Raw genomic sequence first — 72089 nt, 5'->3', positions numbered from 1 at the left:
ATCGCACTAGTCTCGCTCAACCAGACATTTTTTGGTGGAATCTTGGAGACAGATATATAGAACATACCTAATTATTACATAATGCGGTCACGACCAAGGTGCCTGATCATAAGTAAACTGGTTCCCAGACGTTTAACCAATCAGAGTCGAGCACATGCTTACGAAAAGGGTCAATTAGTAAACACAACGGATTGACTCCCCAGGCCTGGGCATACATCGTGTCCACAAAGTGGAACAATGGTGCGAAATATTTTGACAGATATTTAACAGTTAAATTAACTGGATGTAGTTGCATATTCTGCACTGTTATGCCAAGTGAGCTGGATTCCTACAGCTGTTTGATTTTTACACATCGTGTGATCAGCTGATCTTAACATCATGGCAGATTATTTAAGTGATGCTTCAGACAGTGAATTAAACAGCCGGAATTCGGAGGATGCCAGTTACAGTAACCTCTCTACTATTCCGGATAACCTGATCCCCCGTGCCAAAGAGATCCTCTCCCTCAAACTGAACCATAATGAGATTTTACTGCTCCCACCCTCCATATCTTTGTTTGTGAACTTGCTCTCTCTTGATCTCAGTAATAATCATCTAACTCATATACCTAAAGAGTTAATCAGTCTCAAGTGCTTAAGGACACTTCTAGTCAAAAGCAATGGATTATCTTGTGCCTCTATTCCTAAGGACTTTGGACTGCTGTCATCATTGGAGCTTCTGAACTTCAGTGGAAATTCTCTGGAAACGTTCCCACCCCAGTTTACAGAACTTCCAAATCTACGGTATCTGTACCTGGGTGGGAATTGTATAGCAGAAATGCCAAACTCTATCAAAAACTTACAAAGGTACAAAGTACAGTTTTGTTTTTGTCTTTTCTCATATGATTGATTGCCTGAGGCAGTGTGCTGATGACAACTGTCAAACTCAAAAACAAATTTCACCTTTTGTTACACCAAGAAATGATAAAGTGCTTCCAAAAGCAATGAATCATTAGGCCTAGTGTATAAAAATATATATGATGCTTTTAATTTCGAATATTTTGTCCCATTAAAGAATGATATAATTTTTTATAAATGTAATGATATTATTTATATTTATATTATTCAGAGAAAGTCGGTTATAACGAAGTCACTGGGACCTATAAAATTAATTTGCTATACCCATAATTTGTATATCCCTGTAAAGAATTTGTTAAAATATACAGAAGCTGGGGATCCTAGATAACTTTGCTATATCCATGAATTTGCAATACTTTCATCTGAAATTGGTATATATATTGCTTTAAAATTTACTGCTTTTTAACCATTTTTCCAACATAAAAAAAACTCATTTACATGCATATGCAAGTTTAACAATTTTCTTGTTTTTTTTTCAGGCTAGAGGTATTGTACCTCGGTGGAAATCGTCTAACGGAGGTCCCGGCAGAAATAGGACAGCTCTATTACCTCTCATGTTTAATTCTGTGTGATAATCAAATTCAAAGCATTCCACCAACACTGATCCACCTCCGAAATTTACAGTCACTAAGTCTGCACAACAACCAGATCTCAACCCTCCCTCCCGAGATTGTGAGACTCAACCTGTCAGAACTCAGTCTCAGGAATAACCCCCTTGTGAACAAATTTGTACAAGACATGACTTACGAACCCCCCACTCTACTGGAGCTATCAGGGAGAGTGATCAAAATAGAAAAAGTCAAGTACGCCAAAGACGATCTCCCTAGCAACCTACGGAAATATCTTGGGTCAGCCCAGAGGTGTGTGAACCCCAAATGCAAAGGTAAATAATGGTTAGAGATTAAAACCTAGCAGATGTGAATGTACACATATTTAGTCACTGAAAGTTGATTCCTTTTTTTTTTTACAGGTGTGTATTTTACATCCCGGATTGAACATGTGAAGTTTGTAGACTTTTGTGGGAAATACCGCCTCCCCCTGTTACAGTACCTGTGTTCCCCCCAATGTAGAACGTCACCGGCCGTGTATCACAGCAGCAGTGACACGGAAACAGACGAGGAGGAAGTGGCCAACGCAAAACTACGCCGTGTGCTGCTAGGGTAGCCGCAAAAATATGTCGCATGCTGCAGGGGTAGTCGCAAAACTACACTGCGTACTGCTGGGGTAGCCGCGAAACTATGCCGCATACTACTGGGATAGCCGCAAAACTACGCCGTGTACTGCTGGGGTAGCCACAAAACTACGCAGCGTACTGCTGGGGTAGCCACAAAACTACGCCACATGCTGCTAGAGTACCCATCTACTATGTGACAAAGCCCCCCGCACAAATGGCAGAATAGATTTTTCTTCAATGCAATCAGTCACATTCATAGAATTATGGAAATGTTTGTCATTGTGGGTTGAAATGAATTTTAATATTTTCAAATGTAAAATTTTAACATATTACGGGTATTTGTATTATATTTTTAAGTAATTAGTTAAGTATAGTCTGTGAAAAGTATATTTCTGTTGAATCTGTCTCCTCTGTGTTTAATATCCAATAATACTGCTATATTAGTGTTTAATTTAACAGTTATCTTCAAATGAAAATTATTGACACTTATAACTTATTTTGGAATTGTTTTACTTTGTTTTTTCTGCTCCTATTTTGTATGCTAGAATACTTTCATTATCTCCATATTTTTCACTTGAGAAAATTTGCAAAATAGTTGAAATGCAACCATTACATTGAGCATCAGTATTTAGATTTATTTTTTTTGTTTAATTTAGTTGAATATAAACATTTTTATTTTTAAATACAAGTCAGTAATGAGCATATATCTAATTTAAAGTTTGGGCATTGGTTTCACGAAAAACAGGTCACTAGGAGATGAAATGTCATTACGGCATACTGAAATATTTACTTCAGTGTCACAATTTTGTTCTTTCACGCATCTTGGAATACACAATTTTAAAATAAAAAAAAATATAAAATTTGGGGAGAGTATACTTTGATTCTTATCTTAGGCATTCATACTTTATTGACACTAAAGGTATGATTGTGTGAAAATGGGCTATTTACTTAGCAATCCGATGAACTTATAATTTTACGTATATTATTTATTTAAAATGGAAACTATGTACATGTACATTATACTTCCAGAAGAAGTCTGTTTTCTAAAAAGGTGCTTTGAAATTTAAATGAATAAATTATTCAATTTAAACTGTATGGGCTTGAGTTTTAGATTTAGTTATAAAAGTTCATTTAAATATACATTGTCACAGTTGTGCTTCAAGTAGTATGAACACGAGTTTGGCAAAAATATTTTTTGACATTAACCTGGGATTAGTTCTAAAACTGTTAGATAGCTTTGAAAATCTCAGTAACTTATTTGTTAAGATCAAATAATATATTTAAAATATAATGTCTTCTTTTTTTGGTCACTTGAAATCACAATTTACTTAAGGTAAAGATTAATATAGATTGCAAAAGTACCTTTTGATCTTATCCCCAAGTTATTTTGTCATACAGGCAGCTGAACTGACCTAACTTGTACATTTAACCTCAATCCAAGCATCATGCCTGGGGCCATTTTTCCTTACTTCAGTTTAAATAATGCAATAGTCTTGTTTCTATTAAAACTAAGTTGGCACATAAAAGTAGAAGCGTACTTGGTTCATCACAGATTGATATGGTAGGAGAGCAACTCATTTAATGAATGAGACACTATTATACACAATGTAAATAAAAATTTACTTCGTAACCATTTACCTCACTTTGTGAGTATATACATGTATTCCTTAAAAATTTCACAAAATAAAATCCCTTTTAAATTACCAAGCAGTTTGAATTAATGAAATTGTTTCAATTATATTTTCATCTATAATTTTTTCTTTACACAATTTCTATGATTTTTATGCGCCCGGATCGATAGATCAGAGGGCGCATATTGTTTTTGTCCCGACTGTCTGTAAACTTAAACCATCGCCATAACTTTTGAATCATGAGAGATGGAGACTTTATATTTAGTATGCATACTCAACAAATTAAGCTCTTTTAAATGATATCAAGGTCAATGACCTTGTGACCTTGACTGTGACCTAAATGCAAAAAAATAGCTTTTTCAATCCTGTGCCATAACTTTTGAACCATAGAGATAAAGACTTCATTTTTCGTATGCACACTCCACTAATTAAGCTCCTTCATATGACACCGAAGTCAATTACTTAGTGACCTTGACTGTGACCTATTTGCTAAAAATAGCCTTTTTGAAACTTCTCCATAATATTTGAACCATAGGAGATAGAGACTTCATATTTAGTGTGCATGCTCCACTAATTAAGTTCTTTCAAATGACACCAAGGTCAATGACCTTGTGACCTTGACTGTAACCTATATGCTAAAAATATCTTTTTCAAACTTTGTTGCCGCCGGGTACATATCACAAACACATCTTGTTTTTTTTTAAGTTATAAACCCTTTTTTAAAAAGCATGTGGTCAACTTTGAATACAGTAAAACTGTTTAGTACCAACACGAATATTGCAAATTCACGGATATAGCAAAGTTATATTGGATCCCCAACTATATTATTTTAAAGAATTCTTTATATGGATATAATGAATTACAGATATAGCGAAGTAATTTTATAAGGCCAAGTGACTTCCTTATAACCAAGTTTTACTGTATTTAACATGAAATATAAATATTCTCACTTGACCTTCTGACTTTGGTGAACTAGATACAGGATAACAATTCTCATAAGAAGTGTAGTGTCCGGCACAACAAGAATAGATAAGGGTAACATCATGTGCTGTCCTGGTTTTATTACTGATGCATGACATGAATTTATTTACATGATATGACACCTGTTTATGTACAAATGTGTTGCATTTAGCTATGCCATGAATAGTTTATCATTATCTCATGATCTAAAAAAAATTCTTGATAAATGGTAAAGCATGTACATGGACATTTTTGGATTGCTTTATAAAAAGAATTCTGATGGATTGAATTTCTACCTTTTTTAAGGCAAACACCATTACTGCCATAAAGTTATGACCTTTTATTGCACTTTGACTTTACCACCGTCCTGTTAGAAAATGTTTCAGCCTGCCTAAAGTCAAACTTGCTTTAAGTTGGTGACTTTCACATTAAAGCTCCTCCTACTCTTCTGACATGACCTGTCAATCATCCTCCATATCGCTGCCCTTATTGGATCCCTCGCTCTGAGCGCCACTCCCCTCTTGAGATGCCCCACCCCCTTCTTCTTCACTGTCACTCTCCACAATCCTTGCTTTCTTTTTCTTAGGACCTTTCTCTTCCTCCGAATCCTTCAACAAATTATCAAAACAGCATTACATTCAAGCAATGTAAGGCCAGCTTTTCTTAATATAATCTAATTTTTAAAAAAACATTGCAAAGACAAAGTTTAAATAAATTAAACTTTTTCAAGGGATCATACAATTATCTCAAATACCATGGACATCTCCAAGTTATTTGGATTGAATTCTCAACCACCCTTTTCAAAGAATTGTTTTTAACTTCAATATTTTGAACTTTTTTCATATGAATTTTTAATAAAATCTGTTGCATTATTAATTTTGAGACAACAAGATTTGACTATGTGTACATTGAAGTTGATCTGGACCGAATGAAATTCAAAGACTAGGACTGATTTACAAACTGTAAACATGGCACCTATGTAAAGACATTCAACACATTTACCATGCCTGAAGTTCATTGCAATGGACTCTGGTTATATTGTGTGGCCAGATTTGAGGAGGGAGGGGGGGGGGGAATCACATACATGTATTTTCATCTAGACAAATTTTCATGGTTCAAGGAAACATTCTTATACGGCTTTTTATTCTGTGGTTGACAAACTGTTTATCAAGTTGATATACATTTGAATTTTTTTTATTTGTTGGAGGGCATAAGTTGTAGGTCTATCCATACCAAGATAACAATGAAAATTTAACTTTCAAGAAAATTAGTTCATTTCACAGTAATAACCATGTAGTACATGTACCGGTAATTGTTAGCAGCTAATGCCAATACTTGTACAATCATATGGAAAACAGAAAAGACAGTATCCAGACTACAAAGAAGGGAAGTTATACTGCATTTTATTGCCCAATTTTCCTGTCCTTCACAATTCTTGTGAAATGAAATAACAGTAATGACAATTCATTTTTGGGGGAGGGGGGGTGTTCATGTTCATTTTGGATTCCCAAACCTTATTTATCTAACTGTGAAAAACATATTTTCAGTATACTTTCTTATCCTAAATCAGTATTGCATAACTGAGATGATTGAGCAATTCATTGAGAGGTTATGTTCTAGTTCATGATCCTTCAATGTAGACGTTTAAATTCCTATGAGACCGCTTTTATCTTGTCTCTGATATTATGTTCCATATCATACCAATATGGATTTTTTAAGTCTGGTTAAAATTTTAATTCAAGTTAAACATGTGTTTGTCCTAATTTATTTTCTATGATGATTCCTGATTTTTATTGAAGCAGTTTTCTTTGTCTCTCTTGGACTTGTTCTAAATTCTTACTCTGGAATTTAAAGAACATGTGTATTTCAATAAATGTGCAATTTTTAAATCTGAATAATTCCCTCTTGATTTAAGTTAAATAATCATTGACACTTTGTTCTAAATTCTAAACTTAAGACTATTATTTCTACCTCTTATATATAGTGATTATAAAAATAATATGCTTATTTAACATAAACCCTTGTTACACAAACATTACTTAATTTTGTGCATGCTGAGATGATTCATAACACCTGTGATTTATATAATATACAGAAACAGGGTACAATAAAAAGTCAGCAGAAAAGGTCCACAGGCCACAAGGCTCACCTGACAAATGAATTTTTTACAATGTATCTGAACTGCATCAAGAGATTGAGAGCTGATTCAAATGGGGCTACTTAAGACCAGTTACAGTAGCCAAACGGTTGTTGAAAGGAAGAATTTTAATCTACATACAGTCAAAACTTGATACTGTAAACCAACTTTTATTCACGTGTGAGAAATATTCATGAGTTCTGCAACCTACTTTTATTTGTGAATATTAATCACCCCGAAACTAATAATTTTGATAAGTAATTGTAGAGATTTTTTCCTCAGTTACAAAAATTTAATTGTCACAGATTGATTTCAAACTGACGAATTGTGAATAAAAGATGACCTGAATAATAGTTGGTTTAGAGTATATGAACTCAATGGGACAAAAAAAATTAGAGATATTCAGCTCTTTGAGATTCTGATTGTAAAATACATGAAGAAAAGTAGTTGTGACTTCCATTAAGCATGTTATAGTAAAAGTATATCAACCTAAACAATACATCATCAATACTAACTCTTATCAAACATCAACCTCTACATGGCAACAGGGAATACTAGCTGATGTTTTGAGTGTCCTAAAACAAGGTCAAAGGTTCATCTACCTTCTGTCTGAGAGAGAAATGTGTTATCAAGGAAGGACATTGCCTTTAGAGCACTGAGTTCTCCTCAGGTGATCTTATCTTGAAGGGTATCTGTACTCCACTTTTACTTTATATCGTATATCTTGTTGTACAATATAAATAGTGAAAGACATTATTCTGCCCCTCCCTGAATTATGATTCCATTTTTTTTAAGTATACAGTGTACCAGTAAAGTGCAAGGTAACATCAGAGAAAACCTGTCCCAAATATTTAGCACAATAACTTCAGAGTAAAATTGGATTGAAATTTCCATTCTATATCAAGGGAGAGAGAGAGAAAGAAAGAGCGAGAGTCTGAAAAAGAAATCTTCATCAAAATGACATTTTTTTATTATTTGTTTTTTTTTCATTTGAAATTCTGAATCATCCAGACTCTCATACTTCTATTGCCTAGCCTCCCTCCTCCCAACAGAGTATCTGTGTTTCTCTGAAATGATCACTTGTATGTCAGCTGTACCAAACTACCAACCTTTTTTGGGTCAGCAGAGTATTTGCTTAATTGATTAACAGTTAATTGGTTGACATTTACAGAATATTTACATGATGTATGATAATTGCTGTTTTTATACTTTTTGTTACACAGTCTAACCAGAAATATGTCAATAGGACAATTTAACCCACATCTACATTTGTAATGTGCAACTGTGCAGTGTGAACTTCAGAAGCTGAGGAAGGCAATTTTAAGTTTCATTTCTTTGTTAAAAAAGAATCTGTTTGTGAAACACTGATGCCCCTGTATGGCAACTTATGACAAAGATTAAAGTTTTTCAAAAGTAGGTAAATTCAAAGTTCAAGGTCAACATTTGTAAAATTTAAAGTCCTTTACTAACTGTTCAAAAGTTAAGGCCAAGGTTGAAGTTTTTTTTTTTAATAGGACAAACTGCAAGGTCAAGGTCAAAAATATTTACATCCATGGAAAGGACTTAATTATCATGATGAATACACATGTGAAAAATGTAAGCCCTAGCAATAACTGTTCAAAGTTATGGCCAAGGTTAAAGTTGGGTAAATTTTTGCAAAAGTGGATCAAACCCCAAAGGTCAAATTCAAAAGGTGACGTGAGGTGTGACAATTCTTGATGTCTCCCTCACGCACAGGGTGACAACTGTTGTCACCCTTCAGATGACAATGAGATAGCCTAAACGAGCACGCAGAGTTACAAGTGTGTTGCCGCCCTTTGAATGAAAATACAGTGGTTTAAGTGAGATAACTCTTCATAAATAATTATACATGCACAATTGCTAAATATGCGGGATCGGTAAACAATAAATTCTAACGATGACGTCAAAGTTGTCTGTTGACATATTTTGAAAGTATGTAGTCATAGCAAAGTAGGAGAAACAAGAGGTTTGATTAATTACTACTTCCCACTCTATATAATAGAATTATATTCTTCAGGATAATAAAACTATTATGGACTGTTTAGAGTTTAGAAGTGCCCTCTGGTGACAACCCTACTCAGACCTGAAAATTGGTGATGTCTCCCTTCTAAACAGTCCATATTAAATTGTATATTGCCCCCCTCCCCTTTATAAGAGCTATGAATAAACGAATTGTATTATTTTTTGTGTGTGCATCATAATTAATTAACTTAAAAAAGGTTTTTTTTTGATAAATAAATTTAGAACAAGAAATTAATTTCATTTGGCTCCATGTTAACTTTGTTACAAGCAATAAAACGTTAAAAAAAAATCAATGGTGGGGTTAATGAGGGCTTAACTAGTCTAAATAAAATTAACACACTTATATTTTTACATTTTTATATATATATACAAATTTACCTAGTACCCAGGTACTTGTTCAGAAAATCGTCTGAGTAACTAATTATCAAAAATTGACCAATTTGACATCCCTAGTAAAAATAAAATCTAAGTAGCATATGATGAAAAACAAAAGTTTGATAAAAATCAAGAATGATGCAACACAACACCTGTCCTATGAAAGACCTAGCTGGCACATTGCTCAGGATCAGCTATAGCACTAGATACAGCTACACAAAAAAATATATATTATCATTTATGCACATCCTGAACTTTAAATGTAAGGTTTAAAGTGAAAGTTATTCGTTATATCATTCATCAAGTTTACAATATAATCTTAAGTCATAGGGAATGAAAATCACTTTGATGTAAGTGTAAATTTGTTATAAGCATGTTTATGGCATGCCAAATTCAAAAAAATGAGCTAAACATAGTTTCATAGTCGATAAACTAGGTTTATCAGTTGTTAACTATAGTTTACAGACTGTTAACTATAGTTTACAATGTTAATCTATATTTCACATCTGTAAACCATAGTTAACACGATAATCTATGTTTCAGAACTGTAGACTATACATAGCACTGAAAAAATCATTTGCGATTGCAAAACATAGATTATCTGATAAATACAGTTTCACGATTTGTAAACTATGGTTTACAGCTCTTAACCATAGTTAACGATCTCATAAATATAGTTTCATGATTTGTAAACTATGATTTACAACTCTTAACTATAGTTCACGATTGTAAATTATAGTTTACAGATGTGAATCTATGTTTATCGACAAAATCTATCGTTAACTTTTATTACAGACAGATAAACTTAGATTAGCATTCGTAAACTATAGTTAACAATCGTTAAATATAGTTTTACAGATGAAAACTATAGTTAACGAATTGTTAACTATAGTTCATAGTTTACAGTCAATAAACCTAGTTTATCAACTGTGAAACTAAGTTTAGCTCATTTTTGTGAATTTGGCGTGCGTTACATGTTTGCTATAACCATGTTTTACTGTATTACAAGGAAGTCAAGGTCAGAGGACAGGACATAGTTCAAGGACTTCTCTATCTAATCACAGGAATAAATACATCAAACAATGAGTATTCTAAGGTATACATCAAACAAGAGGCCCATATGGGCACTTGAAATCAATACACATGAGCATGAATAAAATGATTTAATATATATGTATAAACACACAGAAACTAATGCTTTCAATAACCATAAATTGATTCTATACACATGTATATGGAAGATCTTTATTAATTTTGCAGATTAAACATAATAAATATTTCAGCTGCTCCTTCTCTGTTAATTTGTGCATGTTAATACATGTCATTTTAAGACTGAAGTGCTCTAATTATGAATGTGCAGATCAGTTGAGGAGGAATTCTGTGCTCAATGTTCAGCTGAAGGGGAAAACTGTGCTTAATGTTGAGTGTGCTCATCGTCCCCTGCTTTTGCGAAAGCAAAGGGACATTAAATCTCATTCGTCTGTCAGTCTGTGGGTCTGTCTGTCCATCACAAAAACGTTAACATTGGTCATATCTTTTGATAGGAAGAGATAGGACTTTCATACCACACATGTATATTACCTCTGATAAGACCTTTCCAAATACGCTATGATTTTTGACCCCATGACCTTGACCTTGAAGTTTGACCTATTTTAAATAAAATTAATCATTACTTTGAATTGGCCATAACTTTTGAATTAGAAAAGATAGGGTTTTCATATTAGAGATGTGTATTACCTGTGACATGAACTTACTTAATACACTAAGATTTTTGACTTTGTGACCTTGACCTCGAAGTTTGACCTAATTTTCATAAACTTTAACCTTGGACATATCTTTTGAATGAGAAACGATAGGACTTTTATGTTAAAATGTGTATTACCTGTGACAAGACCTTCCTAAAACACTATATTTTTTTTTACCTCTTGATCTTGACCTTGAAGTTTGACCTACTTTTCAAAAACTTAAACATTGTCATGAATTTTGAAGGAGAATAGATAGGGCTTTCATATTAAAACTGTGTATTGCTTGTGAAAGACCTTTCTAAATACCATATGATTTTTGATCTTGTGACCTTGACCTTGAAGTTTGACTTACTTTTCAAAATTGTTAATTTTTTCTTATAACTTTTGATTGAGAAGAGATAGGGCTTTCATATTTGACATGTGCATTACGATATTACCTGTGCAATATATTTTCTAACATGCTTTGATTTCTGACTCCTTGACCTTGACCTTCATGATTGACCTTACTTTAAAAAAAAATTCAACTTTGGTGATAATTTCTATATATTCACATTCAGTGTAATTTTCTTTATTAAATCCATTAGAAATCCACGACGTTCTAATTTCTATAACACACTCGAAACCTTGTCACAGTGCGGTAGAACACACAGTAGGAACTACATGCATTTTCAATATTTAGGAACACTAAAATGTATATTGTTTTGACACAATTTCATTTAAAAAAACTTCCCTTTAAAAAATTAACATAAAATACAACAAATGTGCATTAAAACTTAACTTGTCATTTTTTTTCCCTCGCAATGTTTATTTGCATTATTTAACTTTCCAACGTCACAAACGGCATTCCAACATTACGTACGGGCTATTATGTTTATTAAGCACACCAATACCGAAGGGCGCTAAATTCACATTACACATGAACGAAATAAACAATTATGATAAAGGAAAATTAGAGAATGTAAATGTAAGCATTGAATTCATATTTTGGGATGTCTTCGTTCCTGTAACACACCTGGCCATGCCGACAAATTATCATACCCCGCTAAACGCGCAGTTTTCAATTTGTTGGCACCGCCAGGTGTGTTACAGGACCGAAGACATCCCAAAATATGAACTCAATGCTTAAACGACATCTGATAGGGTGCTTATATTTGACACAATATGTCATAAAAAAATGACATCTCAGCCACAAAGACACCAAAAGCGAGGCACCACAATTATTTGAATATACTCATAATTCTACGTGTAGGTTAACAGCATAACTAAAATTTCATTTCACCAATAACTAAACATTGAACACAGAGAAAAGAGCATAATATGAGAGAAATTAAAGATGAATATCCAATCTGTTGCCTTCCACCTATTTTAAATACAGCACAAAGAAACATATTCAACTGATGATGTGCTATCTTTCGCATGGAGTGATACTGTCAGATCCCCATTAATCTTAAGTAACTTGATAATATTTTAGACTGCTACTACTATCACAGTTAAGTCTGCAACTACTGTCTTTACGCACCTAATAATGTTTTAAAATGTCTGTTAATGTTTTGTTTGTTCACAGTTTAACATCCCTCTCAATAATTTTCATTCATATGGAGACTCCGCCATCTGCTGGTGGAGAGCTGCAAATTTTGACCTATGATCGGCAGTCAGGGCTGGTTCTTTTCATGCCAGCATCGACTATGACACAGGACCTCTGTTTATAGTCTCATCCGAAGGACCGGTCACCATGTCCCACAGTGGGATTCAAACCCGCAATGTTAGGATAAGTCCTTACTCTAGAGCAGAAACTCTACCACTGTGCCACCTGTTAATGTGCTTAGAGAGCTATAAATACCAAACTCAGTGTATTTCCTACCTCATCACTTCCGCCTTTCTTGGCCCTCATCAGTCGCCCTGATTTCTCCCCATCTGAGTAAGAATCATCACTGTCTGAAGAGTATATTGTCTGGAACCGGTCAGCTACAAAAATAAAATTAAAATCTCTCTTCAAGACAAGCAATCTTAATGTTTTACTATCATCATTTTTTTCTCTATTCTATTCTGTTTATAGGCTAATACCTTTGGCACTTAACCCATTTTTGTTTATATGTTAACACCCTTGACACCTATCCTGTTTCTGTTTATAGGCTAACAAAGGCAACTTACCCCTTTTTCAGCTTATTAACATTTTGATGCTTACCCTGTTTCTGTTTATACTCCTTTTTCAGCTCCTTAGCCTTTGACACTTACCCTGTTTCTGTTTATACTCAATTAACCTAGCTTTGACACTTACCCGTTTCTGTTTAGACTCCTTTTTCAGCTTGTTGATCTTTTGACACTTACCCCATATACTGTAAAAGTACTTTTTTCCGTGTGGTGTTTACTTATGCTATGTACGCAATCACAAATTTTCCGCGGAAATTTGTCCAAGTGTACTTTTTATAAATGCAAGGCATATAGAGACAGTCTAAGAAATCCGCGTAATTTTCAACCCGCGGATTAAACGGAAATTGAGATTCCGCGGAATTATGACCCCGTGGAAAAAAGTACGTCTACAGTATGTTTATATGTATAAACACCTTTTGACACTTACCCCGTTTCCGTTTGTACTCCTTTTTCAGCTCGTTAACCTTTGACACTTACCCCGTTTCTGTTTATACTTCTTTTTCAGCTCATTAACCTTTGACACTTACCCCGTTTCTGTTTATATTTAGACCTTTCGACACTTACCTCGTTTCTGTTTATACTCCTTTTTCAGCTCGTTAACCTTTGACACTTACCCCGTTTCTGTTTATACTCCATTAACCTTTGACACGTACCCTGTTTCTGTTTATACTCTTTTTTCAGCCCCTGACACTTACCCCGTTTCTGTTTATATTCCTTTTTCAGCTCCTTACACCTACCCTTACTGTTTATACTCCTTTTTCAGCTCCTGACACTTACCCCGTTTCTGTTTATATTCCTTTTTCAGCTCCTTAAACTTACCCCGTTTCTGTTTATACTCTTTTTTCAGCTCGTTGAGCGACACGCCTCCCTCATCATCGTCCTCCCCATCCTCTAGATATCGAGCATTCAGACCGCGATGCTGACTTCTCTCTTTCATTCGCCTCCTTGTACTTTCCCTTCGTATGGAGGCTCGAAGCTTTTCTTCCTCTTTCTATAATAAAATTTACCATTTCTTTACATATCAGGAACAAAGGGCAGTAACTTCTAATCACTTAAATAGAGATTGATATTTGATTTCTTTCAGCCTTGATTTTAAACTCCATCAGAATTAAAGGGAGATATTTATTGTGTGATGTAGAGATACGAAATTGAGAAATTATCGGTAATGTACTTATATGTCCCTCCAATATAATGACTGAATAAACTAGAAAACTGACCAGTCAGCAAGGGCCCCGCCATGGGGTGGAATTAAAAGGGTGCAGCTTACAGAATGATTAATAAATGTACGAAGAATAAGCAACAGCAACTGTATTCTTAAAATTTAAAGATAATTCCTGAATATTCAAAAACTTGAAAATAATATTCTTTTATTTACATTAGGCAGTAAAAAACAACATTGAATGTATATTTAAACAATTATGAAGCTTTGTGTTCAATGAATGCAAATATCATGAAGGCTTGACCTTAACTTCAAACAAACAGCAGTTGCAGACAAAGGTTTTCATTAATTTTAAAGTGACAGATAAAGAAAAGCCTACTTAATTTTCTGCAGCAGGCTAGATAATTAATCCCAAGGGATTAATTGTACCTCTCTCATCACTTTCTTCTAAATTTACAATAAGAACTTTTTCAGTGTTAATGATAGAATTGGGTTTTTATACAACTACATTAAAAATTAATTATACATGTATTCTTGAACTAATTTTAAAATAAAAAAGTGAAAAAAGTGAAAAGAAGTAAATCAAAAAATCTTCTTTAATCTATTTCTTTTTTTTTTTAGAATTCAATGAAATCATAAATATCAAACAAAAATAAATTATAAAAATTTATATTAAAATCCACATTTCAGAGTGTTCATAGCATTCCAAATTGATTTAACTTCAAAACAAACTTCATTTGCAGACAGAGGTGGTAATTAATCTCAATGTGACAGATAAAGATAATGCTCTGGATTTTCTTCAGGAGGAAAGCTAATTAATCCCAAGGGACTCCTTGCATGATTTCAGTTTACAATGCGAACATCTTCAGCAATTATCTCTCTTTGCTGATGCATTCTTATTTAAAGTTAAGGAATCTACCCCACTACCCCAGCTCCAAACCATGGGACACAGAGAACCAAACTTTGCATCATAATATGTATTTCTGCCTACTGAACTACTGTACCAAATTAGCACTTGATTGGGCAACCATAAAAAAAGTTGCCCATTCATTCTTATGCATAATTAAGGAATCTACCCCACCACCCCAGCTCTTAACCAGAAAACACAGAGAACCAAACTTAGCATAAAAATATGTATTTCTGCCTACTGAGCTACCATACAAAATTTGAACTTGATTGGGCAACCATAAAAAAAGTTATTAGAAAAAAACAGAAAATTTGTGGACGGAAGAGTGACAGACGGACAGACAGACAGACAGACAGACAGACGGACGGACGGACGGACGGACAGACAGTGATTACTATAGGGCACCCGCAAATCCTTGCGGGGCCCTAATCAATATGGAGGACAAATTCCTTTTAGGAATCACGTTCCTCTTTAATCTGTACACAAGGAGTAAATCTGTATAAAGTTAAGCTGTGCACATGTAATCTGAATATATTCCAATATATGTCAATTCTGTAGAGTTTGGGAAATGTTATAATTATAGTACCTTGATCATTTCACTTCTGTGTGCATCAGGATCACGACCTGAAATGGGAAGGACCTTGACCTTCTGAGCTTTGGTTGACCTGTCTGCTAAAGACAAGGTCATCTTTCTGTGGGTAAAGGATTCTGTTGAATGTGGCCTATATAGAAAATACAAATTCAATATATATATATTGCATATTTTAAAAATGAAAATTGTAAGATCTGACTCATAGCTAAAATATATTCCATTATCATTCTTTTAATGCTAAGTTGAGATAACCTAAGTAATACATTTTTTGTACAAAAGACTTCAGAATAATACTGAGACATTTTAGTTAGACTCAGTTTCAAATACAACAGAAAACTGTCAGTATTATTAACTGCAGTGAGATCGTCACCTGAATGCCAGTTTGGTTTTAAAGATGTTCTGTCCCTGTAACCCCGTTCCTTGTCGTACAAACAAGTGATTGAAGTCTCCCTGTATTGGCATTGTGTGGACATCAAAGATTTCATCACCCAAGTGGAGGGACATGCTGCAAACAAAAGAAATTTACAATACAGTCATTCAGTCAAACTGAGTGTATCTCACAGTCAAATCTAAATACTCAACTTTCAAATGTCCCTCATTGTAACATATACAAAATTTATGTACATACAAAGAACAGTTTTAAAAGTTAATTTAGTCTATAAAGAAGAATACTATATGTTTTTTTCTCCATAGGGTAATAATTATGCATAGTCAGAATGCTGGCTTCATTTGTGGGCATAATGTTACACAGATTTCTTGTGTACTATTAAAGAGGATGGACTTAAATGCATTTATAGTAAGCACTGACCAAAAATAAATTTAGGTGTGTACTTTGCATACATTAATTCCTTGCAGAAACATGTTCATCTACAGTAACTAAGAGTCAGTCTTCATATATTTAGTTTAAACTTCTACTGAACAGGAAGACAGAGGAAATTCTGACCTGCCATCTGACCAGCGGACTACACGAGCGTTACTTTCCCGTACTGGGTTCCCCAGTTCATCTACAGCCTCTGTACCGTCTTCATTTAACTTCTTTCTCCAGCGAATTGTGTTCTCTACCTGTTCATCCGATTCAAAAAATCAAGAGAAAATTTGAGGTTTTTTTTAAAAAGAATTTCTACTCATCACAACAGATTGTTTCATCAAAAATATTGATATACAGTGTATCATTTTACAACAGACCTTAAGTTTAAGACGAGCTCTGCCTTCTTCATCTAAAACTTCATCTTCATCAATTTCGTCTTCATAAGTCTGGTTATCATAGGGTCTGAAAATAATAGCATGAAAAGTAACTCCTGAAAATGTAAAGGTTTCCCAGTGGTCTGAAATTCACTGTTGTCAGAGTTGTTGCCCTTACCTTGTTTCCACACTGAGGAAGTTTGGCAGTTTGACATAGTGTAGAATTTTCCCGAGGTTTGTCATGATTCGAGGAATTTCTACCTCAATCCTCGTCTCTGGAACCTCTTCTTCTGCCTGCTCCTCATCCTCATCATCTATAACAGGACCCTGGTAATAATACAAGTCATAGCATCAGAAACAGTACAAGAAATTAAATAGATTCTAGATGTCAATGCATCGGTGTCCATAAGAAGAAATTAAGTTCTAAATAAATGGATTCAACAAACTTGTTTTTGAAACAGGGACACCAAATAAATTATGCTTTACATGAAGTATATAACTCTTGACAGAAATATAAATTTTGACAAAATATGTTTTACAGTCATGTAACAGTTCACAGGTAACAGGTTATAAGGGGCACCTGTCTTTCTTGGTCAGATTTTTCCCCTTCCTCCTCGGCGTCTGATTTCTTGGCCTTGTCTTCCTCATCTGAGCTGATGTCATCAGCATCCCCAAACAGGTTCCCCACTGTGGCTGTAAACAAAGGCTAACATGTACACTGGATGTAAGACTAAAGCGATATTATTGTTGTATTAGGGCTTGAGTTTGTGATGTAAAATTATTTTAGAGAATTATGTGTATTCATTATGTGCATGTATGAACAGCAAATTGTAAAAGAAAAATTTCATAATTTTTTTCAACAACAAAATGTTCCATTATTACATATGACAAATAAATTTTAAAAATTCATGACTGTTTTCAAAATAAAAAAGTAATCAACTACAATATTTCAAAATAAATATATATTTTTGTTCGTTTCTATTTGTTTTTTTTTTTTAAATATTCTTGTACAATGTGTTAAATTCAATCAAGAACTAGAATTGTCCAATAGGGACAAATACCCCTGCTGGGTTTTTCAGAGTAGGTGCAAATTCACAAATATTTATGGATCTATTAAGAGGTGTTCACTATTTTCTTAGAAACAATTTGAGTGCTCATTATATATATTTTTTTAATTAATGAAATTGAGGTGCAACCAAATAAACCATCATACTAATACATTGTAACAGTTTTTTTTATTTCATTGAAAAAATGAATTGCAACTATTTGTCATGATACTCTGCAAATTGATTGTTGAAAAAACATTATACAGAATCATATTAATCTATATAAATTAATATCTAAATTCATTTTAAAAATAATAAAGTGCAGTCAGCCTCAGCATGATACTCCAATCAAATATTGTTCATTCAATTATTATAAACAGTTTAGAGTGCAAGAAAATCATGTCAACCTTTTTTTGCGTAATTTTTCCATTCATTATAATAATTGTTTAAACATCTCCTGTGTTGCAAGCTTTAATTGTAACAAATAATCATCAACTGGTTGCATTATAGCTTGACAAATGCCCCTCCTCCATAAACATACACATATGCACATCTTTCATGTGGGACATGATGATCTGAAATTGGTCACTTGATATTTTCAAAAAAATATATACATACCCCGGTATTTCAATTTAACTAATATGTCTTAAAAACTTGATCTATACCAAATTGATTTTAGAGATATATATTACTCTGATATTACCGTGCAATTTTAAAAAAAGTTAAATAAGAGACTGGCCATCAAATGACAAATGACTGACCAGCAGTTCTTCTGTCTAATTCCCAAAGGACACAGATAAGAGCTCCTTGGTCAGAGATATGCTCTAACAGAAATGATTGAGACAGCTTAAGCTTCCCTACAGAGAACTCATTAATTAATCTTTGACTGGATGTATGCCCACTAATTGCTATCAAGGGATGAATGGATCTTAACCTTCTCCTTTGTAGTGCAAACAAAATGCTGAAATTAAATCTGAAAACAAAGATTTTGTATAAATTTGTTACAAAGATTTATACTGAAAAAAAAATTGTGTAATCTTGATACATCATTTTGAATAAAGTTCCTGCATGATTCTCAAGATTTGTAGGGACTATCTACCAAAATTTATTTTTTTTAAATACTTGATTTATTTGGATTTTATATCATACTAAAAGTTTCAATCTGAAATTAATGTGGAGAATGAGCATGCTGACTCCAATCCCCCCACCCCACCCCCACATACACACACAATATAATTAGTTTTAATTATATTATACAATATCAATTAAGTTTTTTATACAATTTCAAATTAGTTTATTATACAATATCAAATTTGATTGAAGTTGCTTTTTCTCAAATTCGTTATATAAGTTAGGCTAGTCACTAAAACTATTTAAGGCTGATTCCTTAGCCCAGTTCCCAAGAGACAGATAACAAGTTCTTAATCAGAAACGTTCTACAAGTTAGCTCCTTACACTAAACTAATTAATTTCTCTCTAATTTGACATGCAATTTTCTGTTATCAAAATTCTCCTTGACCAGTGCTTCATAATTATACCCTTGGGAGAGGTAGATTTTCTCTTATAAAATAATATTTGTTATGGATTGCTGTAAAGTATATAATAAAATCAAAAGCCTGAAAGGCTTCAATGGCGTCGAACAAGAAAAACAATTTCAAAAGATCTGCAAATAGGTCAAGTGAGTGACTCCAGTAACATAATAAAATTAAAAAAAAATAGTCTTAACACATATACAGTATAGGGCCTGATAGCCTTGTGTCCTGGTCCGAATGAGTCAGGGTTCGAATTGACGAGACATCGTCAGAAATGTCCATCCTCTCTATATCAATCTAATTTCTTTTCAGTCAGTCGAAGACATATGAAGGGTTTCATAAATTATTTTAATTATTAATTGCCATTGTCAGAGTGTTGTTCTGTTGTATAGTGATTGCATCTTAACTACAACCATGACTCTAATGTTACAAGTACGATCGACTTACGATAAGGCGCGGTAAACAAATGGAGGAAATAGATAAATACAGTAATACTGGCATTACTGGTCAATATCGTAGGTTGTTCGGCTAAAACTGGATTGAAGATCCTGAAAGTAAAGCTAAGATTAAGAAATTCAATCTTTATAGTCTTGTTGTATTCGTGTTTATTTTGTAATTATTTTACCGTATTTAAGATTGTTTGTATTACAGTAATCGGTCCCAAATGTGATTCATGTCATTCGACACACCCTCTCAGTAGAAATTCATCCGCAACAACCATAACGTTTTTCATGCGTAAAAATTAAACATAATATTGTTGTTTTGTAGTAGTATTAATTGAAGATACAATTGATTTAATTTTATATTCAAGCTATTATTCATTGTGAACGTTTTAAAAGAAATTGGTTTACAGCTGTTGCTATTTTCTATTGCGGATGCATCCACTGACACGTGCGGTCGCGTAAACCTGACTGATCGCTAGATGACGATTGGGCAAGCCCGACGCCATAAAAAAATATTTTCTTAATTTAACATGTTTTAAATAGGGATATTGCAACATTCTTACATTTTTAGGGATTGTTTAATTCAATAGTAAAAGACAGCTATTTTTTTAAATTTCACTTTAATTAAAGGTCACAGTGACCTTGAAATAGGTCATGACACACCTTCTACCCAAGATGCATAAATTGGCCAAGTTTGATGATTGCTAGTCTAATAGTTTTCTAGTTATGAGCCAAACAAAACAACAAAATAAAAAAGAAAAAATGCCTGTAAAATGCAGAAAAATCATCCAATCATGATGAAAATACCAGGTGCACACCTTCATATGGTGAATAATGAGTGTACAAATTTTCAGACAAATCCATCCAATAGTTTCTGAGAAACGGTCCGGACAAAATCTTGTCTACAGACAGACAGACAGACGGACAGATGGACATGGTGATTCCAATATACCCCCCTAAACTTCGTTTGCGGGGGTATAAAAAAATTGATAGGCATATTTACCAAGACTAAAATTGTGAGTTAAAAATGGAGACGGGCAAATAAACATATTTTCAATTGATGCCTTCTCATACAACTTACCTCCCATATCATCATCTGAGTCTGACCCAGAGCCCACCTTCTTTTTTTTCTTCTTTCTTCCAATGTCTGACCCACTGTCACTTCCTGAGCCCCTCCCTGTCAAAAATTGGTCAAATTCCTCAATATTAAAAGTTTACGCCAGTATTTTGTGAATCATTAGTACAATAAAATTTAATTACAAACAAAATATTCAACACAACAGAGAAATTTTAACCATTATAAAATAAAGTCCAGTTTACCTGGACTCCGTGATCGGCTCCTGGATCTACTCCTAGCTGGACTGCCAGATCTGCTTCTGGCTGGAGATCCAGACCCACTTCTAGCTGGACTCCCCGACCTACTCCTTGGACTCCCTGACCTACTTCTTGGACTTCCTGACCTGCTTCTGGCAACTGGAGTGCCAGACCTGCTTCTTGCTGGGGAACCCGACCTACTTCTTGGACTCCCTGACCTACTTCTTGGACTCCCTGACCTACTTCTTGGACTACCTGACCTACTTCTTGCTGGTGAACCTGACCCGCTTCTTGCTGGGGACCTTGACCTACTTCTAGGACTTCCTGACCCACTTCTGGCTGGACTTCCTGACCCACTCCTTGCTGGTGATCCTGATCCACTTCTTGCTGGGGACACTGACCTGCTTCTAACAGGGCTTCCTGACCTACTTCTTGGGCTACCTGATTGAGCCGGTGAACCTGACCTAAAGCGTATTTGAGGACATTACATGTTAGTTACTGCTGTTTATGAATTGCAAAAAATTGCCAATTTTACACTAATTTAAATACAATAATGTTTACATATCATTAATTTGACAAACTGTTTATTGTTGAGATTCTACTAGTTTACTCCTTCTTTCTATGTGTAATGCTATACCTGTGTGTAATTCTATACCTGTGTGTGTGTAATGCTATACCTGTGTGATGCTGGTGAGCCTGCTGGAGTTACAGACTGACTCCTGTCTGGAGTTCCTGAGCGATGACTGGCTGGGGATCCAGGACTGTTAGGTGGGGATCCAGATCCACTTCTCTGTGGTGAGCCACTGTGAGCCGGACTTCCTGATCCTGCAGGACTGCCAGGAGGACTTCCTGATCCCGCAGGACTGCCAGGAGGACTTCCTGATCCCGCAGGACTGCCAGTTGGACTTCCTGAATGGTGACTCCCTGGGCTTCCACTACCAGATCTAGATCCATGACTTTCTGTGAATTCAATCAACAAAGATTACTCTTTTTTTTTAGTAGTAAATAAAAACAGAATATAAGAAAAATTTATTTTATGAAAACTAGATCCATTAAGTACTGCATTCTGATTGAATGAATTCTTGCAGTCAACCTTCTTTTTCATGTGTGTGATCTGTCAATAGCTCTTCAATTTAAAAGTAAAATACCAGAGCTGCCAACATTCTGAAATGAAAAATAGTAAGGCGGGGTCCAGGGACTGCCTAGACCCCTTGCCGCTGTTGATGTTATGTAAATGAACATGCAATCGGAGCAATTTGAGGCATATTTCCATTTTGTTCACTTTTAAACATTAACATGACTATGGTCAGCCTTCTAAAACGACAATACAAGCAAGCGTTGTAAGGATTATAAATATTTAATTATAATAGTAAAAACTGTAGACAGCCAGATATGAAAATTCCGATATCATAAAGTAATAAACTTTGATCAAGAAAAACTGAAATTGGAAGAGTATGAAGAGAAATCGTAAGGCATATGTTAGACGCTACTTTCATCAGCCTTACTCCAAAATCGTAAGGGTTGGCAGCTCTGAAATACATTTCGTATAATAAGAAACAATGTACTTTTTCACAAATTCTAGAAGAGTTCTGATTTAGTACTGGTAGTTAACGCAAAAGTCAATAACAGTAAAACAAGTGCACATCATCTGCTCTTTTCAGTCTATTTCAGAAATGATATCACCAAAAATACTAATCCGAGATTCCTCTGACTCTAATCCCTGCTTTTACATTGTGACTTGTGCAGGGGAGAGTCAGAGCGGAGACCATACTGAAAAGTGGGAATTCCGCGATACCAGTTGGTGTCGCAACTCTGCCTACCTTTTACAAATTTATTTCGCGGAGCTAACTCCCGAGACGCGAGAAATCAGTAAAACAATTATTCTCCTACTTGTTTATCGTCATTAATATGATGCTTTCGCTGTTTAAACGACCTTATCACTGACAAATGAAGCATCACTTGAATTATGTCGCCTCCTTGCCATTTGACTTCTTTGCGCATGACGTCACACACAAATACACAAACAAACTATTACGTGAAAATATCCTCATATTAGCATAAAAGTCGTTTTTGATAGTTGCTTTCCTTATCAATAAATAAATGAAACATTATGCTGTTTTATGTATTTTTTCACAACACTTTCATATTTTTCCGAAGGTCCACACAGGTTTTGAGCACGTGTTACATTCAAACCGATTGGAATTTTGTGTATTTGTGTGCTGACGTCATGTGCAAAGAAGTAGAATGGGGAGGAGGCGACCTAATTCAAGTGATGCTTCATTTGTCAGTGATAGGATCGTTTAAACGGCGAAAGCATCATATTAATGACGATTAACAAGTAGGAGAATAATTGTTTTACTGATTCCTCACGTCTTGGGAGTAAGCTCCGCGGAATAAAGTTGTAAAAGGTAGGCAGAGTTGCGACAAAAACTGGTATCGTGGAATTCCCACTTTTCAATATGGCCTCCGCTCTGACTCTCCCCTGCACAAGTCACAATATAAAAGCAGGGGTTAGAGTCAGAGGAATCTCGGATTACAAAAATACTAAGGTAAACAATGCTTAGGCACAAAGCATTCCATTATCCATTTGAATAATGTTCGATTTGAATTACTTTTTTCAATAGTCCACAGATGGTTTGTAGTACAATTTTTTTGTTTTTTCTAATAAGAATATAAATGAAAATTTCTACATGGTGTGTTGAAATTCTGAAGAGTTTAATAAAGTTATAAAGCTAAATAAAGCAATACAGTTAAACTGAGGGAATATATTCCACTTAATGAGAACTGAGTCACAGGGTCTCTTCACGATTTATCTGGACCACCCATACACTATGAAATACTCAGTGCAGGATTAGTCTATCAAATAGAAAGAAGACAATCGTGCCAATCACCTGTGTTTAAATACATAAATATTAGCGAGCGCAGCGAGCTCAATAGACTAACGTGTATGAACAGAGGAAATTCGGATTGAAATCTCTAATACGTCAGCCAAATTTCTCTGTGCAACATTCCCAGAATTCCTGCACTACCCAATGTCCTTTGCGCGAATAAATCAAAAATAGTAAAAAAAAATTAAAGGAACATTGTTTCTTACCGAAATCTTAACGAAATGATTTTGCCTTAAAAAAATACCCCCATGCCACAACACCGGCCTTCACCTTGCCCTTCGGAAATGATACAAATGACGTCATCGGAAACTTACGAATTTTGACGAAGTTATGTCGGTTGCTTCCGTGAAACTCCGAAAACATGTTGCGGTGCATAGCAACATGGTGGCTAAAACACAGCAACAACTTACTTGAAAGGAACGATTTAATGCAATCTCCATGCCATAAAACTATCGTTTGCGTCCAAAGTCAACAGGACTTTTTATCTGACGTCATACTTTCGTCACTTCAACGGTTCGGGTATTTCCGATTTCGTCGGAAACTTCCGAGAAGTTTGGAATCTCGATCCCGATGCTTGGGAAATGATTTCTTTTTATTGTTTTGTTTTATTCTTTTTGCGTTCTTTTTCTTGAATGATAGACAGTACATGTGTAGGTTTATGATAGTAAATAAACTGCGCTCGCCCCAACGGTCACACCGTAAAACATATTAAATATATAGTTATGGGTTCAGACAAGACGAATACCATTTAAAGAAAAACTACTATAATGCTTGCGTTAAGCAGGGACCTATATACTAAGTTAGTATATAGGTCCTGCGTTCAGTATCAGTATATAGAAATTAAATTTTCAGTTCGAATTTTCTCAGATTAGTAACAAAGACACATCTAATATTTATCGACATTGAAAACTTGATGACGATTATTATAGTTCTAAAATGTAGAACATGGATTATCAATAGCATAATCAAATATAAATCATATATCAACAACTTTTAAACAGCAAACCTTCATCACTTTCGGCTCCGCTACCGAAAATGTCGCCCGGATCTGCCATTTTTTTTTTAGCTATTACTTCTGTCGTACGTAGAATGACTCGTATCCATCACCGTATTCAGTGATGGAGATTCAAGGCGAGGACAATCGGATTATTCTTTTAAAAGAAAAATGAAATATATCAAACTTTGTTATTAATTATGTCCTCCCCCTTTTTATTATTTTTAATAGATGTGTTTTAAGCATCAACGGAACATATTTAGTGGAAAAATGGTTAAGAACAAAAAATATACCTGAGTAAAATTCTATTCGTCATCAACATTTAAATGAAAGTAAAGTTTTCAAAAAATGGAATCTTAGCATATGTCAGTTTGGAATATTTTTAATATTCCAAACAATAAAAACGAATTTGAATTACCATATCATTAGTCATTTGCAAAATTATTTTGTTAAAAACATTCTGATTATACACACAATTAAGTACTCTGAAGTTGACATCAAGAAGATGACTGAGTTTCTGATTGACAGCATCTGTGTGTGTTTTGTTTTTGTTTTTTTTGGGAGACGATGTCTTCCATCAATCTATTGAAATTCCCATGGGTACCAATCGTACCCCGTTATTTGCAGATCTAGCCCTATGAAGCAAATTTTGTCCAGAATCTTGTATGATGAAAAGAAGGAAACACTTGCCCTGGCCTTCAACTCGACATTTAGATATATCGACGACGTACTGTCAATTAACAATGGTTATTTCCATTCTTATGTCGATACGATATATCCCGGTGAGCTTGAGATGAAAGATATCCCAGAGTCTGACACATCTGTTCCATATTTAGATATTTTACCAGAAAAAGACATTAATGGTAATCTAACAACAAAGCTCAATGATTAACGTGACGACTTAGACTTTTCAATCGTCAACTTCCCTTATTTATGCAGCAACATACCTTCAGGTACAAAGACATAGGGCATAGAGCAGCACATGTCTATATATAGAGATGGCTGTCTTTGATGAAAACCTTAAATGCTTCATTAAATAGGATGTGTTTGTGAAACACTGATACCCCAGTATGGCAGCTTATGACGAGGATTAAAGTTTCTCAAATGCAAGTCAAACTCCAAGATCTAGGTCAAAAGGTAAAACAAAAATTATACGTATCCTAAGAAAGGTCTTGTCACAAGGGATACATCTGTGAAATATGAAAGCCATGGTACTAACTGTTAAAATGTTATGGTCAAGGTTAAAGGGTTTTTTTAAGTGGATATATCTCTAAGGTCAAGGTCATCAGGTCAAAAATATTTATATGTATGGCACGCCAAATTCACAAAAAATGATCTAAACATAGTTTCACAGTCGATAAACTAGGTTTATCGGTTGTAAACTATAGTTTACGGACTGTAAACTATAGTTAACAAAGTTAATCTATATATTTTACATCTGTAAACCATGGTTAACGCGATAATCTATGTTTCAGAACCGTAAACTATACTTAACACTTAAAACAATCATTTGCGATTGCAAAACATAGATTAATTATCTGCTAAATGCAGTTTCATAATTTGTAAACTATGGTTTATAACTCTTAACTATAGTTAACGATCTGATAAATAAAGTTTCACGATTTGTGAAACTATGATTAACAACTCTTAACTGTAGTTCACGATTGTAAATTATAGTTTACAGACGTGAATCTATGTTTATCAACAAAATCTATTGTTAAGTTTTATTACAAACAGATTAAATTAGATTAGCATTCGTAAACTATAGTTAACAACCGTTAAATATAGTTTTATACGGAAGCCCATTGGTGCCACGTACGAAAAATATTTTATCTGGCGGCCGCCACTTGTATATCTGGCGGCCGCCACATAATTATGTGGCGGTCGCCACTTATTATTTGGCGGCCGCCACTTAATATATGGCGGCCGCCACATAGTTTTTCTGGCGGCCGCCACATATTTTTCTGGCGGCCGCCACATATTTTTCTGGCGGCCGCTATATAATATCTGGCGGCCGCCAAAAAATTTATCTGGCGGCCGCTATATAACATCTGGCGGCCGCCACTTATTATTTGGCGGTCGCCACATGATTTATCTGGCGGCCGCCACTTATTTAACTGGCGGCCGCCAAATATTTATCTGGCGGCCGCCACTTATATATCTGGCGGCCGCTACATAATATTTGGCGGCCGCCACATAATTTATATGGCGGCCGCCAGATAACACCTGGCTTCCTGAATCGCTCGCATGTTTTAATTTGTGGTTTAAGAGGTGGATACAGTGTAAAAATTATAATAGCAACATCAATCAACCAAACTTGTAAGAGATTTATTATGAACCAACACTTTTCTAATAGATATGTTTTTGCATAGAGTAGATTAATATTTGATTTGAATTATGCAAGTATTTGTAGAGTGTTTCGATTATTAAGAAGCCTCATCAAGGGTCACGGACATAAATCATGGTGTTTGCTGTACGCTATGATTGGTTGAGAATTAAATGAAGTTTTGCATTTTGGATTTCCAAGAATGGTGTTCCAATATTTCAGAATTCGTTTTTTATCATTTACTTTTTTATCAATAAGCAGCGGTTTTGTCAACATCCATCTTCTTAACCCAATAACACTCACCTTTTGCAAAATAATTTATGTGGCGGCCGCCATATAAATTAAGTGGCGGCCGCCAGATAATTAAGTGGCGGCCGCCAAATAATAAGTGGCGGCCGCCAGATATATATGTGGCGGCCGCCAAATAATAAGTAGCGGCCGCCAGATATATATGTGGCGGCCGCCAATTAATAAATGGCGGCCGCCAGATAAAATATTTTTCATACATGGCACCAACGGGCTTCCGTAGTTTTACAGATGAAAACTATAGTTAACGAATTGTTAACTAAAGTTCACGGTTTGTAAACAGTCGATAAACCTAGTTTATCAACTGTGAAATTATGTTTAGCTCATTTTTATGAATTTGGCGTGCCATATCACAATGAATACACATGAGAAGTATGAAAACCTCAGCACCAGCTAATCAAAAGTTATGGCCAAGATTAAAGTTCGGAAATTTCTTTTGTCAAGTTTGGTCAAACTCCAAGGTCAAAACTATAGTATACGTATAATTATACCGGTAGTTGGAACTTTTCAGATGAAACCAGAATCAATTTGCGAGAACACAAATATCATTATGCTTGTTGATAAACAAATGGAGTTTCATTCTTATTTTTTCGACAGTTGACATAAATAAAAGATGAATTACACGTACTTCTGTCATAAGTGACGGAAAATAATCTCGACAGTTCTTCATATAAACGTGATTTGAAAGTTTCATGGTCGAATGTACACATCCAGTATAGAAAAAAGACCGAAATGTGAAAGTTATGTCATGTATGTTTATATTTTTTCTCAGTGCTTTTATATGTAAGGAAAAAAAATTGTTCTTAATTTTAACGATTCTTAAAAAAGATTTTTACAAATGAAAGTTCAAAAGTACAAAAGTATACTCTAGTATAAAGAAATAGGTTCACTAACTCCACAAAATGGCCCTGGTTAGAGACCAATTCACTGACAACCCAGATAGCAAGACTACATCGGGCCAACGTTGGTTGATGGTTGGTAGGTTGGTATAGTGTTGGTGTTGGGCTGTTAATGTTGGTCCAACGTTGGCCCAACAAATGATATGTTGGCAGAAAGCCGGTCCGTCGGTGCTTTGTGATGCTGATGTTGGCCCATTGTAGTAAATGTTGGCATGAAATATGGCAACTTTATATTGGGAATTCGATGTTGGCCCACCGTAGGTCCGACTGAGTAGACGTTGACATAAATTAAGACCATTGCGTGTTGGGATGTATAATGTTGGCCCATCTTAGGGCCAACCAAGTAATGTTGACATGAAACATGGCCAATGTGTGTTGGGTATGTAATTATCGGTCCAATGTTGGCCCAATGTAATTAATGTTGCCATGAAATGTGGCCACTGTATGTTGGGAATTCGACGTTGGCCCAGCGTAGGTCCGACCGAGTAGATATTGGCATAAATTAAAACCATTGCGACTGGAGATCCATAATGTTGGCCGAACATAGCATCAACCAAGTAATGGCGACATAAAACATGGCCAATGTGTGTTGGGCATGTAATCTTCTGTCCAATGTTGGCAAAATGAAGTGAATTTTGATTATAATCAGGCATTGATTGGGCTTTGAACGTTGGCCCAGCGTTGGTCCAACCATGTGAAAATAGGGGGAAAAAAATAAATAGGTACATGTAGGTGATATGTTCATTACGCACATATTTTTTAAATTTGTATACTTCAGAACCACCTACTTTAAGCTTCTTTAAATAGAGACAGCTCAATTTTATTAAAAAGTTATGTAAGGATGAATTAATCTTAATAGTTCATGCATTGATTATCATCTAAAAAAAGCCAAAATATTATTCCAAAACCTTATTTATGAAAACCATATGATGTACTTTTGATGATTCTTATATGTTATTATTATTCAAGACCATTGCAAATATATTATGCATGATATATATGTAGAAGTTTTATTCTGCACATAATAATATTTTGGAGATTCTATATTTAGCACCATGGAACTTAAAGTGCTGAATTTTAGAGCTTCAGATAATTAGGTCAGTGTTGAAATCCACTTGCACAGCGGGTGACTGGCCGGTTTCCTAGGAAACGGGCATCGTTATTAGTTCTGTTTGGTAAATTCGGAGTGGTCACAATTTATCACTTGCAACATTTGAACAAAGCATGCTTTGAAACGCAAGAAAGAGAAAACGGATTGTTTAGCTCTTGAAATGTGAGTATATAGATGTTTTATGTGTTATTGATGGAAGTTTATGTTTTTGAAAGTATATTAACTTGGGCATAATTTGTAACATTAAACAAGTTTTATAAAAGTTACACTTTACAAAGTTTTTATATAGTTTATTAGTAATCTAGTTAATTATTACTTTTCTGAGTACTTATAGAAATCATTTTTGAGCTGATTAAACTAATATATAATTTTGTATCGTTTATAGCAACTGGTGGAGAGAAAACCCTTTCTGTTACAATACCATTGATGTATGGAATTTAGTGGACATGCAGTGAGTGATTTAACTGTGAGGAGGACATGGATTTTATAGACAACGAAACAATAACATGAACAAGTGAAAAAAAAAGTGAATGATTCCAAAGTTGCACAAACATGTATCTGAACACCGGATCCCATTTAAGAGTGGTTGTAAATGTAGTGATATATTGGATAGACTTTGAGTAACCTTCCTGTTACATGTATTGGTTTCAATATACAGGAGTGACAAAAATAACATTTATTTGAAGAACTAGTTAATTATCCATGCAGGATTTAATAAATTAATTGTGATTAATTCCTTATTATGGAAATAAAAAATGTCACAGAACTGGAATTCATATTGTGTAACTGATTTAAAAATAAGTGAATCGTAAATAATTTGCCAAATACGGCCAACGTTTCTCCAACATAAATAACATTGAACCAACATTGGGCCAACAAAAAGTTATACGTTGGGCCACTGTTGGACCAATGTCAGATTACCAACTTTCAAATGTTGGCCCATATAACTTGTTGGTCGAACGGTGGGCCGATGAGCAAGATGATGTTGGGCCAACAAATGAAACTGACAGAGGGCCAACGTAATTTTCGCCGTTGGGCTGACATTGGCCCGACGTAAGCTTGCTATCTGGGAAAGTCCCATTGTCTCATATATATATAATATAAATGAGAGATATATAGAGTATATATATATATATTTATATATAATGTTTATGATATTTTTATATAAAATGAGTGAATTTGAACATCTTCAACTAGTGATTAAAATATCAGCCCATCCTTCGGTACAAAAAAAAAATTCATCAGTAAGACTCTTCTGAAACAATTCTTTCATTACATGTTTTAATTAAACGTTTTAGATCAGAGGTTGCAGGCTTTTAAAAAACAATTTACATTTTTGGCCATTTTTAAAGAAATTTCAAGATTTAACAAAAATGACGAAATTCATGACGTCATAAAACATGGACCAGAGAGAAAACTTACGTCATGTTTAATTGTTATGCAGACACCAAGAGTTCAACTGAAATTTAACATACCCGGTATTTTCAACTAAAACTGTGCAGTTCTGAATTTTCAGAAATTCACAGGGCCAAAAAAAGGCCCTGAGTGAACCTATTCATTGTTTTCAAAAAAGAATCTAACAAGAATCGTCGGTCAACATTTGATCAAATGACAGATTGTGTTTTCAAACAAAATCATTGCCTCGACCAATGACGTAAAATGAAATCCATGTGATCAACTAATTTGTAAATGGCCTGCTCGTTTTAACATTGTTTGTACTTAAAACTCGCTCTTGTGTATCGAATCAACTAGGAGGCAAGCTCCATTTTTAGCTGATAATAATATATTGCTACATAAATAAAAGAAATTGACGATAGAAAAAACCGAAGACATCACGTTTATCAAAATGCTTTGTTGACAGTTTGTCTGACATAACTGTCTAATTTATATATTTATGAAATAAAAAATATGAAGATAACGAACAGATGTGTAAGCCACTGTTTATTTCAAATTCAATTGATATATATATATATATATATATATATATATATATATATATATATATATATATATATATATATATATATATATATATATAACGGGGTCTGTGGCAGGTCAGCATGGGATGCTCACTTCTCCATGGCACCTGATCCCACCTCTGATGTTTTGGAGGTCCGTGTTTGCTCTGCTCCTATTTTGTATTGTTTTATGGATTTTTAACCTTGAGGTATTTCCATATGTTTCATTGAATCAGCATAGGAATGGAAATAATGCTGTTAATTGGTAAAACCGCAACACGAGAAATCTTTCATTCATGTAGATATTTTTTGAATAAATTATGCTTCTCATGAATAGAAACAGATCTTCTAATAGCTAGATACATAATAAGTACCCATGGGAATTCCAACCAATTGTTATATTATTTGGTCTCCGAAAACCACATAAAAATTATCAAGAATTAAGGAATTCAATCTTTTTAATATCATCCGTGGAGTACTAGTACTTGATAGTAGAATATTTTTCAATTGAAATAAATTGGTCTAGGCCAAACGACAAGGTATCTAAATTTATGAGTTCAAAATAGCCAACAGAATTTCTCCTTGATATGACAAGAAATGCATTTTAAAATAAATTTAACGTCAATAATGTATTTAAGTTTATTTTTGTGATTTATAATTCAGTGACGCACATGAAGGATTAGCAGCAATACAAGTTTGCAAAACAGAAAAACATTAAAACAAAAATAATCCAGAGAGCATACTTAAAATAGTTCTTTATGATTTCCGTTTACTTTTATATGTAATATGTAAACTAATAATTTGTAGTGTTGAAGACCACTTACCTGGGAATCTATCACGATTTCAATAATGGTACTTATCTCTTCTTCTCTGGAACACGTTTTTCCACTAGTATAAGTTTGTGATCAAAAATAACGTACAGTTTGTTCTCGTGACCGATACCTGTGATGATATCATTGTCATGTGCTGGTGACCAATCTCTTTGACAGTTTCTGTATTGCACCCCTATCTTAACTTGGAAAAACTCCTCTTTTAGTATTTTATCTATTTAAGCTATCATTTTATCTTGAATGAATTTCATAATATTAAGTTTTTAGAGGGCCGAACATACAATGTACTTTGCTTTGTTTGAAATGTTTGATTAAATCGTCAGTTTCTAATACCATTCCTCTTTTGCACAAAATAGTTCTTATATACGTAGCCAATATAGTACTATTTTTAGGTTAACAAACTATAACTAGTATATTACTTCAGGAAGCATTTTGAAAAAAAAATTCCAACAGCAGCTTTGTAAAAAAAAATCTTTAAACAAAACGTCATCTTGGAAAATGACCTAGACTTTTTTTTTTATTCAGTTAAATCTACTTGCAGAACCATTTTAATCAAACTTTCAATTTTTTGTTTTATATGAATACGAGACAGTGAATAAAACAACCTTGGCGAATTGGCCTCTGTCCTTCAATGCGATTTACAAGGTTCTTAAGTATCATAAATGTGCAACTCTCCTTAGCTCTTACTTCCAGTTTCAATTAACAATGCATTATTGTTTAATTGTCTACATAAGGAAGGTGACTATATAACAGAACTTTGCATATTAATGAAATTGCCAAATTGAGAAACAACATCAGCTAAGAGTTAATACGGTTATACATATAAATAAACTTTAAATATCAGACGAACTAGCAGTTCGTTAAGTTCAATTTGCTTTTGTAGCTCAACTTCATAGTTCAATGATTTCACAATTTTGTCTTGAACATGACATGTTTGTAGTGCATTTTAAAGGGGTAGAGTTATAAATAGGCAGCTGTGGTGAATCCAAGATGGTGGAATTTACTGGAATTCGAAAAAGAAATACGTCTCATTAGAAGACGAGATAAATTAGTGTTTGTGATTTTATTCTGTGACAGCTGAAAGGAAAAAATGGTACAGAGGTCCACCTAATGGAGTTAATAAAGCGAAGTAAGTGGATAAATAGTCATATTACCTGATCCTACCTGTGTTTGTCATAGACAAAAATAGAAATTACCTAGAGGACCTTAAAGAACACAGACAATTTAATCCTCTACAAAAAATTACCAAAAATTCCTTGCTGATGTTTTAGAGGTCCGTGCTTGCTCTGCTCCTGTTTTGTATTGTTTAATGGGCTGTTGAGCTTGAATTCTTTTTGTTATCTCCACGTATTTCAGTTTTCCTTCATTTCTTTTTTATTTCTGGAAATGTTTGCTTACTCATCCTCAGTATAAATATGCTGACTCGGAGGAAAAGAACTTATATACTTCTTTTTTTCTCGAAGTTCAACAGAATTTGAAATTTGTTTTTTAATCAAAGGCTATATCAAAATTCATATTGTGTGACAGTAAAGTTTTATGGTGGGTGATCAATAATGCCTGTCTTGTACTCTATTGTTAATTTACACACTTCGTTAGTTTAATAGGTAATATGAATAATGCGTTCAAGATTATTTACACTAAACTTGGTCTATGTCCCCTATCAAAATATTTCAGTGTTCAATGAAAAAGAACGGGTTTGAAAACATTCTCAAAGGACGAAGTAATGCAAGGCTAACTTGAAATATATAGCTTGATCCATCTCAAAGATTTAATAACACTGGTTGAGTATCAATAGTAGATTTCCTAAGACTGATATTTACTTTTAATTGCTACAGTACTAGTAAGAGAAACATTTTAAGAGATTTTTGTTACAAACAGAAAGTATGCATATAGTCCCTTTAATTCTCTGCTAGTATTAATCTGATCGATTCTAGGCTCAGTGTTAGATTTTGTGTTTATCTGCAAATCTTCCGCTTTACATGTAGAAGCCCTAGGAAATAAACACGATCGACAAGAATACATTTTAAACATTCAAAATACCTCTAAAAAGAAATAACTTGCATTTCTTTACATAAAGTTTTCTCTGGTATTATAGATGGCGTTATTTTGATCAGTTAATTAACAAACATTTTGAAATGAGGATAAAAGTATACTGTAAGTTTCTTTGAATATAAGTTTCTAGAATACCAAGAGTTCAACAATAGAATTTTTTCACTCATTTTCTTGCAGTTGAAATTGGAAATTGCATTTAAACATAAAAATTAGATTAAATTAAATAAATCAAAATCATAGATCTGTTTAAACAGATCCGAAGATTTCAAAGGCATAAACCTATAAGAAATGTAACTTCACAAGAATTTTCATTTTTACATAAAACAGACATGGTATATTAAACATTTCATATTGAATTATTCAAATTTATACAATAAGAAGGACTGAAGTTTATTGTTTGCTAACTGAATTTTAATAATGTCAATGCTAATAATAAAAACTTCATTATAAAAAGATCCCAGAGGTCTTAACCCTCCAGATAAAAAATGATATAACTTGCATGAAGATACGCAATTTTTATGCACACATTTACTTTTTCTTGTCAGAATTGCTTAATTATAATTGCGACACATGCATTTTTCATGAGTGAATTTATTATAATACACATGGTAATAATAATTATTACTTCGTTTACACATCGAGAAGGAAAAAAACAGTAAAAATATTTTGATTTGTTATGAATAGGTTACATAAGATCTTTTTTAATATGATAGTAAAATTTTTGAAGAGATATATTGCTGAAAATAAGAAAAGTAAGAGAAATTATCCACTTTTCGTGCATTAGAAAGTCTTCTCGAATAAAAAAAAATAGAGCATCTGGAAATATATTAAAAGACTGAAATATCATTTTTATAAGCATTGCTGTATATCTTTTTGTATACCAGTCACTCTACCGACCAACATTTCAATAAGTATGTGGCTATTTAGCTTTATGTATTTCAGACACCCTCCCCTTCCAAACTTTCAATAAGCATGGCTGAGGGTATAGCTGTATGCTTACAAAGAACCCTCCCCGTAAAAGGCGTTATGTTTCGTTTTGCCTTGAACCTTAGACACAGCTTCAGCAGAAAGTATTGTGCACTCTAATGTATGCAGACACTAATAAGTGTTTATGAAAGAAAATTACAACAGATTGTTGAACCGGGGGATTTAAATCTTTGTTTACTGTGAAAGTGTTCTTACGTTCGTGGAGAGATAAAACAGGGTATGATCAATTATAACCGAGAGATCTATTTTTTAAAAACTTCAATTACTATTTTTCTGACATGTGTCAGCACGTTAGTCTGAAAGTGTATGTTATATAAGTATAGTTTTCTAAAGAAATTATGAGTTAAGTGCAATAAGGATTCTAGAAAGACAGGGTGTACTTTTTAGACACTGCAAACCCTAATTAGTAAGATTTACTCGAAAAAATTGTTGATACATTATATATACAATATAATCTGGTCTCTCAAACTGTTCTTTGACACTGTTATTTTCTACTAAATGTTAAACTATTGTCCTTTCTGACATAATTTATTTTATCAAATAAACTCTGCAATATACACGACACTATCAGGACAAATATAAAACAAATTAACGACATATAGTCACGACTAAACATTAAATGAACGCTAAGTTGAGAAATAAAAAATGAAATATAGTTGTGCATTTTATATTTTCACATTTCTCCGAGTTAACAATCTTGAATTTAATCTTAATCAATATTGTTTCACAATAACATTACAAAGCGAATATTCTGTCCGTCTGTCCGTCTGTCTGTCCGATTTGACAAAAACTTTAACCTTGCCCAATTTTGATTAAGGGGAGCTATGACTTTTTTTTCACATGTGTATTTCTTGTGACAAGACCTTTCTTTGTCACCAAATTTGACAAAATTTTACACAAATATTTCAAACTTTTACTATAACTTTTGAATGGTAGGTACTAGGACTTTCATATTTCACACATGTATTTTCTGTAGCAAGACCTTTTATTGTGACCTTTTGACCTTGAACTTGGAGATTTCATATGACACTTTTAATGGTAAGGGCAGCTTTCATTTTTCATATGTATAATTCTTGTGATTTCATTCGGCCCCTTGATGAACTTTTCAAAACTTTGACCTTGGCCAACACAATATTTCACATATGTATAAATTTTATTTGAAACCAACAACCTTATTTTGACTTGACCTTGGAGATTTTTGTAGACACACCTAACTTTTGAATGGTAAAAGCTAGGGCTTTCATACTTCACATAAATTGTGTAATTCTTTTAAGAAGACTTTTCATTGGATACCTAGAACGTTAACCCTTTGACCTTGACCTTGGAGTTCAGTGATAATTTCTAAATAGATGACTTATGATACGGCGTGTTTCATTAAAAAATGACATCTCACCAAAAAGACAGCGAAAGCGGGGGACCACAATTCTTTGAATTTGCTTGTTTAATTTTAGAAATGTTTTTTTTCTTCTTGTCACGCAAAATACACAATTATATGTCTTATACTCTGAGGTGTGGGCTGGCATTGTTTGGATAAATGTTATTTCTTTGTAGACACACCTTTAAGTAACTATATTTTTTCGCAATTAACCTTTCAATTTTATGTCTGCATGCTGCTCATTATCTTTTAATTGTTTTGAAATTTAAATGCTACATACACTGTCTTCTCACAGCATCACTATTAATCATGTTAATCCCAAACCCGGATATCCAGGCCACTAAGGCTCGGTCAACAACTAGGAGTAAATACAATACACACAGTGTGTTACAGTAGGACCCAGGGTTTTCCCGAAGGGATCAATAGGTCATGCAGGGGCATGCAGAGGAGACTCAGAGTCTCACATAAGTACCCTGATCCCAGGATATTCTATGAGGGAATGCTTTTATGTAAGTCATGAGCCTTTTTGTGTTTTATTTATAAGTTCAGTATTCTAATGTGAGTTGATTGCTATTCGCCAATGATTTAATATTCACGTCTGAATTTATGTCCGCTTTTAATTGTTCTGTTTTTACAATTCGTGATATTTTTCATAAAATTTCTTTTGGCTTTTAAAATTGGGAGGACCTTTATCTTGTCTGTTATACATCTTTTATAATTGAATAAGTCTTCCTCGTGTTATCAAACTTCCCATTTCCTTCTTTGATACTTTCTCCATTCAGTAATTACATTGTCAGCGATTGAGTAATCATGTCCTAATTCATAAATCACAGTTTAAGTATTTCCATACAGATTTAGGTCCAGTTACACAAAAAGTGGATAGGGCATTGTCACAAATATGATTATTTTTGCATTATAAACATTTAAAGAAAACTCCATCAGCATTTACGCAGACTCTCAACACTCGTTAATGAAAAAAAGTATTTGACTGCTGTAACTCTATATATACCGTTATCAATGTAGTGAATGTACCCATTTAAACAAGTTTCACTAAAAAGATTCCTGCAATCCCCCCAAAAAATCACAGAAACTAATATATATATATATATATATATATATATATATATATATATATATATATATATATATATATATATATATATATATATATATATATATATGGTATATTTAATAAAACAATTGTAAATATTCATACTCAATAAAAACATCAGAGGTGAAGTACGTATCTAGTCTTTATTATTACACAGAGCTCCTGCTACAATAAAAAAAAAATGATTCAACGTTCATATAAAACATGGGAATTTTTTTTTTCATGTTAAGTGTCAAAAACTGTAAGTCGTGACACCGTAACACTTTGCACTTTATAATTGACAAATTAGAAGCACTAAAAAAATATTTTTGGAAAGTGTCAAATTTGAATGAGAGAAAAAATTATTAACGTCAACTCTCGCTCACTATAAAATTTAAAAACAAAGAGTTATAAAATCATTTTTATGGCTTTTGTAGTTGGTAAAATGTTTAATTGCTTTATCAATTTTTATTTTAAAATTCTTGTGATTTTAATCTTAGTCGTTGAAAATATTGACATACAGTATATACTAGTATGTCAGTGATATAAGCATTAATGATAAATTAGCTTTTTTTTCTTTCATGAGTTACATATATATATAGTTCTATTTTTTTTTAATGGTGGTATTCATTTGCAGTTTTTATATATAGAATTGAACCCAAACCATTTTGATTTTGCAATGAAAATTAACAAGATGACAAAAGACTAGACTAGACAAATAAAACATAGTTTGCTAGTCAGAATTGATCATCCTATCTCTGTTAACTTTTTTAAACTTTAAAAATAGAAAAGGGAAAAAGTATACTTCAGAGGGTGAAATGCTACAGAGGGTAAAATAATCAATTATTCAGTTTTTGTCAAGACTAAACAGTCAAAACTTCTTGGGAACTTCTTTGGAAGTTCTCAGTTGAATCTATTTCCTTTCAAAAAGCTCAAGTTGTGTTGTAGCAACATCTAAACAAACCAGGTCCTCTTATTGATCACAAAGCAGACAGCTCTGTGTTATGTACAATAACTGATTATAGAACTAAGACTTTAATTAGGAATATTAAAGTGCATCAGAGAGACATTAAATCTAAATAATTGCAGTGTCTAAATGTAGACTTCCAAACATTCAGATAACCCTACCATTTAATTGAAATAAGAATAATGTGCTGAAGAAAATACAGAAATATAACACTCATTTTATGCAAATTGTTTCGCTTTAGATTTATAATAACACGTCTAATTGCGAGACTTGTGTAAATGATGGCTTTTGAATCAACTTATTCGGGAGGATTTTGACAAACTGTTTACAAAATAACCTGACTAAACTTTTAAATGTGCAAATTCAATGAGCATTGTACTAGCCCACTTTTCCGTCTTATATTGTAAAAGTATATATTGTAACAAACCGGATAATTTTTGAAAGAATAATCCAAATCTCTTGCTACCATTAATAATCTTATATCTAAGTTACGGGAACCATGAAGTTTACCCGGAATACTTTTATTTAAATCAACATATTTAAAAGTCGTGAAACAAAATTCTTACCATTAATATTAGGTTTTTTTAGTGTACTGTTCAAATGTATATCTCATAGTACATGCATTAAAACCTAGAATTAAGAAACCAGTCCAATAAAATTTATTGCAATGATGACGACATTGCGCATTTATCTAGGTACTTGGTTTTGACTTTATACTGCCTCTGATTACAATTCAATAGCTGGTTTTAATCTGTTTTTTATTAAATTTATTTTTCACGATTTTCCTAATTCCTAGCACATTTAGAAATACCGGAACGTAAAGTGTTTTTGCAATTTTATTTATAATTTAGACCATATGTACCTGCCAATATCTCTTTTCAATTAATAAAATAATTAATTAAACATGTATCGATTTTATTATTGTCTTTAACAACCATTGTTCTTTTATCTGGGGTTAATTCTCTAACTACCAAATAGTACTTCTATATTACGAGGGACACTCGCAGTAGTTGAACCTGTTGAGTAGATGTCTTTTTTCTGCAATGCTTATATTATTTATAATCTGACATATTAAATATTATATTATATGTTATATATTTTGTTTTGTTTTTTAATCAATATAAAGATATCAGTTAAATTTGAAGTTACGTCTACTATGCAGTAAGATATACATCACGTCATAAATATATAGGTTTGTTCGTTTCACGTAGCATGCATAATTCCACAAAACATGAAATTATATAAAAATACACTTTATTAGCACTTAAATCATTTATTTTTAAATAGATTATGGTTATAAATGACAAAAGATATTACCTGCCAATATATATATCGACTGAAGCCATTAATGCTTATTAATCCACGCAATAGGTAAGGGTCAAATAGACCCTGGTGGAATTTATGAGGATTTAATAACTTCATAATTCGGATACAGCTGACCAGTGAAATAAATATGTATATATTATGACAGGACTGTGAGAAACATTGTCAAGCGCTGACCCCAGGGCCCACACATGTCCCATATTCTAATTAATGACTGAATTCATGTTTTTGCGGTTGTCAGAAGCATACAGTTAAGACGCAGGTTTTCTTTTTTGAACAAGGATATTATAGGAACGTAATGTCAATGTGAATTGACCTTCAACACTACGCCACTAGTATACTTTTTAATTATTTGTGCGAGTTTTGTCTTTTACCTACATCGAGTCTGTGGTGTGTTTGCATAAAAAAATTAGTATTTGACCCATAATTGCAATTCATTTAAAAGTTTACCGACTTGTGTGTACGTATTATATATCTTAAATCCATTGTGACGTCGGATACAACTTACTTGCAAATAATTGTTTTGGTTGAGAAGGTTGCTTTAAACTATTTGTTCATTCACTGGAACCAAATCGATTGAGGCATTGTTAAAGTATTTGAAGACCACCAGTATGTTTTCTCAACAAGTTAAGGAATTATAAAAGTGAAATTATCAAGAATAAAAATTTATAAAGGCCTAGTCATGTAGCAAATATGAATATTGCCTGCATCTGTAGGATTGCGGCCTGTGATATTTGGACCATGCTGGATATGCTAAAGTTCGTGAATTTAACCGACAGCAAGACCTAAGATTTCACATTTTGGTCACACAATACTTATCTATGTGGGTTGTTTAAGTGCTAGATAGGCGATCAAGATGATCCGTTATGTGAAAATATTGTGTTCTATGTGTCCTGGGAATGATATTCTGTGTTAAAACTTTTGACTTATTTTGAAATGGAATTTGAACGATATGCTAAAGGTAGGTTCTACCCATGAAAACTTTCATATTAACTGTACATAACTTTTCATCACAGAGAGCTAAAAATATCTTTTTCTAAAAAATAATAATAACGAATAACTTATCTCCCCTTCATTTTATCAATCAATCAGAAAGGGAAAGAGGGGAGGGGTTTAATCCTTTGTTTAAAGCCTTTTTGAACATGGGTTTAACAATATAACAATGATACAGGGTTGAGTTAAAGAAAGGTGTGTGTTGGACGATTTATATAGATTAAGATAAATATTAAGAGCAATATTGAGAGTACGGTTTAAAATATGTCAAAGTACAATAATTTTTATGAACTATGTGGTTTGTTATTTCAATATATGAATTCCTTCCCCGAAGGTAAAAAAAAAAACTACTGAAAATTTTCCTTAAGGCTTTAATATTTAACTAGTGTCGATAAAAAAACATCAATGCCTGATTATTGATGCCTCACTCTTAATGCTATATTTGTTTTTCACTTAAAACTATGTCTAGATTATTGATAACTTGGCTTAAGTTTCTCACTTAATAGGATGTAAGCTGCATTAACATGCATCTTGTTTATTTATTTATATTTATCCTCTGCATAAAAAGTGCTTTATACATTCAAGAAACTATGCTTTTAGAATATTTTTACAGAGTACGGGTACATTCAGCATTTTAGATATATAGATGCTCCCATAATAATAAGATTGATTTATATCTACCGCAATTTTGTTTTTCTTGATGTATGATGTCAAAATGTATAAAGTAACTCTTTTAGACTATCTATGGGCCACTGAACGTGTAGAAGTTTTTTAGCTTTACGTTCTTTGTTCTCAAGAAGACTTCACACACAAGATATGTAATGTTAAAGTGGATAGGACAGTATCCAATAGTCCTAGCTACAGTCAGCAGATATAGGTATCTACTTCTTATGAAAGTATAATTTTTAATTTAAATAGTCTGCAGGGTCAAGTAAGGTTATAATAACTGAAGTTGTAGGCTGTTAAACATGTTGTTTCTACTTAATAATCTCTTGTTAAACCACATATCAGATTAAGACCCTGACCTCTTTATATTGAGCATAGCGTAATTACTGGTGATTCATAAAGTGTTGGTCAAGGTCAGAAATGTTAAATAATAAAACAATCCTACAACGATTAATTCCTAAAGACTTTGAAAACTTGGGATTTTTCAAGCAATTCACAATGTCGTTTTTAATGAGGTAGGAGGGGTATCCCTAAATGATATAATGTTTCGAAATTTAATCTTTTTAAATCTTCTCTAGACTCACTATTGTCCAATTTAACACCATCATTGTGTTAAGGGAATTCAATTTAATTGTAATGAAGGACAATGCTTTCTGTGAAACTTTTATTGCAGGATGTAGATTCAAATTTGTTCAAACCTAGAGCTCCAAAGGTAGATTAGGACCACAATGCAGGATCAAACCTAAGTTTGACTCACCGCGGTACAGTTAGACCAAACAGAGGATCAAACTTACAATTAGGACTTTAAGTGAAAACCTTTTTCTCAAGAATTGCAGAGCCATGATTATATAAATGAGAAATCATCTTGAGGTAGTTTAGTCTTAAATTTGTACAAATCATGACCCAAAGAGGTAGGATTGAGCAAAATAACAGTGAAGTTTTACACGGGGATATATAAGGAACAAATCTTTGAAAAAAAATCCCTTTTCTCATGCAAGAACAGCAACGTTATGATAACTAGTAAACATAGAAATATGAAAGCATCCTCAGGTAGTGTAGATTCAAGGGTGTTCAAATCATGACCTCCGAAGGTACAATGTAGGGCGAGTCACAATAGGAAATCAAATATCGCAAAATACTCCTTGAAAATCTCTAAAAGCTACTGTAGAGCTAAGATGTCATATTAGGTGGTAGTGTTAATTCAAATTCTAACATCATATTTCTTGAATTCATGGCCCTGGTAAGAGTAGGTCCATAAAGTTTTATGCACGAAGATATAGGGAAAATCTTTGAAATCCTTTCTCCAATGAACAGCTATAATTCAATTTTAGTGAAATTGAGGTACAAACATCCTCAGGTAACTGGATTCAAAATCAGGGTCATCAGAAATAAGTTGAAGGTATAATTGGGGAACATAATTTAATAAAGGAAGCAGTCTTTTCAAATTTGGTTAAATTAATGTCCATCATAAGGATATATACTAATTGTCATGTGGAATCACGTTTCAAAAAATTATTAGCTTTCGGTTCGAGTTTGGTCAAAATAAGAGATTCGAAATTTAACCTTATGCATCCTCAAAGGGAAAATTTTCAAAGAAAACAGAACGGTATTTATCATATTGATACCCATGCTTCCTAAAGTTGCGTAGAATAAAACTGTAGCTCTCTTATATCGTCAAAACGTGTATTAAATGAAGCCATAAAAACTTACAGAAACAAACACCACACGGAATGTAATATTACACCAGTAAACACGTTTTATTTCTCTCAAAATGTCTTAAAATGCAAAAGACTTTTCTATACGAAAAAGCTCTTTTTTGCCTCAGACACGAGGTTTAATTTTGGTTGAAATGGGACAAAAATGTGAATACTGAAACTCAGTTGTTCACAATCAAGGACAGGACAGAATGGAGAAGGAAATTCTCAGTATCTTCTTGTCAGTAATGGGGATAAAAAGCAACACTAGCTTTGCATAAATAAAGAGTTTTACAACTATAACTATTCCCAGTATTTTTACAATCAGATTAAAGACAGCTTAAAATTTCACTCTCAGCCACTAAGAATCTACTATAGACTCGATTACAGATGTAAATATTTTTATTATCCGAAAGGCAAAACTCTGGAGTTGATTATCATATAAGAATTATTTTGGCAATTGTATATAAATGTCATAAATGGGGGGCTATAAAGTAATGAAATGTTAACAGACTCATCTAAATAGTTACAAAATGTTAATTATGTTGATTTTTGATGTTAATTAATACACTTACCTAGTACATGTACTATTATAACTAAGTATGCCTGTCATCAGGGATGACACCATCCCACACTTTTTACTATTGCCGCCTATAAAGTATCTTCTATTTGCCTGTATGTACTGATTTTGGCTCATTGTTAACATCATTTGAACCAAATCATACATACGGCATCCTGAAAAACCAAAAAAAAAGTTTTAATAAAAGTAGAGACAAAAACAATCAACTGGTTAAACCAAATCCTAAGCTTACCTTTTTATCCATATAAATAAAAGTATTGGTCTTATAATGAGAATTATACACTTAAAATTGCCAGGGGTAATAAATATTGTACCTGAATTCCATCAATTGTTATTATAAAATGAATATAATCATGTATTGATAGATATGTATTTCATGCTATTGTATATATCTTTGACCATTTCCATTGTAGTACTCTACCTGTCAGTAGTGCTAATTACATGTGACGTAATCGGAAAACGTAGGGGTCAGTCTCCTCCTCCTCCTAACCCCGATGCCCCACGGTTGTTGGCCTTTTCCGTGGACCCACCGGTCAACCACACACCCAAGTTCGTTGTTGTGCCCGTGGATACTAAAACTGACTTACGGTTAGGATGTCGAACCAAAAACATAAACGAACCCATTCAGGTATTTTTAGACGTAGTGGGAAATGTGAATCCTAAACTTTTCGAATTGCATAGAGTTTATAACTTAAAATGTCAAATGGGTACTGGTATATAAATGAGCTTTTAATTTGTTTTCTAACATGAAAGGAAATAAAAACATTTTGACATAATTTAGGTATTTTGGGAGAAAATCGGGGCGAGGGGGGTAGAGCAGATCACCAGCATGATTACGCCTTATCCCGAGGATAGTGAAAAATATGAAGTCTCCACGGGGTCCTCATTTAGTGATGACGTCACCGACCTGTTTTACCTCACAGTTAACGACATCGATTATCATGACATGGGGAAGTACGTTTGTTATACCTACTACAAGTACAGAAGAATAGGAGGCGAAGTCGTGGTTTACGTTAGAGGTAAATAATGCTCACATAAATATAAATAGTAATAGAATATTAATGTTCTTTACCCATAAATGATAAACATTTCAACAATATTGATTTTAAGAATGAGAATTTCATACCTGTTGCTCTTTGCATATAGGAATATATTGATTTTTTTCTTTTTTGGGGTCACCATAAATGGTTTTATTTATACTACTTTTACTATTCATAGGTCCCCCAAAAGTAGGCCTATTCGAGTCCATGATCTCTGGAATGCTGAACTGGGACCTTAAATTAGTGTGCCCTTTCCACTCCAAGGACGATATTGAAGCCAGCAGAACTCTGTGGTATAAAGGAGACCAGCCCCTCCATAATGGCACAAACGACAGGTTAAAAGAAAATTTAAATTCATATGTTAGAGATATAGATTTGTGTACAGAAATGAAACATTTACCATAATTTTTTTATGATCGATGATCCCAAAAATATACTTTCAAACATAACTTTTAAAAAGTTAGCAAAGAGAAAACAGTTGAAAATGTAATATACATATTTGATAATCTTAACTTTTAGATTCAAAACTTACTTGAAGCGCTATGATGCGATAGGTGGAGAATTCTGTCTTTACATCTCAAAACTCCAGGAAGAGGACGTGGGCAATTATACGTGTGTCGTCACAAATGCATATGGTTCAGATACAGGAAACATAGAAGTGAAAGGTAGATCTTAACTCTTTAATGAGACAATGTGGAACTGTTCCCTCTTTCTTTTTACTTTTCTTTCTCGGTTCTACATTACTGTGATAACAGCTGAAAATTACACAAATCAAAAGATAACTTGATAAACGTTTGGCATTACAATACTTTATTTTTAATCCAAGTTAAAAGTAAGTTACGTTAATTGTTTATGTTGTATATCATTTTGAACAAAATTCTTACAGCTGGAAGAAACAAAACTATGGCTGAGATAACTACAGACAAGAAGATCTATTTTATCTATCCCACCCAGTCTCAAATCAACGTGGACGCCAGCCAACCCCTCAAACTATGTTGCAAGGCAGAGGGATTCGATAAACTACCGATGGTAATTATTAATCTTAGTTTATAAACAATTTCTTTAATTCCTATTTAGGGGTAAATGTTTATCTTCCTAGATTTGAATTGGAAGATATTAAACCTTTTTTCTATATTCATAGTTTGCTGATGGAGCAAGGGTAAATTTAGAAACTGATAAAATTTAACAGTTTGTTGTATTGTTTTTAACAGTTTCGAGTAGAAAATTGTTTTATGAAATTTTAAAACATCCATGAGTATTTTAAAGTAACAATTAAATTAAGCTTTGCTACTTACTCTCTATTACAACTATTTCCTTCCGTTTTGGTGTGCCATTTTAATTTGTTTCCTTCTGGTTGTGTGTGTTTTTCATAAAACTGCAAGGAGTTTAAATGTTTATATTCAACCTAAATACAAATTAAAATAAACTTTGATAATAACCGTTTGACGATGTGATACTGCTCTTTTTTGGGCATATAATAATATTTTTTTTTAAATCCAATGTCTTTTTTTTTGCGTCCTGCAAAAGGCAGTAACACAGTTAATGTATAAGTGCTAGGCTAGCTGAAGATCTTGAGGACATATATTTGCATGATAATCGACAAATGTTAATCAGTTTATAAATATTTCAAAGCATTGATGTGATAGAAATATTTGTAATTTAAAGATAAATCGTTTTAAAATTAAAGTTAGAAAAATCTCTTCAAATATATAATAGAGCTGATAAAATTATTAAAACCCCTGTGTCTTCTTACAGATGAAAGTAAATATTGTAGACAATATTGCATCTTATAGTTGATGTAGAGCATGACGAAGAAACCCCTTTATATTATTACAAATGATACACTAGCTTCACATTGTAGAAATCCTTGCATTTGATAACACTTGAAAAAGCTATATAACGTTGTAACTTACAGATGATGTGGTTGATCCGTAGTATCACGGGCAGTGAAGTTCACCTGAGAGCAGAGGACGAGTATATGGTCGGGGATGTCCGTCTCAGATCCTACTATATATTTAATGCAACAGGGATCTTCTTTAACCTCATGGCCGACAGTCTCACCATCAACTTCACAGGAACGTACATGTGTGGCATCGACCTGCATGATAAAATCTACCACGATCATATTAATATAACTGTACAAGGTAAGAAACTACCACAAAAATGTTTGGCTGATTTGTTCATATCTTTAATAAAATCACTAGTCCCATTCTTTGATTTTCCATGGTTACTTTAAATCTTTCATATTTTCTATTAAAGATTGTTTGACTTGTGTCATATTTTAGGCTCAAGTGAGTTTAACATGACTTGTTTTCGATTTTCCTTGTTTATCAAATATTTCATATTTTGTAATAAAGGTCGGCCTATTGTGACGGCGGACACCACGATGATGAATGGCACTGTGGAAGAAAACAAGAATTTGACCTGTCACGTGTGGAGCAGCCCTACCCCAACATTACTCACTTGGTATTTTGATGACGCCATTCTGCCGTCATCTTCAAGGTATTATGCCTAAAATAATTTACAATTGAACAGTCAAATTACATGATAACTATATTTCTATCACGAATTAGTTTCTTACCCAATTTGGAAATGTTTATACATAATAAATTGAAAAATATTAATGAATATGTTTTATGAGAAAGTACATTTACAAATGCCTTGAAATATGTTAGTTTCGTGTTTTATTTGGCTGTGTTTACTGAAGCTTCCTACGTATTCACCTGATCTTCTATTCATTGTAGACTAAACAAGTTTGTGGTTTACCATAATGAATATCAACTGGACATGGTATTAAACATCAAATCTGTGGAAGTCTCCGATTTTGGAGTGTACACATGTAAAGTGTATAATTCTTATGGTCAAGGAATCGCTGTACAAATGATTCAAGGCAAGGATTTAATTAAATGATCAATTTAATTATAATTCTTAACTTCACAATATTCATTCTAAGATTATCAAAAATTTTCTCAAGTGATAGTTGTATTTTGTTTTTACGTCAGACACAAAGTATCAAATTAGAAAAAAATCATTTATTTCAATATTATTTTAATAATATACTTGAAACAGAACAGGATTTTTTCTATAGAAGAAATATTCACAACATTATGAATTTTCACTCTCTAGTGTATTGTAACTGAGCATTTGCAAAACAATATAACTGACTAATTGCCGCAAGACTTTAATCAGTCATATAAAAGAATGAAAACTTATCCTGTTCTTGGTACATTGCAGATATCGATGAATGTAGTTACGATCCCCAGATATGTGGGCCAGCCAACTGTATCAACACGATGGGAGGTTACAGCTGTGATTGTGGGTCTGGATACTTGTTCCAGAACGGCACCTGCAATGGTAGTATTACTGCTAAAACGAGGCTATACGATGTCTTTTCGGATTATAGTTGTTCTGTAAATAGCACACTAAATACACGTGGAGTTATAGTTTACAAGATATGTGAGAATTTAATACTTCCATTTTTACAGATATTGATGAGTGTAACTTGCCAAACAAGAAGCCCTGTGCCGACATTTGTCTGAACACTGCCGGTGCCTACCAGTGTTCATGTAGAGACGGTTACGTCATAGATACGTCAAACAGCTACGCATGTCTGGGTCAGTTTTAATTGATTCATTTCTTCAAAAATCTCTCATTAACAAATGGCTTTACCTTTTACAGATATGTCTCCCTGTTTCTTCATTTTGACTTTACGAATTAAGAATACTGGTTTTATATTCTTCACTTGTTTTGCAATAAATATTTCCTTAATTTTACAGCTGTATCTGGGTTATCCGGTTCAGACAGTAATGACGACACAGAAGACTCGGACCTGTACATTATCATAGGGGCCGCCTCAGCTGTCCTACTGGTTCTGATCTTGTCCATACTGACACTAGCCTGGTTCAGAAGAAGAAAGTTTGAATCCTCCGTAAGATCAAGATCATCTACATTTATTTATTTATTAATAAAGCTAAGAAGCATATAATAATTTTATTGTATCAAAGTGGTGCTTCAATCAATTGTATTTAAATGAAGGTAGCATGATTTGTTGGACCTGAAAGCAAGACTGCTGTCATTATCAAATACAATATATAGGGAAGTAACTAATATACAGTGTCAAGTATCACAAGATGAAAGTCTTCATCATATTATTATTGTTAATTACATTTTACATAACTATGCGTTGCAAATATAAATTTTTCTTTCATTTTCTCCAAAAAGGACAATGCGTCTACAAAACAGATATTCCAGGACAATGTGGCCTACCAGTCCAGTGGAGAGAGCACAGTAAAATTGGTAAGGTGCTCTTTAATCCTTCTTTGCACAATATTTACACTCGTAGGTACATATTTTCCGTGAAGTAAAGATAATAATGGTATACCAGGACCATATTACTGATCAGCTTAACTTGGGAGTATTTGTTGGGTTATAGTAATTTTCTAAAATTGTTGCGATTTTGTTTAGAACTCTTACTTTGAGGACCTGAAGAAATGTGTCCTTCCTAGTGATGAGTTTCCAAGGCAACGTCTGCAGCTCGGCATTGATTTAGGTCAAGGTCGTTTTGGGAAGGTCATGATGGCTCGTGCTTTAAATATCAATGGAAATTCAGATTGGGAAATGGTTGCAGTTAAAACCATTCGTGGTAAGCTGAGAAGTATAGGAATGATAGAACAATACTAAAAGATTTTCCTTTCAAATAAATACTGATAGTGAAGGGTGTATTTCTTGTTTTTGTAAATAGATTGTGCAATTGATGCAGAAAAGGAGGATCTGTATCAGGAATTAGAAATAATGAGAAAGATTCCACATCACCCCAATGTTGTTGATTATCTCGGCTGCTGTACCCAGCAAGGTAAGTCTATTAGCTTCAAAAATTAATTCAATTCTTAATACGTGTACACTGAATGTCTATGATAATCTGAACAGAATATATTAAGTATATTATATCGTAGTAAAAGGATAGGATATTCTTAGTTAGAATAATTTAACTGTGTCTCGGGACAAGCCCTCACCTCTCCTTAAACCGGGTCTGTAGGACATTTATCATTTTAATGATAGAATATTCTATCTAGGGTATTCTGCACATACACTGTACCAAAAATCTTGAATGTAATATACTAGGTATTCTCACTATTCTGCATACACTGAAAAATGTTTCAGTATTTTCCAAACACTTCTTCAACTGATATTTTTTAAATATTAATCATGTAGACAATAATTCTCTGTTCAATTGCAGATCCAATGTACATCATTATGGAGTACGTTCCGGGAGGTAACATGCAGCAGTACCTGAGAAAGTTCCGTCCTTCCCAGCAGGCTACAAACAGTGAGGAACTGGTGCCCCCCACAGCCAAAGACCTCAACAGCTACGCCCTCCAAATCTCCAAGGGCATGGAGCACCTATCTTCACTAAATGTACGTAATACACGTATTTAACCCGAATTTATTCACTTATTTCCAATTTAAATATTAAGACAATTTAAAATATTATTTATATTTAAAAAAAAACAATTTTAACAGCTTATAAAAACGATTCTTTCCCAAAGATATTGCTATGTGGAAGGTAGTTATCTTCCTTAATACCTATATATGTTTATGACATTGACTTGTCACCCTGAACAGGTAATACACCGTGACCTTGCTGCCCGTAATATTCTGATCGACCGGAAGAGGGTGTGTAAGATCTGTGACTTTGGTCTGGCAAGGAATGTGGAGGGGGAGGAAGTTTACGAGAGATCCTCCAAGGTAACCCAGGAAAATCATCTTTTTTATGCGAATTAAGAGACAAAACTTTAAAAACTGTCCCTCAATTATAGCAAAGTATTTAATGTCCACCTGATTTTTAAAAAATTGTTTCATTTCGGTTTATATGAATTCTTTTAAAAGTTGTATTCTCCATAGCTGAGAGATTGTATTATAAATCAATCTTTGTCAATTGATATTCGATTCGAAGAACTTAACATGACAAATCAAATAACAATACAGTAAAACAAACTTGTGTACCGTTTAGGGTCCTCAGCCAATCCGCTGGATGGCGCCAGAGTCGCTGTCTGATCAGTGCTTCACCAGGAAGAGTGACGTTTGGTCGTATGGAGTTCTTCTCTGGGAGATCGTCACTCTCGGTAAGGCATCGCTTGTCTACATCCAGGTTCTCTTGTCCTTATTGTCACTTATTTGGGTTCTGGGTTACTGAGTTATGGCAATGAGAGCAAAATACGAGATACTATTCCAAAAGAAAAAGTTATATACAAAATCCGCAACGCTAAACTATAGAGATCTAGGAAAGATTAGCAATTTTTTCTTCATTTTGTTAAAAAAAACACCAAACGTTTTACTTGAGTTGAGGCTTACTAAACATGATTTTTACATCACAGGTGCCACTCCGTATCCTGGTATGGCGGCCAGAGAGGTCATCTCCACGGTGATGATGGGAAAATGGCTCTCTCGTCCTCTACACTGTAAACCAGAATTGTAAGTGAAAATTTTTTTAACATATATTATCTTGAGTCTACTTACATTGAAGTCGTGGCTATATTTTTTAACTGATTTTAAAAAATTTTTTTAAACATACCTGTCGTCTTAAAAGTTCTCAAGGGTAATTTTTCTTTGCTCTAACCTTTAGTTGTCTCTGTGTTTTCTTTCAGGTACGCACTTATGGTGCGATGCTGGGACATGATGCCGCAGAATCGTCCGTCCTTTAATGAAATCAGCAAGAGTGTGGAAACGCTTCTAGAAAAAGAAGCAGACTATATCGAATTCAAAGCCTACGAGGAAGCCATATTCAGTGTACTTGACCCTGACCTTGTTGATGAGCGTGTGTAGGTCATATAGCAAACAAATGGAATGTCCCGGTATATACACAGACGTTTCCCTCCAATTAAATGACAGATAATTCGAAATATTAAGTGGAAATTACACGATAAATCTCAGATAATCCATTGTGAAATGTGTGTGGAATAATGATATGGAAATATTACCTCTGCAAAAAAATATCCGAAGTACACATGCGTCGCAACGTTCAGAAGAAGGTGTAACAGAACCGAGGTGATCCTTGGAAGTATGACTTCTGGATCAAGCGTGCATTTGTTCTGTGTGTGTTGGTCTTTGAGTTGGAGGGAGTGAACACAGTGTATGACTGATAAGTTAATCAGGAAATTTTCACTGTGTCTATATATTATGATAATCTCAAAAGACCACCTCAACTATGAAATATACAAACCATACCTTACAGGGTCAAATCAACGAATGTGGTGGTGTTTTGTGAATGTTTTGTCATGACAATTTAACTTGTTAATGTAAGTCAAAGTATATATGGCAATGTTTGACGCATTAGAGTGAGTCGTGACTCGTGTTGTAGGAGTGTTTTGTTATGAGAGTGTGTGACTACATTTTAATTGTTGCTGTGATTTGTCGGCAACAACTTAGTACTGTGATAACTATAAACTTTTATGCATAATCTTTCATCGCATTACCGACATTAGTACGTAAGAGGGTAGTTTGAAGGTAAACAGTTTTGAGAAAAAAATGTTTATCATTAAACAAACGTATTTATCATGTTCATCTCAGATGGAATCCATCTTTAAATAAAAGCTTTAAAGATACTGTTTTTGAACAATGATTTTTTTTCGAACTGTCTAAACCAGTTATTTATAGGGTACAGAAACAATGTACTAATAATTACAGTTCAGCCTGTTATCTTTATATATTTTTTAAAAAATATTTTAATATCGAGATCAGATAGAAAGCCAGTGTAATCAGGAACCGAAAGCAAATCGGTAACTCCATTCATCAGATGGAAGTTACCGGTATGGTAATCAAAGACATTTTAATTACGGGTATTTTAGCTAGCAACAATACCCACACTGATAAACTGGAATTCATTAACACCAATATATGTCTGTTTATGGCTAAATTTACAAATAGCACACATTTTCTGCCTTATTTCAAGCTAGTTTTTTTTCCAAAAGTAAAGCATTCCGTTTCAGTCCCTAGCTAAAATCACAGTTTTGAATTGCTACCAGTGTAAAAGAGGAAAAAACTAGCCTTCTATAAACCTCCACCTAATGTTCTGTCACAGTTTTTCCTTCAAGTTACATGCAAAGGGTAAGGGTGAAACCAGAAAAAAGGATGTAGATCTAGATAGGAATGAGTACATTTTAACTTCTCAACAACAAACATACTTACTTTGTTTTCTTCGTGCTTTGAGTACATTAGGCTTGCAACCAAAGGATTTCCATCGATGTCTGCCCGCTCATATTTGCTGTACCATGCCAAAAGTCCATGCGTGATCTTTAATTTTTTCTTTTTCTACTGAACGTTGCCATGTCTCCTTTGGTCGTCCTCTGTTTCGCTTTCCTGGTGAAGTCCATCTTAGGCTACCCTTAAGGGTAATTTGTATACATGTATAACGTTCTGATTGATCTGGTCGGAAGTGGCAGTTGTTTGTATTCTTGTTTATTGCTGATCTTGTTTGGCCAGAATATCTTGAGTATTCTAGGGAGACATCTTGTTTCGAAGATATCTAGTCTTTAAGTCACAGATGTCGTTTGTCACCGATCTGGATTCAGATCCTTAGAGGAGGTATCCAGTGACATGTGTTTTGAATATCTATTTTCAATTCTATTTCCAACGTCTATGGTGGACTTTCCATTGGCTGTGGTCTTGGTGCCAACGTATATAAAAAATTCTCCACTTTTTCCAGAAGTGAGATCTTGTGACAAGAAGGTGTTGTCATCCCTTTGACCGGACACACCCGCCGTGAGCAAAAGTCTAACTGCACTGGCCCTTATCCTCTTTAGTCAGTATAACATCCAAATATAAACAGACGTGACAAACTCTGCGGCGTCTTTTGTTTCAAGTTCACTGGGATGAATCAAGTCGTTCTGTAAATTGATAAGAATTAAAAAGTCGTCGATATATTTGGTTGACGAGTTGAAGGTCATGGCAAGTGTTTCTTTCTGTGCATCACAGGCACGTGTTTCGTTTATAAATTTTTAACCCATAGTAAATAAATAACACAAGGTATCAAACTCCGTATTACACGGAGTACCCCCTCCCCAGAACCGTACTCATTGAAATACACTGACAAACTGTTTATAAATACCTATGTCTTCTACGATGAAAAATTCTCGAATGTCTCGACGTTAAACAATAAACAATCAATCAATCTACTATGATTAATATACACAACCATATATGGCATGCATGTCTTTATTTAATTTATATATATTAATCTACACGGTTATGTAGATAAATTATCGTAGAAGACATAGGTATAAACAGATTGTCAGTGTATTTCCTCTGAAAGTGTAAATGAGTGCGATTCGGGGACTCGGAGTTTGATAACTTGTGTTATTATTATACTATGGGTAAAAGAATAATAACCGAAAAAAGTACCTGTGCTTTGTATATAGAAGTTCTAGATCTTTTTAGAAGAAATTCTGCTTCATAGGAATACAAAAACAGTTTGGTTAATAAGTGTCTATTGGGATTCAAACAGTTTGAAGGAAGACTTGGTGTCCGAAGACTACGTTAATGTTGTCAATGAGGGACACAAGCATCCTTTGAATATCCACTTCAGAGTACCTGTGTGTAGAATTGGAATGACTTTAATCACAGCAATTTTGTTGATGAGCGACATTTGTCTTAGAGAGTGCTTCTTGTAAGTTAGTGCCATTTTTTGGCGTTATCATATGCAATATTCCCATATTTAGTCGGCAGATCAATTTTTAATCCGAACTTACTTAGTCCTCTTCGTGCTTTGAACATATAAGGCCTGCACTGAGGACCTCCATCTCTGTTTGTCTCAACATTGCAATTGTGGCATGCCCCAAGTCCATCCCTGATTTTTCATCTCATTGTTGTGACATGACCCGGCGAGTTTTCCTTTGAAGTCAAGCGTACTGTAACTGCGATACAGAACACTTTTTGTGGGCGTTTCTTATGCAAATGAGCAGAAACTGTACTGTATCTGCAAAATATCAACGATACAGTACGGTTTATTTTTAGCCATGAATCGTTCAATTTCCATGAAAGCACTGTTAGTATTTACTCAAAATTTGAGGTGAATTAAGAATAAAATTTTACAACGTAGTTATTAGTGTCGAATTCAAAAATTTTAGAAAGGAGGGAGTGGGACAGTTCACAAATGATTACTACGCCCCCCAAAAAAAATAAATGGAAACTCGTATATTATACACGGTGAGGGGGGTAGATTTATAGCCAACCAAGACACTATGTAGTGTTATCGTTTCTTGTTGATAAATTAATAAGCGTATGTATACAAGTTTAGCAAAAATCATATACGAAAGCGAAAAAGAAAACAAAAACTCACAGGAGGGTTGAGTGGGGGTACCAGTGAGTGCTCTAATACATGTTAACATTTTATTAAAAACATGAAGGTAAAATCCCCCCCCCCCCCCCCGCTTTCATTTCATCTGTTTATTTCATTTTTTAAATAATACGACAGGTGTAGGACAATGTCGACTTTTTTCTCAGAATACAGTTTCGCAGAAGTATTTTTGTTTCAAAAACATTCCCACATGATTCTTATATATTTAAATGTTTTGGATTAAATCGTAGCTTAAATTTAAAAAACAAAGTCGGCAACAGCTGAATAGAGAAAAAAAAACCTACGCAATCAAATTTAAATTTATTTTTTTGGAAAACAAATTATATAATGCATCCCCTAAATAATTATTTTAAAATGATGAATACCTGCATGTCCACCTCTCTCGGCATTTCACTTGCGAATGCTTAAATGTTACTAAATCAATTTTCTGCTAAAATCATCCGATTGGTTGACATGTACCCAAATATGAATGTAAATTTTTTCATTAGAAAGGTCATGTCACATATAACCTATATTGGATACAGTATATCGCTTCGCCTCAAGCCCCGCCCTGTGTCACTTGCTAGGCCTTTAAATATAACTTTTAGAACAAGTTTGACTACGGAATAATCTGAGTATTTTATCAACAGACATATTAGTAGCTAGGGTTCACGGCGAATATGTGACCGATCAAAAGGCAGTATCAACTCCTACTATAGACTTTCTCCCACCACTGGAATTTTCGGGAGGAGAGGCATGTTCTATGCATTGTTCACAGTAAAAAGAACACAACCTGGGTGTAAGCACTACTAACAATCTAAGCTGGAATCCCCATATAGAGCAGGTCTCCAAAGAAGATGTGCTACACATCCACTACAGTACTTTGTGGGACCCCTATACCCAGAACAATATCAACAAGCTTGAAAGTGTAAGATATTATAACCGGTAGAATTACACAAGTCCTCTGAATAATTTATTTTAACGACCGAGGAGATGTCGCTACACATCAATGGTCATGTATGAAACCACAAATGAAATAAACAATTAAAATGAAGAGTTACTTTAAGTACTAAGTAGATGGACATAACTGACATAATTAAATTAATTGGATAATAATTAACATGTTCACTCAGAACAACAAGTGTACAATTATGTTAAATTAAGCACTATCAAAAGGAAATTATTGTTACCCAAAAATATGTTCATTTTACACGGTCACAATATGTTCTGGCTGACTAGCAGACACCAGCATACAGTGTCACCTACACGATTTAGCAGTTGGAATGGGAACCATGCACTGTAACATCGTAGACAAGCCGCCAAAGCAGTGTTGATGTAAAAGATCTTGCATTCTCTAGTAGTCATTCCATTCTCACCTTTTTAACATCCCACTATTGCAGCTACTAGAGGCCATCAACAAAGACTGCTAATTCTTTTTGCTAAAACAGACACCGACAAATGTTCCTTCTTTCAATCTGGGATCCGTCTGTGAAACACTTTACCATCTAGTGTCACAGAAACCCAATCCCTTGACTTATTCAAGTCGGGGCTGGGAAAAGATGGTAAACATTAGGTGACAGTAGTGTTTTATCCAGTTTTTTAATTGTAAATAGAGGGTTCTCCACTGCGCCTTCGTCAGTCCTATTTTAGTAAAGGGCGATGATGTCCAAAAGGCCCTGCACTGTACTGGAATAGAAGATGATTGATTGATTGTATATTGTTTAATGTCCCTCTCGAGAATATTTCACTCATACGAAGACGCACTTGCCGGTGGGGAGCTGCAAATTTTGTCATATACACGGCACTCAGGGCCATTGAGCAGGGAGGGATCTTTTTCGTGCCAGCACCTACTGCGACACCGGACCTCGGTTTATACGGTCTCACCCGAAGGACCGGTCTCCACGTCCCACAGTGGGATTTGAAGCCGCGACGAAAGGATCAACTCCTTACTTTGCAACTCAAGAGCAGACGCTCTAACCACTTCGCCACGCGGGCGACAAGAAGATGAACTGTGAAAATATCAATTCATGTAGAGAAAGTCAAGTGATTTTGAGTGAATTACTGTAGTCTTTCAGATTTCAAAACAGCATTTGAAAAAATTCTTCTTTTTAGAATCAACCCAAAAAATATTTTACTGTGTTTCTTAATGATCTACCACTTGGTATTTTTATACGAATACTGTGTTGTTCGAATTAACAATTTTCATTATATTCGCTCTCCTGACTGCGGAGGCGAGAAAAGTGAGCAGATGGTTTGTCAGACAGCGGCACTCAATCTGGTGACAGGTTTCTCGTTATGTGTTCGTTTCCTTTTTACTGACAGCTGTTTTGACGCAGTATGAAGACTGCAAAATGTCAACTTCAATGTTTTGTCTCTCCATATATACACTTCTCTGTCTGATTTCGCCATCTTTATCCTTATTGTACAACTCGACAGATGACGTGATCGGTTTAGACAATGCCACATTCTACCAAACTATATTGGGCTCAAATTTTGCCTGGAATGTTGAGTTTTATAACTCCTGGTGTGGACATTGTATCAACTTTGCTCCAACATATAAAAAGCTCGCCACAGATACGAAAGGTAGGTGTGTGGTTAAGTGGTGTTGTTCCTAGTACACTAATGTAAATATGCAGTGAAATACTGTACATCAAGTAGTATTCAAGCAATGAAATATTGGTTTCATGTTAAAATATCAGTTTATATCTAGTAAAAGTTGGAAAAAGTTAGAGTGATTCTTAGTCCTAAATATCTGACATTTTCTTGGCTGTTTTTCTTTCAATTTTGATATTTCATTTGTCAGGAAAATGTCAGAACCAGCGCCATTAGGAAAACATGAAAACAGGACTTGATTTGTGATAGATATTCAGAGAAAAAAATTAAATAAAGTACTGACCTGGTTTTAATTTTTTTTTTCATTATTTTATATTTTGTCTAAAAAGAGACTTTGGCATAAATTTCGTGTTTTGATTTTTTAAACTTGCGAACTGAGATATAAAACATGACAAAATAGCTCCCTGTACAATTTATCAATAGTACAATAATTTTAGTACTCATCAACATCATTTTGCATGATTTGTTTATAAAATGTACAACCCGATGAAAACATTTTTCCTGGCTGTGGATTGTTTTCATTTCGTACATTTGAAAATCTTGCAAGTCCTGTATCGAAATGTGGAGTGATGTTTTCTTTTCATCAGTGTTGGTGAATACTAGATGTATTCACCTATTGATAAATTGTGAGTTCGGTATTTAATTCGGTTCACAAGTGTTAAAAAAATCAACTCTGTAATTGTCTAATCAAATTTTTTCATGTTCTGCATACAAAACAGGAATATTTTATGATTATTTAAAAGCTCACCTGCTCATACTTTTTTTTTCATCGGATGTCTGCCAAACAAGAAATTGAAATGATGTGGCCTTATAAACCGCTGCACAGAATTTCGTCAAACTTTGCAGGTATTTAGGACACAATGTGTAGATGTGCATATTACCAGGAAATTCCGATACAGCGCAACTCCTCATAAACCGCTGCACAGAATTTCGTCAAACTTTGCAGATATATACCGGTATTTAGGACACAATGTGTAATGTGCATTGCATCATTCAATAAATTGTAACAGAACCTTTTATATAGGGGTGTAAGATTATTATTTCAGATGTGCATATTACCAAAATTCCGGTTCCTTTATTTTTTCCGGAAAAAATGTTTTTGGCCATACCTTGGATGAAAGTTTGTCAAAAAACTGCTGCAAAATTCCTTTTGCAAATATTTAGGACACAATTGATCATTATTATCAACTTGGATTTTGTCAATCATAAACTTTGCAGATTTAGGACACAATATGTAGATGTGCAACATTCCAAGGCCAGAATTAAAATCTACTCCTCTTAAACTGTTGTAAATTTTATGCTTTTAAATATTCCATTATTTTATCCCAAAGAGTTTTGCCTATGTAAACAAAATTGTTTGAATGAAAAAGGATTCCAATTTATTTATGTCCTCATATGCAAGACATTTTGATGTGAAGATTTTTTTGCAATTATTGATCTATACTATGTAAAAGTGCACTAGCTGTGCCTTTCATTATGTGTTTCACACTTTGCATGCTAATGAGTAATGATTGATGTGTTGTTTAAAATACTTAGAGTGTTTTTTAATTATATACATGTACCTTCATATTGATGTCAATAAATGAAATGTATTATATGAATAACATGATTGCAGTTACAAACTACTAAAATAACCTTAATCTAACTTTTCATCAATTTTTCCATTAATTACTCTGTTTATTAAATAAATTTACTTTGTTGTGTATGTTGAACACATTTTTTAATAAAAATTATAAAAGATTTAACTAAAATCATAATTTTAACCTTGATATCAGACGGCAAGTGACATCCTTGTCATTGCCCAAGTCTGTATCCAATGGACATACATTAAATAAATTGGCCTAGAGACATGACGTTTTGACATAACATGTATTCTATTGCAATTCCAAATTAGCAAAAAAAGATTTTCGACTTACGACATTTTGATATTACATATCAATATTGCATCACTAAATTGTTGTAAGATTATTATTTCAGATTTTTATATTATAAAATTCAAAAAATAAATTCCTTCAAAATCAATTGATCATTATTATCAACTTTGATTTAATCAGTAATAGTGATTTTTCTCTTTATAAACAAATTAAACACACACTTGTGTTGCTTACAAAAATCTGAAACTGTATAATTACTACTAAAATTTCTAAAGGAGATTGAAAGTCTTTCCCAACATTAAATAAATCAGCTTAAAAGCTTTTTTGCATATCAATAAGTTATTATAGATTTTTATCAAAGGACTAGTAATAGTGATTTTTTCCATAAACACACCTTGTGTTGCACAAAAATCTGACTGTGTTTCAATTAACTGTACAAAATTTAATTTTCTAGCCAATGGAAAAAAAAACATAGGGGCTCTTTTAAAACTTTATGAACAAAAGTTCAAAATTTGCCATATGTGCATAGAAAAGAAAATATCTTACATAAACGATAAAAGTAAACAATCTTTGATGACACTTGAAGATGTTTGTGTGTAATTTGGTTAGTGTGGGTTGAATGTCACTTAACTGTACACATATTTTGCATCAATCTAATAAATGATACAGCATGAATGATAAATTAATAGATATGACCCAAGTCTAGGAGGGATTAATTAAAGATGGTGTAAGGCTGTAAAGATGAATGCTGTGGCCATCTGTCCTTTCTCATGATGTACTTATCTGTAGTGAATCATGTTTTACAGAGACTAAGCAGATACAATATATCCTAGTGTAGAAGCAGGTGCCCCTAATTCTGCACTGTATTGATCAGCACACTGCACTTCAAAACTAAGCTGTCAGTATTTAATGGTTCCATGACATAAAACAACATATGTGATCCTGTTTGTATGATGCTATTGGAATCAGCTTTAATATCTCTAAATACCTTGTTTCACATACCGGTTTATGTTTTTGGTTACATATACATGTGATCTATGGTAGGATAATGGATTTGCAAGCATTTCCTGGGAGCAAACATGAAATGAACTAATAAATGCATTGAATGTTGACTGAATACACATTTATAACAGTAAAAGTTCAAGTTAGCATTCCAGTACAAAATGGAATAAATTTTCTTAGAAGCCAAATAAATGGTAAACCCTTATCTGCATATTGTGATTGAAAGTTAATTATTAAAGCAGTCATATATCATCAATGAATGAATGCCTTTGACAGCTCATTTGGGCCAGAGGCTCATGTAAGCTTTTTAATACTTACATTACCCATAGCCGTTTTTCTCAGTGTTGGGGAAAAGATGAACATTTTTTAACTCAAAATACCTCAGAGTGAAGTCACATTTTTGCCCTAGTACCTTTTGTATTTTTTGTGAGGATATAAGTTCATCAGCTTTTAAAATATTAAAATTTATTTATTATATACATATGTGCATACATGTAAAAGGAGTTCAAGGTAATTCTCTTCATATACTATATGATCTTACTCTTTGTTTTTCAACACAGAAATTTCTTTTTTCTGGGATATATAAACATTGAAAAAATCTCTCATTTTAAAAACTTGTTAATAAAACAAAAACTCAGATCCTTATCAATTACTTTAAATTTTTCTGTAAAAGATTCATCACAAACCCACTGTGTCTGATTAATGAGACTTTGAACTTTACTTAATCCACCTATAGAATATTAATGTGTACTTATGTACTTACAGAAACTTTCTGTATCCCTGGTAGTGTAGGTCTGTAACTTAATGTTTATAGTCTGAAAAAGAAAGATGGAGGAGGAGAGAACTTCTGATCCATTGATTAAACAAGAGGCCCATGGGCCACATCGCTCACCTGAGTAGCTTTGACCATGCTGTTCTTTACCTGATTTCCCCCCTAGTAATACATATTGTGACCCCACCCTACCCCACGGGTCATAATTTTGACAATTTAAAATCTACACTACCCCAGGATGCATTCGCAGAAGTTTAAGCTTTTATGGCCCAGTGGTTCTTGAGAAGAAGATTTTTTAAAGATTTTTCCTATTTATTTCTATGTAAAACTTGGATTCCCTATTGTGGCCCCGCCCTGCCCCCAGGGGTCATGATTTTTACAATTTAGAATTTACACTACCCTGGGATGCTTCCACATAAGTTTCAGCTTTTCTGGCCCAGTGGTTCTGGAGAAGAGAAGATTTTTTAATGACCCCACCCTATTTTTGTCTTTTCGTGATTATCTCCCCTTGTGAAGGGACTTGGCTCTTCATTTTAACAATTTTAACTCCCCTTCATCCAAGGATGCTTTGTACCAAGTTTAGTTAAAATTGGCCCAGTGGTTCTTGAGAAGAAGTCGAAAATGTGAAAAGTTTACAGACGGACAGACAGCTAGACAGCTAGATGGATGACGGACAAAATGTCATCAGAAAAGCTCACTTGAACCTTTGGCTCAGGGGAGCTAAAAAGGTCCATAAGTATTTTGCACAAAATAATGTGCACGTTTCTCAAGAAAAAATCTCTTCACCTCAGTATAGATTGTAAACACATTTTTTTCACTAATCTACAGCAGTTCACACGATCATTGTCAATGGCCCCCATGGACCTTATATTGAGACCATTGAAAATGTTGCCTGTTGTCATGCCACCCAAAATGGCAGTGCATGTATAAAGAGGCAACATTTTTTATGGTTTCATTTTAAGGCCCAGGAGGGCTATAAACACAGGTTGTGCTGACTGTTTTCTTGGAGAAGGGCCCAAAGTTAAAATAATAATTTATTTGACTGAGTTTTGATGTTTATGCCAAAAAACTGACCAAAACTGACCCCTTTAGACATTGTTCTCTGTAAAAGAAACAAAATGTTTATATACTTTCAGATTAATTTCTGGACATTGCAAAACTATTTTCTAAATAAATTTTTATATAGAAGACTATTTTTGGCCTGAATTTTTACTCTCTCCCTACGATATATTTTAATTTTTATTTGAAGGATGGCAGGGGGCTATTGGAGTAGCAGCCATTGATTGCTCAGATGTTAAAAACCAGGCTATATGTACGCACTATGAGGTGAAGGGCTTCCCCACTCTGAAGGTAAGGGAAAAACACATGAACCAGGCTATATGTATGCACTATGAAGTGAAGGGCTTCCCCACTCTAAAAGTAAGGGAAAAACGTATGAACCAGGCTATATGTACGCATTATGAAATGAAGGGCTTCCCCACTCTAAAGGTAAGGGAAAAACGTATGAATCAGGCTATATGTACTCACTATGAGGTGAAGGGCTTTCCCACTTTAAAGGTTAGTGAAAAATATAAACCAAGCTATATGTACTCACTACAAGGTCAAAGACTTCTTGTCTTTGATAGTATTATAATACCGGTATATGTTTATGTTCATTCATCAATCAAGGATTCAGTTCTTTACTGTAAAAAACAGAAATGATTGGTTAATAATTCAGGGTGTTAGTTTTGAGAGAAAAAAACATTCAAGATTTTTTTTAGTTTCAATATGTATGTTGCACAAAATTACACTTTAAATTAACATAAAAACTTCATATTGGCAGAATAAAACCTAACTTACAAAACAATAAGGATTATTTAATATCAGATGAAATGCCACATCAATTCAAGTCAATCTGTTTCTCTGATATTTCAGTAATTTTCTGAATGATATATTGATATGCTTATGGGGCTGTCAATTGAAGCAGTGAAAAGTTCAGTAGTGGCCTTAGGTAGGATTATTTACAGGGAATCTGAGATATTTTCATCCTCTGATAAAAATTGTCAGCTGGTTTAGCAATATCATCTCAATTGGTCTGACAAAACTGACTTGAGGTGATGGTGCAAGACCAACATTTTATACCCTGGTTCTTTTTGTCAATGCATATTGTGATAACACATTTTATAAATATCAGAGATTTATCTAAGTGTGTTAATATATTTGTCCATTTTTAACTGTCTATGTGGTACTTCCTGATTTTATTTCAATAATTTACATAGTCTCTACAGATCAAGTGACACCAAAGAGCTATCGGAGTAGCAGCTGCTTAGAGAATTTATTGCAATATTTTAAATGAATAGATAACATGTTATAGGAGTGTAATGATATCTCAATTTGTTCCTATCTTTTTGTTTTATGAAATTATTATAGTGAAAAATAGGAGTTTCATATTTTTAACCAACAGAACTGTAATTTAAGGTTAAAGTAATATTATCAAAAATGAGGAATGAATGATTTTCAGTTTATTTCTTGTAATAATTTACAGTTGCACAACTATATAAATTAAAGACTCTCTCTCTCTCTCTCTCTCTCTCTCTCTCTCTCTCTCTCTCTCTCTCATTTGTGTCATATGGAGATTTTTCTAATTTTAAAAGATTTTGAATCTAGGACTGGCCATTTGTGGATTTGTAAACCTATACTTATCCCCCCTCTATATTTCAGTTGATTCCTCCAGGAGCCGGTCATGAGGATCTTGGGCTGGACTATTACAGCATTGACCAATCAGAGATAGAGACCATGATGATTGATTACCTGACCAATCTGACCATAGTGAACAGGAGACCACGAGGATGTCCCTACCTGCTACCCCTCAGGTGAGTGACCATAGTGAACAGGAGACCACGAGGATGTCCCTACCTGTTACCCCTCAGGTGAGTGACCATAGTGAACAGGAGACCACAAGGATGTCCATACCTGTTACCCCTCAGGGGAGTGACCATAGTGAACAGGAGACCACGAGGATGTCCCTACCTGCTACCCCTCAGGTGAGTGACCATAGTGAACAGGAGATCACTAGGATGTCCCTACCTGCTACCCCTCAGGTGAGTGACCATAGTGAACAGGAGACCACGAGGATGTCCCTACCTGCTACCCCTCAGGTGAGTGACCATAGTGAACAGGAGACCACGAGGATGTCCCTACCTGCTACCTCTCAGGTGAGTGACCATAGTGAACAGGAGATCACGAGGATGTCCCTACCTGCTACCCCTCAGGTGAGACGACAGGAGCAGCCCATCAATGAACCAATGGCAGGGCTGCTCGTGGTTGCAGAGGTCAAAGGAACCATGTTTATATATTTCATATAAGCTATGTTCAAGCGAAATTTTTATTTTAACTCTCCTCAAACCAGCGGGTCAATATCATCAACATCTTTTTTTATGAAATTCTTACAGACATATAGAAAACATTTGGCAGTCGGCGAGGCGGGAGCACAAGCTTGTGGCCCTCATCTTTGAGGAGGAGGCATCATATCTGGGGAGACAAGTAAGATAGTAAATGTGTATAGTGCTAATTCGTCAATATGCCAACAACTCAATAGACAATACCTAGTAATTGCACTAAATTTTGAATATTTCAATTTATGTACGTGAACAGTATTTTACTTGTCTTTTTTCCTTTTATTCTGTAATTGTCAATATCCTTTCATTTATAACCAAATCATTATTGTCTTGTAGGTAATGTTGGATCTGAGCCTGAATTCTAACATCCTAGTTCTTAGAATGGATGCCCAGAGCACCAAAAAGTTTGGCATCAAAGCCTTTCCATCTCTGTATTTGTTTGAACCTCATGGTTTTAAGCAGCTTGCAAAGTAAGAGCTCTGTTTGTTAAGACTGTTTTTTAAATTAGTATAATACTTGGATAGTACTGTATGTATTTACTTTGCCTTGTTGTAGGAATAGGGCTAAAATACGCTTATTCTGATGCCCAATCCCAGTCACATTTCTGGCATGTTTTTACAAGTTTCATGTAATGTTTATCTCTTGTTTTCAGAGGTTATACAGACAGAGCCTCCTTTGTGAGTGCATTGACAGCCCTCATCTCTGCAGAGAAACCAGAGAGTGGGAACCAGCAACCACTGCCACACTTTGAGCATGTGCAACAGGAAGTTGATGTTCTTCAACCCAAAAATCAGGAAAAGAATGTCCAAGACATGACTATAAAAGAAAAAAGCCCTGAAAAGTTAGTTTGTATATATATAAAAAATTTCAAGTAAATCTAATTGTCATTTCAGAGGAGTAAATTTACCGGCGACATCTGGTCTTTGGCCCTCCAAAGACCCCAATCATCCTGGTCAACCAAATGTAACGGGAGAAGAAAATGCATCAAAACACAAACTTGCTCTACCAACTGTATCTGGCCACCGGCGATGTATTTGTAAAGAAGCATCAAAACACAAACTTTGTACATGTATTTGTAAGCTATTTTTTGATATCCCATTAGGTATGCTGTCCACATGCAGGACTTGGAGTCAGCCTTGACCTACTGTTTGAGGCATGAGGTGGCCATCCACAAAGACATTCAGGGGGAGGATCTAAAAGCTCTCCAGCATTTTGTTCGCATTCTTGCTAAAGTAAGACATATAATAATCATAATTTTAATTCCTCATAAGTAAAAGAACAGAATATTCTCAAATCCTGTACTACAAAGCATCAATTAAGCCTTGGTAGTCTAAATTTACTTTCATTTATACTTCCATTCTTTTTAATACAAGGTAGATTTTTTTGAAAAAGTACAGTTGCTAGAAGAAGTTAGTAAAATTTACACTTTTCTATTTTTAGTATTTTCCAGGCCGGGAGGAGGTGAGTAGTTTTCTGAGGAAGCTGTCCAGTTGGCTGGAAGGGGTACCCGACATAACAAGCTACCACTGGTCACACATGATTGAATCTCTACAGGTAGGTCTGTCTGCTACCACTGGTCACACATGATTGAATCTCTACAGGTAGGTCTATCTGCTACCACTGTTCACACATGATTGAATCTCTACAGGTAGGTCTATCTGCTACCACTGGTCACACATGATCGAATCTCTACAGGTAGGTCTATGTGTTACACTGGTCATCACACATGATTGAATCACTACAGGTAGGTCTATCTGCTCTACAGGTAGGTCTATCTGCTACCACTGGTCACACATGATTGAATCTCTACAGGTAGGTCTATCTGCTACCACTGTTCACACATGATTGAATCTCTACAGGTAGGTCTATCTGCTACCACTGGTCACACATGATTGAATCACTACAGGTAGGTCAATCAGCTACCACTGTTCACACATTATTAAATCTCTACAGGTAGGTCTATCTGCTACCACTGGTCACACATGATTGAATCTCTACAGGTAGGTCTATCTGCTACCACTGGTCACACATGATCGAATCTCTACAGGTAGGTCTATGTGTTACACTGGTCATCACACATGATTGAATCACTACAGGTAGGTCTATCTGCTACCACTGTTCACACATGATTGAATCTCTACAGGTAGGTCTATCTGCTACCACTGGTCACACATGATTGATGTAATGTTCACACATGATTGAATCTCTACAGTGTGTAACTGGTCACACATATTGTTGTTTTTTGTTCACACATGATTGAATCTCTAAATTTTTCACACATATGCAAGGGATATAAATGTCCCATAAAAGACACATGGATATGAAGATAACCAGACATAACAGCATTCACACATCGCAAAGTCACACATAAAACAATACCACTGTTCACACATGATTGAATCTCTACAGGTAGGTCTATCTGCTACCACTGGTCACACATGATTGAATCACTACAGGTAGGTCTATCTGCTACCACTGGTCACACATGATTGAATCACTACAGGTCAATCTGATCAAATGCTTTGCCAAAGGCTCCTTCATCTTCTGTTATATGCTTCATATGTAAACCAAGTTGTTGTTTTTTCAAAGATACAAATTTTTCTGTATGCAAGGGATATAAAGTCCCATAAAAACTTTTTAGTTGATTTTTCTGCTCTTCTTTCATAGACTGTTGATTCGTTTCTGCCTGAGACAGTTCACTGGGTTTCCTGTCAGGGCAGTCAGACACATTTCCGTGGTTACCCGTGTGGCATGTGGACTCTGTTTCACACACTCACTGTCAACTCCTATCTGTACGGGAAAGACAGTAAGTTCATAAGACTATAGGATTAACTTAAAGGGTAATACATGATCTACATAATACAGGTATACACATTTCTAGTCTGAGAAGGCTTGTGACAGTCTTTTATACTTTGAATAATAATTTGAAAAAAGTAATTTTTGGATGCATATTTTATGTTTTCATTAAATGTATAAGATATTTTATTTTTTGCAAGTTTTGATTTTCAAAAATACCTGTGTTTTACCTGTGAAATAGAATTAATTCATACGAAAGCAAAAAACTGTAAAGCTAGAAACATTGATGATGTGGAAACCTTGATGAAATTGTCAAATTTTTAATGATAGTCAAAATTTCCACTTGCCAACTTTTACAATGTTATGGAATAGCACTGTAAAATAGAAGTTGATTGTCAACATTTCCACTCGCCATATTTGGAATATACTGAAATTGTCAAACTTGCAACCCTTCAATATTGCCACTTTACAGTAACCAAAATATGTATTTTTGTAGGTCCTAAGTTCCTATACAAGGATGTTCTTATAGCTATAGGAGGCTATATGAAGCATTTCTTTGGCTGTGCTTATTGCAGCAGACATTTCACAAAGATGGCAGCAACCATCGACACGGAGGTGACCTCACCTAAAGAGCTAGTCCTCTGGCTGTGGAGGTCACACAACAAGGTCAATAAGAGGCTCCACGGGAACACCTCAGAAGACCCTAAACACCCAAAAGTCCCTTTTCCCCCCAAATCTGCCTGCTCAAAGTGTCACAGGTCCCAAGACAATAAAGATCCAGAGTTTGATGAAGAGGCTGTGTTGATTTATCTGTTAGAGTTGTATGGATCTGATCACATCATTAGCATTCCAAACGACATGGAGAACATTCCAGAAATCAGTTCAGATAAGAAAGACATGGACTGGTGGCAGAAGATGCAGAGGAGTAAGGATCTGGAGAAACTCCGCAAGCTTCGTCAACAGAAGCAGGAGGAGAAGAGGAAGAGGCTGTTGTCCAGAGCGGCGGGTCTCCGTAAAGGTTCCTCACGGGACGTTAATCTCCCGGCCGTCGGCGTCGTCAGCACCACTGACATGGGACTCTGTGCTGTGTATTATGTATTGTGTGTGTCTATCATTATTGCTTTATATTATCATTTTTTCTACAAGAGAAGATGCAAATCTAAAAAACACTTTACATGATTCCATATAAGGGAGGATTTTATTCATGTACCCAAAGTCCTTAAGCCTTAAATTGATAGTGAAATCAAGATGTATCAAATGAAAATGTATTACTTTCTTGGACAAGCAATATAAAAACATCATTATATTTTTTTAATCATTTTTCTAGTTGGGTCTGTGACTTTAAAGTACGGAGAATTATGCTAGTCGGTAATTGTAACATTTAATCTGTGATTTTTTACTACATGTTTCAGTTACAGTGCTGTCCTTTGCTACCACCTCCATTGGCCTTTCCAAATTTATATTTTTTTCTTCAAGAAGCTTTATGTTTTATGTGTCTGATGTGTATTTATTAGAGTTGTAAACTCAATATAACAGCACTATTTAATGATCACCAAAGAAGCTGTGATTCACTGAGTTAAAAAGCATATAAGAAACACAGCCAATTGTGCCTAACATTAACTTCACATTGAAATAACATTAAATTAATGTTAGGCACAATTGCCTGTATACAGTGATTCTGTGCAACATATAACCAATTGAAAGATGCTAAAAAAAAACTTGTTGTGAAATCCTTGTCCTATACTAGTACTAGTATTTGACACTAAAGATTTATCACTATTTTAAAAGTACATGTATTTGAGTACCCATGGATAAATTCAAATAATTTTTAACCAGATTTGTAGATGGAGACAAGTATTAACATTTGATTTGGGATTTTAATTTATTTCTAATTTGAATGATTTTTTCAGAATTATTCACAATTGTCTGTTTGAACTCAAACTGCAGCTATTGATTTTCACAACTTGGGTACATTCTGCAAAAATATGCTAATAAAAAGTTCACAGCTAGATGTTCAGCAAAACTCGTAATATAAGAAATTACAGATATAGTGAAGTAATTTTATAGGTCCCAGTGACTTCATTGTAACCAAGTTTTACTGTATTCTCCAGTCAAAGGCAGGGGCCCAGTTTACAGTACAGAGCCTATATTTCTGTCTTGTTCTCAATAAGCTAAGTTTATCTTGCATTGCTTTATTAATAAATCTCTGCTGAATTTTTTTTTCTTCAGCAGTACCCATGTTTTAGAGGCTTGACTGTGAATATGTCCTGTAGTGTTTATGTTCTGTTATATACATTACAATGTTGTCCCATATGATACTAATGACCACAATGTTTTTATTTTTGTAGACTTGAGTAAGTGGTTTGATTGTTGTTATTTTAAGATATTTTTTTTTAAAGAAATATTCTTGTATATACAATAAAGTTGTTTTTACAATGAAGTTGTAAATTAAGATGAGTAAATATTTATAAATAAGTAATACAATGTAGTGAATGTACATGTAATGGCGATTCTGAAACATTCAAATTATTTTAGTGATCAATGTACGTACAACAGTTGAATGGGATGAATTTTGCGACATCATATATTTTGTAGCTTAATTGAAATCTAGAAGTTGTCTTTTGATCAGATGTAAATGATAATATCATTGGTTTTGAATAGAGAAAGGCACCAAAGTATGACATCTGTATTCATCTGCACCTATTCCTGTAAGTCTCATGTTGCTAAGAAGCTATCATGATCTAAAACTATTATGATATGTCTATGTGCAAATGCTACTGAAGGATAAGATTATTTGTCAAAACTAAGGAGGTTATAGTTATTTTTCCTATTATTTGATTGAATATCTGTGAAGTTTCTTTATCTGGTAACATTACTGAACTCTGCAATTCTAAAACCTAAACATGTTTATCTGAAACGTTTTATATTATGAATAATCATTGCCTGGCCATTAGATACTTACTGAAAGGGAACAAAAATGAATAGTTGACAATTTCTCATTTTTTTATATCAGATTTATGGATATAAACCCCCTACAATATCATTTCAGACACATCCCTCCCCTTACAAAAACCATAGTGCAGACCACATATGAATTTTCGAATGTATAACTTTATGTTTTAAAAACTCTGTTGTTGTATATTTTTGAAGTGCGACATGTTTTAATGTTTTTAACCATTATTTTTATTTGTCTAATATTAATCATTTTACCAGTACCACCTACATATGTGTAGAATAGTCAAGGTTATCTAACAACAATCAGATAGATCGGTTTACAGTTGTATTTGATTTGTGACTTGTAATTAGTGTTATTTATTTAATCTGTTGACTTCTAGCAATCAGACAGTCCAGTTTACAGTTGTCACCTGTATTTTGTGTTATTTTTAAAATCTGTTTAACTCCTGCTTGCTTAATAGCATTCAGAAAACAATACATGTATCTCGTAGATATCGTTATCACTGTTTTTATGCCATCTGTGTAGACGCTATGGTAAGGCTTGCTTTCTGTTGTGGTGACCTTATTCCTGGGTTGAAATTTTCTTTGTTTCTCTTTTATGTTTAAACTAAATAATGTCCCTTTACTCATCAAAAAAATCACTTGTTTCTCCTTTATGTTAAAAAAAATCCCTATATATATACAATATTTGGTTTATTGCAAACTACTGCTAGATAATATGTTCTTTTATGAAAGATTTTCTGAGTAATTTCCCTTGCATGCTGTCGTGGAGATCAAATTGATGAAATTTCCTCTTTGAGCAAGGAATTTAAACATGTACGGCAAAAACATAGATATTGGGCTTGTTGATCTCCAATATGGTGACCTAAGGGAAACAACTCTTGATGAAACCACATCTATGAGAATTAAATTTGGATGTTCTTATTAAGCTTTCATATCTTGCAAAGGAGAAACAAAGAAAAGTTAATGGTGTTCAGTAAATGGTTGTGGTATGCACAAGGTAC

At 34.0% G+C, this 72089-nt stretch overlaps 4 protein-coding genes across 7 annotated transcripts; 3 read left to right on the top strand and 1 right to left on the bottom strand.

The window, feature by feature from the left end:
• The first annotated feature begins 163 nt into the window (after positions 1 to 163).
• On the top strand, positions 164 to 2606 carry LOC134270560 (leucine-rich repeat-containing protein 58-like). Its single transcript, XM_062752805.1, has 3 exons — positions 164 to 845; positions 1376 to 1779; positions 1867 to 2606. Exons 1-3 carry the CDS (start codon positions 379 to 381, stop codon positions 2058 to 2060), a joined length of 1065 nt encoding a protein of 354 aa, XP_062608789.1. The 5' UTR covers positions 164 to 378; the 3' UTR covers positions 2061 to 2606.
• A 2030-nt stretch (positions 2607 to 4636) lies between these two features.
• LOC134270559 (RNA polymerase-associated protein LEO1-like) lies at positions 4637 to 25268 on the bottom strand. 2 transcript variants are annotated; one of them, XM_062752804.1, is made up of 14 exons: positions 25182 to 25268; positions 21965 to 22247; positions 21641 to 21751; positions 21294 to 21526; positions 21055 to 21150; positions 17533 to 17645; positions 17131 to 17279; positions 16956 to 17040; positions 16714 to 16832; positions 16141 to 16275; positions 15765 to 15900; positions 13932 to 14103; positions 12823 to 12926; positions 4637 to 5269 (listed from the first exon to the last, which is right to left on the bottom strand). In XM_062752804.1, the coding sequence occupies exons 1-14, from the start codon at positions 25228 to 25230 to the stop codon at positions 5123 to 5125; spliced, it is 1932 nt and encodes a 643-aa protein (XP_062608788.1). In that variant the 5' UTR covers positions 25231 to 25268; the 3' UTR covers positions 4637 to 5122. The 2 variants fall into 2 exon arrangements, with proteins under 2 accessions (XP_062608788.1, XP_062608787.1); XM_062752803.1 differs by having other exon boundaries at positions 21294 to 21751.
• An 8289-nt stretch (positions 25269 to 33557) lies between these two features.
• On the top strand, positions 33558 to 52981 carry LOC134270557 (fibroblast growth factor receptor 4-like). Of its 3 annotated transcripts, none has more exons than XM_062752802.1 (20): positions 33558 to 33728; positions 44740 to 44954; positions 45108 to 45345; positions 45545 to 45701; positions 45886 to 46031; positions 46253 to 46395; positions 47282 to 47510; positions 47724 to 47868; positions 48111 to 48256; positions 48601 to 48720; positions 48852 to 48980; positions 49143 to 49294; positions 49588 to 49662; positions 49831 to 50008; positions 50108 to 50218; positions 50603 to 50781; positions 50989 to 51111; positions 51377 to 51488; positions 51741 to 51837; positions 52011 to 52981. In XM_062752802.1, the coding sequence occupies exons 1-20, from the start codon at positions 33710 to 33712 to the stop codon at positions 52186 to 52188; spliced, it is 2892 nt and encodes a 963-aa protein (XP_062608786.1). In that variant the 5' UTR covers positions 33558 to 33709; the 3' UTR covers positions 52189 to 52981. The 3 variants fall into 3 exon arrangements, with proteins under 3 accessions (XP_062608786.1, XP_062608784.1, XP_062608785.1); XM_062752800.1 differs by lacking the exon at positions 33558 to 33728 and adding an exon at positions 37369 to 37522; XM_062752801.1 differs by lacking the exon at positions 33558 to 33728 and adding an exon at positions 40924 to 41354.
• Positions 52982 to 57927: 4946 nt separating this feature from the next.
• On the top strand, positions 57928 to 70523 carry LOC134270554 (sulfhydryl oxidase 1-like). Its single transcript, XM_062752798.1, has 10 exons — positions 57928 to 58279; positions 63207 to 63307; positions 64658 to 64809; positions 65389 to 65479; positions 65671 to 65804; positions 65987 to 66175; positions 66437 to 66566; positions 66775 to 66888; positions 68002 to 68140; positions 68627 to 70523. The coding sequence occupies exons 1-10, from the start codon at positions 58048 to 58050 to the stop codon at positions 69307 to 69309; spliced, it is 1965 nt and encodes a 654-aa protein (XP_062608782.1). The 5' UTR covers positions 57928 to 58047; the 3' UTR covers positions 69310 to 70523.
• The last annotated feature ends 1566 nt before the right edge of the window (positions 70524 to 72089 follow it).

The sequence above is a fragment of the Saccostrea cucullata genome, unplaced genomic scaffold (genome assembly GCF_032062105.1).
Source record: "Saccostrea cucullata isolate Sc308-1 unplaced genomic scaffold, CSIRO_AGI_Scuc_v1 ctg281, whole genome shotgun sequence".
Classification (NCBI taxonomy): Eukaryota; Metazoa; Mollusca; class Bivalvia; order Ostreida; family Ostreidae; genus Saccostrea; species Saccostrea cuccullata.
The sequence above is the reverse complement of the archived record's forward strand: the minus strand, read 5'-3'. Positions and strand labels throughout refer to the sequence as shown.

Bases quoted from the DNA above. Each gene is read 5' to 3' on its own strand.
- LOC134270557 (XM_062752800.1), top strand. From the start codon at position 37,453: ATGCAGAGGAGACTCAGAGTCTCACATAAGTACCCTGATCCCAGGATA. The intron at 44,955-45,107 runs GTATTTTTAGAC...GACATAATTTAG, and splicing joins ACATAAACGAACCCATTCAG to GTATTTTGGGAGAAAATCGG. The intron at 50,009-50,107 runs GTAAGCTGAGAA...TTTTGTAAATAG, and splicing joins TGCAGTTAAAACCATTCGTG to ATTGTGCAATTGATGCAGAA.
- LOC134270559 (XM_062752803.1), bottom strand. From the start codon at position 25,230: ATGGCAGATCCGGGCGACATTTTCGGTAGCGGAGCCGAAAGTGATGAA. The intron at 22,248-25,181 runs GTTTGCTGTTTA...TTGAATTCACAG, and splicing joins CGGAGCCGAAAGTGATGAAG to AAAGTCATGGATCTAGATCT. The intron at 16,833-16,955 runs GTCTGTTGTAAA...TCGGATGAACAG, and splicing joins GAGCTCGTCTTAAACTTAAG to GTAGAGAACACAATTCGCTG.
- LOC134270560 (XM_062752805.1), top strand. From the start codon at position 379: ATGGCAGATTATTTAAGTGATGCTTCAGACAGTGAATTAAACAGCCGG. The intron at 846-1,375 runs GTACAAAGTACA...TTTTTTTTTCAG, and splicing joins TCTATCAAAAACTTACAAAG to GCTAGAGGTATTGTACCTCG. The intron at 1,780-1,866 runs GTAAATAATGGT...TTTTTTTTACAG, and splicing joins TGTGAACCCCAAATGCAAAG to GTGTGTATTTTACATCCCGG.
- LOC134270554 (XM_062752798.1), top strand. From the start codon at position 58,048: ATGTCAACTTCAATGTTTTGTCTCTCCATATATACACTTCTCTGTCTG. The intron at 66,567-66,774 runs GTAAGACATATA...TTCTATTTTTAG, and splicing joins TTGTTCGCATTCTTGCTAAA to TATTTTCCAGGCCGGGAGGA. The intron at 66,889-68,001 runs GTAGGTCTGTCT...CTTCTTTCATAG, and splicing joins ACATGATTGAATCTCTACAG to ACTGTTGATTCGTTTCTGCC.